Consider the following 72,089-nt stretch of genomic DNA (forward strand, 5'->3'; position numbering starts at 1 on the left):
CTCATTTTATTCCAGTCAGGAATAACTTCTCAATGAATCAGTATGCGGAGCTGTACATTCGAGAAATTGTCAGATTGCATGGAGTACCAGCGAGGATAGTATATGACAGAGATCCTAAGTTCACTTCAAACTTTTGGGGAAGTTTACATCGAGGATTGGGAACGAAGCTAGCTTTCAGTACAGCTTTTCACCCTCATATAGATGGTCAGTCAGAACGAGTGATCCAAATACTCGAAGACATGTTGAGAGCTTTTATGATCGACTTTGGGGGTAGTTGGGAATCTAAATTGCCGTTAGTGGAGTTTACTTACAACAATAGTTATCAAGCAACTATTGGCATGACTCCTTATGAGGCATTGTATGGGAGAAGGTGTAGAACTCCCTTACACTGGGAGGAAGTTGGAGAGAGAGCTGTTTTGGGACCGGATATAGTGACTCAAACGGTGGATGTTATAGCTAGGATCAGAGACAGAATGTTGACAACTCAAAGTCGACAGAAAAGTTACGCCGACCAGCGACATAGAGATTTGGAGTTTGAAGTAGGTGACCATGTATTTTTAAAGGTGTCACCATGGAAAGGTGTTATGAGATTTGGAAAGAAAGGTAAATTGAGTCCAAGATATATAGGAACTTTCGAGATCCTAGAAAAAGTTGGGACTCGAGCATACCGGGTAGCACTACCGCCAAACTTGGAGGGTGTTCACAATGTCTTCCATATCTCTATGCTAAGGAAGTATGTGACAAATCCTTCTCATGTTATCCGCTATGAGCCAGTGAAATGGACGCCAGACTTATCCTACGAGGAGATTCCTGTTCAAATCTTGGACAGACAAGTTCGTAGGTTGAGAAACAGAGAGATTCCAATGGTGAAAGTCTTATGGCGCAACCAGTTGGTCGAGGAAGCTACTTGGGAAACCGAACAGGATATGCGTGCACGCTATCCTGAACTGTTTGGTGAGTCGAATTTCGAGGACGAAATTCTTTTAAGGAGGGTAGAGTTGTAAGGTCCAAAAAGTCCACTAGCCTAATCACGATTAATTGATTTAATTATATGATTTAATGCATGTTAATTAGATAGATTAATTGTTATGTGAATTATGTGATATGTGTTATTTTTTTAAAGTTTCAGGTTGGTTTTAATTTTGGGTCGTAGGGACGAGCCTAGCCTTGGCAGGAGTAAAGAAAATTTGTTTTTTTTATATAAATTAAATTTAATGGGATGTAGTGTATTTTTATTAAATGGGAGAGTAAAATTTTAAAGGATTTTAAGTGTAACTAATGGGCCATGTTGGAGCCCATTAATCACAAAAGAAAAGCGTTCAGAATTTATTCCTGAACTCTCATTTGAACGCTCACTTTTCTTTTCTCAAAATCTCTCTCAAACACTGCGATCTTCAAGCTAGGGTTCTTCGACTTCTCAAGGCTAGATCGTTCCGCAGTCCAGGTTAATCCCAATCAGAAGATTCAGGCAATCTTTTGCTGTTTTTTTTTTAAAACCCATTCAAGAATATAGATATTTTCAAGATAAACCCTAGGTGTTTGATTGATGATGTATGAATGTTTTCTTGAAAATTTTATGAGTATGTTGCTTGATTGTGATACGTTAAACATTCATGATGTGTTCGGTTCATGTTTATTGAGTTTTGAAAGAATTGAATGCAATAGATCAGATTTTTGGGTAAAAGTAGTTATGAAGGTTTTTGATTCAAAATCTTTGAAATGTTTGATGTATTGGTACAGGTTATTTTGAAATTTCGATGTTGTTGAATGATATTTTTGATGGAAAACGTCCCAAAGCATTGTGGGTTTTGAAATAGTGCAGAAAAAATCAGTTTTCGGAAAAAGAAGTCGCGACGGCGCGCCCGTGCTGCCAAGCAGCGCGCCCGTGCCTGAGTCGCGCACAGGAGGCTCTCCCGCGCCGCTGAAGCAGTGCGCCCGCACTTTTGCGAGCAGGCGGCGCGACCGCGTTGGTTGTGCGCGCGGCCGCGCCGGTGGCAGCGCCAAGAGGGAGCGCCTTAGGCTCGATTTTCCCACCCCATTTTATGAGTTTTTGAGTCCTATAAATCATGATTTTGATATTTTAAGGTATTTTAATTATTTTTAAGAATGTTCATGAAGAATTTTAAAGTTTTCAAGGTCCGAAACGGACGGACTGCCTCACGTGGATCGGTCAAGTTATGTATTGCATGATTATTTGATTTTCTCATGAAAGCTATTCCCTCATGAATTGTTTTGAAGAATCTTAAGCATGTAGCGTCACGAGAAACTTTATGAGTATGTTACGAGGTTTATGAAAAGACATGATAAGATGAATGATGTGATACATGGAAAATATTTTGATGATTTATGCGTCTTGTGGTGATTATATGGGGTATGCACTTCGGGATGAGCACCGGAGCGGCTATCCAAACATGGCTCACGGGATGGTTATACGGGGTATGAACTTCGGGATGAGCTCCGAAGCGGCTATCCAAAAGAATGAAAGTTACGGGCATAATGCCATATGCTTGTTGATCAACAGGAAACTATGAATGACTCACAATGATGGTTGCCACACTACTCATACTTCATCACCCCAAATATTTTTATGATATGGCTATATCAAAGTTATGTTTATTGCATGAAAGTTTAAGTTAATGTTTTCTCTTTTAAAGTTAGAAAATCCTTTTTCTGCATATTCTTGCTGAGTCTTTCGACTCACTATACTTGAATGGTGCAGGTAACGATGATGTGGATGCTTTTATTGATGATTATGTGGGCGGACATGAAGAAGAGGCAGGGGTCGGTCCAACGGGAAATGCATGAGTGTGAATGCTTTAGAATTGAAGATGTTTTAAACATTGTTATTTGATGAGAGGCAAATAAGGTTTAATTTTTAAGTTGATGGCCATGTTTGGCAAATATTTTTAGATGCTATTCTATTTTGTGCACTTATTATACGCTCTTTTAATAAAGAAGATGATGCTTCCGCAAAGCTTTTATTTTTTCAAAAATTTTAAGTATGTATGTTTGAGTAGCGTTTCGATTGAGAGATTGGGACGTTACAGTGCTTGTAGAAAATTATTGAATTGTTGTGGAAAGAAGAAGAAAAATAAGAATTGAGAAGAGAAAAGAGTAAAAATGGAGAAAAGAAGAAGCTATGAAGAAAAGAAAATAAGAAAAATAATAGAAAAGGAAAAAGAAAAGAAATAGGAAAGGGAAAGAAAGCGCTAAAGTTTGAGAAGAGAAGCGCTAAAGTGTTATAGCTCTTTGTTTCAGCGCTAACGAGAAGATTCAAGCGCTATCGCGCTTCGTCAAGTGCAATCGCACTATTTCTGTGATTTGAAGAATTAAAGTGCGAGACTGATGCGTGCCCGCACAGTTATATTGAGCGCCCGCCCCGTCGCTTCTCAGTGTTTTAAAATTATCAGGAAGAAAATTTTGTTGGGCTTTTATTGAGTTTTTGTGCACGGTATAAAAAGAAATTGGAGTCAGCATATCAGAAAAAAAGCCGCCACAACCTAAAGAAAAGATCGGAGAATTTGATCGTGAAATTTTGGGCAAGGAATTTGAAGAACATCAATCAGCAGAGTTTGAAGATCGAGAGTCCGGACACGGAAGATCGAATATTCAGCTTTGTTTTCTTTCCTTTGAATTATTAATTTCTGAATTGATGTCTATTTTCTGAATATGTTTTGGTGTTATTTGAATATTATTATGAACTAAATTTTTAGAGTCTAGAGGTCGGATGAAACCTGGTGTAGACACTTTCATGAATTTTTGATTTTATTGAATTGAGTTCCTTTAGATTAATTGTGTTTCTAGTTTTGATTGTTTTTTCAATTACTTGATCAACAATTGAATTGTAATATTTATTTGAAATCCGGCACTCGGGAGAGGCGATTTTGAATAGGACCAATAGAAATAACACTGTTAATTATTTTTATAACTCGAGAGAGTATATAATTTTAATAGAGCCTTAAAAAGAACATTGTTTTACATAGATCAGTGCAATTAGATTCTTAATAAGGATATTGGAATTGAACTGTAGTTGATACACTCTATTTGGCACTCGGGAGAGAGTAATAAAATAATCTAAGTGTTCTTGGCTATTAATTAAATGGTTTCATGAAAATAAATTAATTAGGGGTGATTGTTATTGAAACCAGGTGAAATCTAAACCTCTAGACCATTTTTCCTCTGATTGATATTTCTGAAAATTGTGTGCGTGCTATCAAAAATCCATTGTTTATTTTTATTTTTCTGCAAACCTTCTGATCATTGATTTTCTAAATAAAATTAGGACTATTTTAATTACAAGTACTAAATATTTTCACTTTACTCCTCGTGGGATCGACGCTCTATTTATCATTATATTAAAATTTGACATCGTGCACTTGCGGACACAAATTTCGCAACAAGTTTTTAGCGCCGTTGCCGGAGACTGTTTAGTTAATATTAGGATAGATTATTTGCTTGATACTAGACTTATTATTATTATTATTATTATTATTATTATTATTATTATTATTATTATTATTATTATTATTATTATTATTATTATTATTATTATTATTATTATTATTATTATTATTTTCCTTTTGTTTATTTAATTATTTATTTTACCTTGTGAGGTACTTGGAGATGGTTAATCGACGAGTATTCACAAGGTTTCCCCAACAGCTCGCATGCGAAGATGAGCCAAAAGTGAATTTTGATGATGAAGATGAATATCAGTTCATCTCGAGTATTTTTGGAGTGACGAGCTTTCAATGTCAATATCACGTCAAGCTTGAGGGTGTAAGAAATCAAGACCCATATGTAGAGTCGTGATTTTCTTACTATGGGTAGCAATCTCTCTTTGATGGTTGCTACTGGAAAGTCGGGCGATAGACTATAAATTTAGCGCTTACTGGAAGAAAACCCAGTGTTATCTTTTATTTAATTATTTTTTGTTATTTTTCTTTTTATTTCCTTTCGTTATCCACTGCCTTACCCGTCGCCTTTATATGTGCAGTATGTGGCCCCGCTAAGAAAAGTTGTTGTTGGAGTTTTACAGATGGAGGAAGAGGACGAAGCATAGACCAGGGGAGTGTTATTTTTGTGTTCATTGTGTTTTTGTTCGTCTTGCATTTGTGTGTTTGTTTTTGCATTTTGTTAATTGTTTCTAAAGCATTGAGGGCAATGCTTTGGATAAGTAGGGGGTAGACTAGCGTTTATTTCATCGGTAAAGTATCATTCAGTACCTAAACCCAAACAAATATACATGTTCAGTCCTCCGTCAGAAAAATATTTGTTTAAAATCCCTGGGCCCACATTTTTTTCTCGGATGAAAATCAGTACAAAACATTAAAAATAAGGTACGAATACATGATATTCCAGTACAAAACATTGAAAATCTGTATAAATATATGATTTTTGAGTACTCAAATATATAGATAAATATTGACATTAATGACAAATTGTATGTTTTGATGAAAATGGGTACAAAATATCAGAAATAGAGCACTAATATATGTTTTTTGAGTACGAAATGTGTTAGATCTGGTACAAATATATGATTTTTGAATACTAAAAATATTAATATTAATGACATATTTTTCTTATTAATAAAAATGTTCATGTTAATTTTATACTCAAAATCTTAGTTTTTATACCAGATTTTCAATGTTTTCTACTGGAATATCATATAATCGTACCTTATTTTCAATGTTTTGTACTCATTTTCATCCGAGAAAAAAATGTGGGCCCAGGGAGTTCAAACAAATATTTTTCTGACAGGGGACTGAACATGCATATGTGTTTGGGTTTAGGTACTGAATGCGAATTTACCCTTATTTCATTGTGTTTTATGTTTGTGTTGCATATAGTTCGTTTCATGTCTGTTTGCATCTTTGTCGTTTTTGTAGTTTGCTGCATGTGTTTGAGTAGGATAATGAATGAGAGCCAATGATGATATGAAGTTAAAAAAATGAAATTTTTTGTGAAAATATGTTACTCTTGACTTGACATGAGAAACTTTAGGTTGAACCGTGAATATTTTTAAGCACTCCTGTTAGACCAGTGAATTGTAGCGAAAAATTGATGATGTTTGTGTCTGTTTGACCATTGCATGACACTAGGTGTTTGATGATCTTAATTGTGTCCTATGAATTCTAATGATCCTCTAACAATTGCACTTATGATCTTGGGCGCACCACAATTTTTGAAAAAAATTTGAAATTGATAATTTTTTTTGAAAAATTCAACTCCATCCGGATTGTGGACGAGGAATTGAAATCCTAATTACCTTGTCCTTGGCTAAGTATGCGGAGTAAATGGGGTTGTAAATTTATCAAAATTAAAAATTTAATTTTTGAAAAAATAATAACAATTTCATCCGAGTTTCGGGCATGGGATTGAAATCCTAATCTGCTTAGTATGAAACTAACTTTGCGGGTTAAATGAGATTGTCGCTCCATCCGGGCTATAAACGAGAGGATTGAAATTCAAATCCTATCAGAGTTATAGCTAAGTTTGCGGGTAATTATTGGGGCTTAAAAATGTCGGATGCAAAATCCGGCGGTGCGTAAAAATAATCTCAAGGAAGGTGTGTTTGTTAATTGGGAGTCTAATGTAATAACGTGATGGGTGCACCTCAGATTCTACCTCGACATCAACGACCCCAATTGATTTCGAGTTTGTAGGGTCTGCATTTAAATAAGGGTCAATTTATGCTACTCCATTCATGGCTACTTGTATCGCATTCATACGTGCAAGTTTATGTAATGAATTCATGTATTGAACAATATATTAGTTTAATTTTGATCAAGGTTTGTGTCTAAATGAGCAATTATTCACCCGTATGCATTCGCTAATATCTATTTGCCGTACATATAATGCTAGGGAGTAATTTTCCAACAAAAATGTTTAAGAATTATCGACTTAATTGTGCATTAAAAAATCACAAGAATACATGTAAAGAAGACAAGTATATATCAATGAAACTAAATGGTGTGGAAGACTGGAACACATTCTAAACCAACTCGAAAACCAATATTGTCAAAAACCAAAAAAGTATACACCAATCTTACAAAGAATGTAACTCAACATGGACACGTACAAATTTTGTAGCTCTCATGCTCTCTTCCATCACTCTAAAATTCAAGAAAACACAAACAACAAACAAACCTTCTAAGCACCGGGTACGAAGCGAGCACAAGAACCAATCAGGCCTCTCCGAGTTTCCTAATTCTAACCTCGCTTCGACAAATATACTCGTGTATATTTGCAGTGCTAGAGTCCTGCAGCAAATGCAGTTCCCATGAATCAATGTTGGTGTAAATTTAACCAGTCAAAATCAGTTCAAATTAATACAGCAAGGACTTAATAAATCAATTGAAGTTCCATCTAGGCCTACGCCACCTTTGTTACCCATTATAGAAGCTCATCCCATTTGATGCAAACCGACAGCAAAGATCATATTGGTGATATGGGGTCCAATTGATTATGGAAGCATTCATTGTGTAATATGACCAACAACTCATGTAAAATATCGAGCTTCCCGTGCTTATTGTTTTGTAGAAACTCTAGCTCGTAGTTCGTAATATTACAGCTTAAATATTTTAAATTATACAAATCAAGTATCACATGTATATGCTACTAATCTATACATACATATATGTATATATATTATATAAGATTACTTTAAAGAATAATTTTATTTATTTATTCATTTTTTATTTTTTGAAAGCTTTAAAGAATAATTTTGGTTTTTTTAACGTCACCACAAACTACTAATTAGAACACTTACATTTCTCTTTAAAATGAATTCTATTAGTTGAAAATGTGATGTTATGCCACACTTTATGGTCTTCAGATTATATTTCAATATTTTAGGAACATATGGGTCTTTTATATTTTGTTAGGATTGGGAGAAGTGTCTAAAAGGAGATGAATTAACAATTCAAATAAATTTTTCTATAAATCGAATTCAGTTGAGTTAGCAACTGAAATTCAGTGATTCTCGTGATTCAATGTCAGTTGGCTTACAAAGGTTTGTGACGAATAAAACCTAAATGACAGATAGAACAAATAAGCGGGCTAACTAAACAATGCAAATAGAAGGGTAACTTAAATGTAAAGAACAAAAAATGTATTTTTAGAAGTTCGGAGAATTGAAAAACTCTTATGTCACCCCTTTTTTTTTGGAAAGATTTCAACTAGTAGATTTTGGATAGTGTAAGCAATTTACAAAATCTCAGTTCAGTACACTACTTAACTGAAACTCTTAGTACACTTTTTACAAATGAATAGTATGCAAACTCTTACAAGAATAGTGAATATACGGTGTGAACGCTTAGCACAGATGATCCTCAATGATCAGATAAAAAATTCTATATAAGGTGTGCTTGACTGATTTCAGTTAGCTCAAGAGTGTTTGAATACTTGAACTTTTGCTTCAAATTTAAAGGAATGTCAGAGGGCTACTAAACTGATCTTCCTTCTATTTATAGACTTGGATTCCAACGTTCACAAACTTAAAATAAATCCGTTTTTAATAATGTAGTCGTTGGTTTTGTCTTATCCACGACATCATTATCTAACAATAGTGTGCATGTAGTGCGTTCTAGATTTCTGCATTATAAGTTATGTATGAAAAACCTTATCCAAAATCAGTGGTCTACAGTAAACTGACATTTCTTAAGGAATGTTGGTTTAAATTTGACTGATGACATGTATATTTGTGCTTTAGAGATTTCAATCGAGCTCTTGTCCAGTTTAGTTTACTAGTCCAGTTGGATAAATCAGTTTAGCTTTGTGGACTTGGTCATTCAATTTATTTATCTTAGTTCAGTTTGACTGAATCAATTTTTTTCTTTAAATTTTTAATACACCAAAACATTAATTAATCCAGCATATTTTCAACTGGGAAATGATAAATTTAATTTTTCTTGTCAATAAATAATATTGAGTAGTGTTACGCGAAATTTATTTTATTTTACGTACACTTTCAGTCTATGAATAAATTTTATATATTAAATGAACTGTGATTTACACGCAGATTATATAAATTTTATATATTAAATAAAGTGAGATTAACACAAATTAGTGTCTGCATAACACTTATAAACGATATTCAATTATATAAAATAATCTAATGTTTATTTTTTAGCTTATCGTAAGAATTATAAATAATAATTAATAATAGACACAACGATTATTTTATATTATAAAGCTGGTTTTTTTTAGATAAACATACATGTGATCTGTATTGAAAAGTAATATTTTTTTTTGTAAAAAAATAAAATTATTTAATAATCAGACTGACTCTATCAGATATTTATGTCAAAAAATTTACTTAGAGCATGTACAAAAATGTGAGGAAGTTGGTGTGGTCAAGTTGGTAACTTGATCGCATGATGATATCAGCGTTGATGACTTCATTGCATGTTGTACAGTGGTGTGGTGATGTTGTAGTGGTGATGTTGAAATATTATTTTTTTAATCTATTAAACAATGATTTTAAAACATAATAAAAATACAATTAACAAATTAAAAATATACATAATTAAATTTAATAATTACATAATAAAAATTCACATAAATATAACAAATTAAAAAATATTGTTTAAAAATACCGATAAAAAAAATTTAAAATCACAAAATATTCCAAACTAAAAAGCACACAAGAAAAAAGGTACATCAATTAAAATTAAGCACAAAATATTCCAAACTAAAAAGCACATAAGAAAAAAAGGTACATCAATTAAAATTAACACAAGTAAATAAAAGTGGACAAGTTCCACTATGCATCCCCATGTAAATTCCAAATATGTTCGATCAGGTCTTTTTGAAGATTGTGGTGCAATTCTCGGTTTCGAATACTGACACGTCGTTCTAAAAAGGCGTTGAACTCTACAATAGGATCTCTTGAAGGGACAACGTTTGGTGGCACATGTTCATCATCTCTAGTTGGAAAATCGTGATCTTCGAATATATCCTCTCTTTCGTCCTTCACAATCATGTTATGTAGAATGATACATGTTTTCATTATATAATCTAGATCAATTGGATCTCACAAGCGAGATGAACCTCTCACTATATGCCAGCGTGCTTGGAGTACACCAAAGGCTCGCTCAACATCTTTTCTCACCCCCTCTTGATATTGTGCAAAAATCCTATGTTTTTGCGAGAGGGGTCGAGGGATAGTTTTGACAAAGGCAGCCCAAGATGGATAAATACCGTCGGCGAGATAGTATCACATGTTGTATTCATTCCCATTCACCTCAAATTGAACTGGAGGGGCTTCTCCCTTTGCAAGATTTAAGAACAAGTTGGACCTCTCGAGTACGTTGATGTCGTTGTTGCATCCTGATACGCCGAAATATGCATGTCAAATCCATAAATCTTTTGATGCAACCGCTTGTAGTATGATTGAAGGTTCTTTTTGATGTCCACTTTGATATTGCCCTGCCCAAGCTGCCGGACAATTTTTCCAAGCCCAATGCTTCCAAGCATCCCGGGAAATCTTCTTCTAGCATTTTCAGCATTTAGCCGAGCAACGTCCTCAGATGTTGGTTGCCTCAAATATTGTTCAGAAAATATCTCATGCATCCCCCTGCAAAATGTTTTCAAACACTCCAGCGCTGTCGATGCATCTATCCTCAAATATTCATCAACAGCATCGCCTGCAACATCATATGCAAGCATTCAAACAGCAGCCGTAACCTTTTGTAGTGATGACAACCCGAGTTTACCGGTTGCGTCCCTTCGTTGGAAAAAATAAGGTACATTGGTCTGTAGAGCTTCCATAATTCTCAAAAATAAAGGTCTTCTCATATGGAATCGCCTTCGAAAATCATGCTCGCTGTAGACGGGACTATCGGCGAAGTAATCTTTAAATAATCTTCGATCCCCGGCAACACGTTCTCGATTTTTTTATTTCTGTTTGTAGCCATGTACGCGACTTGACTCCCCCGATTGAAGCGTACAAACGTTCATTATTAATTTCTGGGTTATTGAACGTGGTAGGGAGATAAAGTCGTCCATCATCGGATCATGTGACATAATTTCATCGTCCGATGATGAAGAACTCATGTATGCCATGAAAAATATTGAAGATTTAGTGCGTGAATATGTTTAAAAAAAAGTGGAGAATGTGTAAAATAAAATGAAAATGAGTATATTTATAGAAAATTTCATGGATTTTGAGAATTATGGCGGTTTGTACTTTTTCAGAATATTTTTAAAAAAATTCAAAATTTTTAAAATTTTTTTTTTGAATTATTAATAATTTTTATGAAAAAAATCAGGCTGGAATTGATTTGGCAGTTGATCTTCAACGGCCAAATCATCCCAGCCCTTCTTTTTTTTTTTGTTCCGTTTTTTTTTTCTTTTAAATAAAAGGGCAAGATTTTTCTGGCCCTTTATTTATTAACGGCCAGAAATATCTGCTCGTTGATTTTTTTTTAAAAAAAAAAAATTTTATTAATCAGTGGGCCCCGCGTTAAAAATGTTAAAAAATAAAAGAAAACCAATAATGGTGGGGCCCACATGATAAAAAATTAAAAAAATAAGTATGGATGGGTTTGACCGCGCGTAGCGGCTCTGTGCGGGGCCCACCACTTGATCGCACGCGGATGTTATCCGCGTGCGATTTCCTCGCCCCTTGGAGGGGCGAGTGATGAGGGGGGCGATCAAGTTGGGGCGATGTTGGACATATCCGCGTGCGATTTCCTCGCCCCTTGGAGGGGCGAGTGATGAGGGAGGCGATCAAGTTGGGGCGATGTTGGACATATTCGCGTGCGATTTCCTCGCCCCTTGGAGGGGCGAGTGATGAGGGGGGCGATCAAGTTGGGACGATGTTGGACATGCTCTTATAAGATGAGTTTACGTTTATATTAAAATATTATATAACGAAGGGACTCCAACATATAGGGTGGTTATATAGCTGTACATTGGGGCCAAACGAATCATATTCACAATTTGTACATTGGGGCCTAACGAATCATATTCACAATTTTTCCACCGACACTTCCTTCCAATCACACTCCACACCCAACACAATACAGCCTGTGTTTTCCTCCTGCTTTTTGTTTCCTTCTCCTTTTATAAAGAATAATAATAATTTGTACAATTATATTAATTACAAATATCCGGAGGATATATAAATATTCCAGCTAAACTTTAAAATTACATGCATATTTTTAAAATTTTGGACGTACCTTACAACTATATATCCCCTCATATTCAAAATGATGTATACCTATAACATGAACGTACATCTCTTTGGAAAAAAAACCGTATATGTAATGAGATTGTCTTATCGATCGATTTTTGAAATTTTTGAAACAGTATTTGATCGATTAAATCATAAAAAAAATATTATTTTTATGACAAAATTATTACTTTTGAGTACATCTACGTACCAAATTCAATTGTCTTACATATATATATATATATATATATATATATGAGACCGTCACATAAAACTTAGTCATTGATATAAACTTTAATGAACGTATTCGTGGTTTTTTAATGTTAGTGAATTTTTTGGGGGGGATTTTTTTGGTTAAGGAGGCGTGTGTAATTGATCCTAATTATTAGGACAAAATACATAATTATTTATTGCAATTAGTTTTGAAAATTTTAGTATCCGTTATCATAAATAAAATTAATTATTATGTTTTTATCTAGCTAGTTGGTTGAATTAATTATGACAAGTGGAACTATATATTCTTCGAATCTATTGCTATATCGTACTGCGACCCACCTACTGATTTTAAACTAATTAATATTTGTGCAAAATATTATTACGTTGGCCATTCAATTTCTTGATTTAATAGCTTTCAAACTAATTAAAGCATCATATATCCTAAACCAATATTTTATATTAAATTTTAAGAAAAAATATTTTTTTGGTCATGTATATTTGTCACTTTGCGATTTGTGATCCTTTATATTTTCAAATTTCAGTTTTAGTCTGTTATCTTTATTTTTTTGATAATTTTAGTCTTTTTTTTCCAACGAGGCGCTATTTAGTGCTGATGTGGAGCTGACGTGTACAGTGCCACGTAAGCATTTTCGAATAAAAAAGGACTGAAATTGCCAAAAATCGGAACATACATGACTAAAACTAAAATATGAAAATATAAAGGACCAAAATCGCAAAATCACAAACATACAGAACCAAATTTGCTATTTTTCCTAAATTTTACATTTTACATAAAAATAACCTTAGTCATTCCCTAAATTTTGATTTCATTAACAATACTTCGTTAAATTTAGGAATCATCCATTTTTTAAACATAAAAATATTATTTATACCTCTCGTTCCAATCATTCACATCCTCTAAACCATTTCAAAGATAATAATAATAATAATAATAATAATAAAAGAGTAGGTCTTTGTGAGACAATCTCACGGAACTATTTATTCGTGAGACGGGTCAACACTACGCATATTTACAATAAAAAATAATACTTTTGATATAAAAAATAATATTTTTTCAATAAATGACCCGAATATGAGACACTTTTCACAAAATTAACGCGTGAGACCGTCTTATAAAAGTTTTTGCCAAAAAATATAGAAGAGAGAGAAAATATAATAAAAAATAAAGCTATAATAAATTATATGAAAAGTGATCCAAATTTAACAAAGTAGTTTTTTTATTCTAAATTTTAGAGTTTGAATATGAAATCTAACGTGGATGCTCTTATATTTGTGTTGAGAGTTCAAAAACTTCATAAACGTTGTTTTGATGAAAACCATCCTGTTAAATAATATTTCTTCCGTCTCAATTATATAATTCATGTTTCTTTTTTTGTTTGTTTCAAATATATAGTCATATACCATATTTAGTAAGAGTAACACTCCTGTAAGACGGGTCAACCTTACACATATTTATAATAATAAGTAATATTTTTGACATAAAATGTAATATTTTTTAATGGATAACTCATATAAGAGATTCGTCTAAGAAAAATAACCTTTGAGACCGTCTCATATGAGTTTTTGTCATTTAGTAATATTTTTTACACTCCTTTACATATATACCCCTATTAACTACACCTTGAAAATTGTGCAATTATTTTTTAATATATTATATTAAATAGGGATAAAATAGAAAGTTTGTATAAATTTGCTTTTTCAATAATTTTTTCTTAATCTGTGTAAAAAAAAAAGTAATACTATGTATTTGAGACGGAGGAAGTATGTTTTTTTGAGCTCTTGTTTTTTTAAAAAAATTGTATCATCTCAAATTTGAGTAGATTTCATATGAAACGGTTTCATAAATTTATACTTGTGAGACTAGTCGATCCGACTCATATCTATGATGAAAATTAATATTTTTTGGTATAAAAAATAATATTTTTTCATAGATCGGATCAAATAGAATATATGTCTCACAAAATAGTTTCGTGAAACCATCTTTTAGATTTTTATTTTTGTGCTCAATTTTTACTTTTAAAATATTGTTTTAATATTTTAAGAAACCTAAATAGTGACAAATAATTTATATATGACAAATATAGCCTCCAAAAATTCCCCGACAAATCCCAAATATATGTCCAAAATATTTGTTCACAATATTTTGCATGCTATCATATTCTTTGTATCTATGATAATTAAACAATCTTATTATCAAATATATCAAAATATTTAAACTCTATTATCTTATTTTATCAAACATATTGATAATTAATTTTTAAAATAAGATGTTACGTCAACTTATAAGCTACAAAAATTCTTGCAACATAAATATAGATAATATCCTTTGTGCTTGGAGTACTAAACCGAGTTAAAAACATGCGCGCACGTACATGACACAACATTCGTCCATAAGAGGAAGGAAAATGTCAATTTGAGTGATATATGTAAGTTAATCGTTTTGAGTTTTAGTAATCTATTTATTAAAGTTAGGTTTTCATAAAATATTTTAGTTTTTGTTTTTTGTTGAAACCATTAAATTCACCGAATGTTTTATACTTAACGTCGATGTTCTTTTACGTGACTCATTTGACAAGAATAAACCTAAAATTACATATATTAAAATCTACCTAAACAAAAACAAAAAAAAAAACAACAACAATTTTTTCCCTCTATTTTGAAGTATTGAGGGTCTTATTAGCTTTACATACCATTCTTTTCTTCTTCTTTTTTTTTTTTTTTTTGCTTTTATGATTTTTAATGTGTGTATATATAGGTTAGATTCTCTTCAGGCTTACCACATAGGAAAGAACCGGTGACAAATAAACCATATTCCGTGGGTATAGTTGTTCAGGCAAAACAATAAGACCAAACTCAAAACAATCGAAGTTATTGGAAAAAAACCAAAATTTGAAAAATCACATAATTAATTAAATCTCAAAACACACCAACTTATATAAGACTAAAAGTGTATTTTTTTTTAAAAAAAAACAATGAAAACTACACACCACATTGTTTAGAAGATTTGATTTATTTCTCATATATTTTATGAAATAATGTGGTGGTTGTGCGTAGACTGTGTGTTTTAAGATAGATACTTGCAATTTTATTCTCACTTTAACTGTTCGGATCGATGCAAACAGTTAAATTATAGAGCATATATTTTGTGAGACGGGACATGTCAATTCAACTCATATTTAGAATAAAAAGTAATATTTTTTTATGAGTGACCTAAATAAAAGATTTATCTTAAGAAATTGACATGTGAAACCGTTTCACAAGAATTTGTGTAAATTATAATGGCCAAACTAAGAGAATGTTAGTTCATTTTTCAATCAAAATCACAATCTTCCTAGGTTTAATAAATATAGTATTATTATTTTTTATAATCAACTTTTAAATTTGTAGGTCAATATTAATAAATCATAATCTCAATATTAATAAGTCAAATCAAATTACGTATTACAAAGTGATCGAGTAGATAGAGTAGGTAAACGCTTGATCAATAGTCAAAAGTTCGATTATTTTTACCAACATCTTATCAGACGAACCTATTACACCTGACTCACTGAAAGTGAAAGCGGTTTACTAAATTCATCTTACATTCAGTGTATATTAATATTAATTATTTGTTAAGTTTTAGTCTAATTTACCTTTCCTTTATTCATCTATTATGAATTATCATTTCGACATAATTTAATGCAAATCAAGAGAATTTTTAATATTTCTCGCTATGATTATATTACATAAATTATAAATTTATATCAATTAATCATCACTCATATTATGTGTTCATATATTCTATTATCACATAAATTATAAGGGAAAAGATGAACTCATATTTCACAATACAATAGAAAAAATTAAAAGATTGTAAAAATTAAAATAGATAATTGCTATCGTCAATAACTTGAACAGCGTATCACAAAGTTTTTGCACAAATTCTCACACACAAATTTCATTTTTTTTTTAAGGAAGAAAATAAAAAACTAAAAAAAAAAAAAAAAAAAAAGAAGTACAATCAGAAAACAGCAGTCAAAATTCCCACCAGCAAAGCAAAACAGACACTCATGATAAAGCCGCCGCCACTGATGATCCTACCTCCGTCGTTGCTGGAATCTTCATCGGCCGCCGCCGTATCATCTTCGGAGGGTCCCGGAGCATCGGCATGGGACGCTTTCTTGGATTTAGAGGGCTTGGGTGCTGGAGAAGCCGGCGCCGCCTTGAACAGCTCCGCCGGCAGCAGAACCTTGTCGACCTTGAAAACGGCCAGCGGATCTCTGTCGATCAATGTTCCGGTGATGGTCGCCGTGACGATTTTAGTCTCGATCTTGACATCGTCTCCGTCGTTTTGTACGGTGAAATCGAACTTTTTGGCACCTTCGGTGGCCAGAGTGTTCATCAATCCATTGCCGGCTCTGAGCATTCCCAGAGAATTGAAGGAAGCAATGGCGTGGTAGAGGATCAGCGATGTTTGATCGTCTTGGGTCAGGTTCTTGAACCTGGGCATGAACGAATTCAGGGCTTGGTCTTCAGGGCATAAGATGGTTAGCCCTGTTTCCAGATTTTGAGTGAAAGTGTCTTCATCGCCATGCGCCACTATCAAATCGGAGAACGCCTTGCATCCTTGATTCGCCATCAGAGATGTCACGTTCACATCCGTCGGAGATCCCACCGGAGCTTCGGCTTCCGGCGACGACAGCAGGTTGCTGATTTGAATCACAGAGATCACGTAAGGTTCTTCTATAATGCTCTTGACGAAGGTCGCCATCGGCTGATTATCACTTCCGCTGTCCACCGGGGTGAATCCCACCTTCCCTCCTTTCATGTCGGTGATGTTGACGTACCCGGAGGTCCCGGCAGCCTCTCCGGTGGCCTGGAACAGGGAGGAAGTCGTGGTGGAGCCCTTAGCCACCTGGTGGAGCTTCTTCGCCCCGAAGTAGTCCGCGAAAACGTGGAGGGAGAGGATGTTCTTGATGGTGTCGAGGGAGAAATGCTTGCCGAGGAGGTCGTTCATGGCGGCATTGTCGACAGCACAGACGGTGATGGTGCGGCGGCGGTTGATCTCTTCGGCTAAGTGTGTTACGGTGAGGTAGTGGCTGAAGGTGGAGAAGTCCGGGTGGCCGGAGAGTATGTGGGTTATGTTGTGCCCGTCGGCGGCGGAGGAGAGGAGGAGGAGGAGCGGGAGGAGGCCGGAGATGAAGATTCTTTGATTCATGGCTTTGGAAGCAAAAAAGCTGCAGTGAAGTGGGAGTGGAGTGGATTGGAGGAAAGAGATTATTTGTGGAATGCTTTCTGAGGTAATTATTTATATTGCAATCTTCAATTTATTTAAAGTGTGTGGTAATTGGAATTTTCACATTCATTTTCTTTATATTTGTGTCGGTTGTTTGTCTTCTCCCTTACAACACCTCACGCGAACACTGTAAATTAGATCTTGTCTATATAGGCATTGTCAAAGTAGGTTGAAATGAACCCGCGAATACAGGAAAGTACTTTTTTTTTTGTTTATTAAAATTTTAAATTTATAGATATTTTTTTCTAAATTTTTAAGTTACATAATTCATCGGATGTGTCAAAATGGGTTAGATCCATCAGGTTGGCCCGTCAGACCACATAAAAAATAGGTGAATTGCCAACCAGCCTAAAGGTGGGCCGTCCCGCCCCGCCTAATAGTGGGTTACGGGTTGGCAACCCGCCAAATTACACGTAGGCTCGTCAGGTTGGCCCGTCCCGCCACCTAAAATAGGTGGTTGGGTTGGTGTTTTCTCTATCCGCCTAAAAGGTGAGTCAGCCCGCCCCGCCTAGGGGTGTTATCGAGCCGAGCCGAGCCGAGCTCGAGTAGCACACTATTCGAGCTCGAGCTCGATCGAGTAGTAAAATATGAGCTCGAGCTCGGTTGTAGTTCGAGTACTCGAGCTCGAGCTCGAGCTTTTATATTATATATATATATAAATTAAAAATATATAAATAAATAAATAAATAAAATATTATATTATATATATTATAAAATAAATATATATATAAATATAATAAATAAAATTAATTAAATATTATAAATAAATATATAAATATTATAAATAAATTAATATATAAATATAATATTATATTATATATATTATATTTATATTTATATATATTTATATTATTTTTTAATATATATATATATATATATGGCTTATCGAGTAGCTCGCGAGCTACTCGATCACATAGTTTCAAAGCTCGACTCGAGCTCGATTGTATGCTCGAGCTCGAGCTCGATCAAATCGAGCTCGAGTCGAGCTTTGACCGAGCTACTCGCGAGTTGCTCACGAGTAGCTCGACTCGTTTATACCCCTAGCCCCGCCCTGCTCTGCCCAGCCTAATGATGGGTTACGACGGGTTGTGAGTTGACCCGCTCGCCAATCCATTTTGAAACTTCTATAATTCATTCTCGTAATTGATAAGAAATTATTTTTGAAGTTAAGATATAATTATTATAACGACAAATACTTTTTTAGGCATAAATGACCATAATTAAATATATAATAATGTCGAATAACTTAATTCATTTATATATGATTAATTTGATGCTGCTAAGAAACATGCCTTTGGTCGAGCTAAGAGATATAGTTTGACCTGACAAGAGCTTGCAACCAATAGCAAGAGTGTTAGGAGGGGCCAAAAGATGTTACTGGCGTATTTATTTCGACGCACAAGTCAGATGCTAGAACAATAAAATTAAAGAGTGATGTGTGTGCATCAATGATGTTGAACCCTTTACAATAGAATTAAACCTGGTATTTATAGGATAGGCCTTTGGATTTGTTTCTGCCCTTATTTAATTAGAACTCGTGAATATATGGACTGCAATCCCGTGAATCTCGGCTGAGATCTTGTCCAAATCCTCCCTAAATATGGAAGATCGAATCTTTGAAGTGATTTGATATTGTTTGGCTGATCTGAGAGACTAGTCGACCTTCATAGTTGGCCGACCTACGATCTACTGTCCTGGGATCGTTGGTGAGTAAGTTGTGCCGACCTACCACCCTGACCGACCTACCATCTGCCGACCTGCCATTTGGCCGATATGGGATCAGTGGTGAGGGAGTTGTACCGACCTGCCATCTGGCCGACCTGGGATCCATGGTGAGGGGGCTATGCCGACCTGCCAACTTGGCCGACCTGAGAGATTAATCTAAGGGTCATTATTGGGATGAGTTGATCTCATCCAAGGGTATCACAAGTATCCCCTCTCGAATTTAAACTGAAGTCGAAGACCAGAAGTTCGTGAAGTCTAAAATGACCCTAAAATTTCCTCCGACCTGAGGTGACCACAGAATTTTAATCTCCACGGTTGACATGACATGCCATCATTACCTTCTAACCGCCACCTTTTAAACTTCCAAGAAATCTGGGCCGTCCACCTGGTTAAGATCAATGATCAAATTTTGCTTGAACGACCTATAACCCCTCCTCCCTCCGGTAAATATTTATTCACTTCCGTTCTCGCTTGTTTGCTCGGCTTCTTCTATATATTCTCAAATTCTCCCGACCCTCCTAGATTTTTCCTTAGTAAGTGCGTACTTCCTATGTCATCTTCTTCCTAACCTCATGAGGAGAACTCGAATGAGTTGTTTTGCGAGGTGGATCAGTATGATCCCCTCGTGATCACATCTGTAGGTGTGCCATTAGGCGAGGACCGCAACCAGGAGGCAGCATTAGTTCGAGGGGATAATTCACAGGGCTATCCCCATGGTGCCTCGGGTGCTCCATGGTACGAGCTATATCCCTCCGAGCTTACGGCTTCGGATGAGGATTAATTAAGGTCCCTATCGCATGCGTTCTATGATTATGATTATAATTCCCGATCTCGAGGACCGCACTGACCAACCTCCCAAAGGATTTTAAACCTTTTACCTAGACCAAATAGAAAGAGATGTTAGATTTCTCCCCCTCTCATCTTCCAGCAACTCAGTCGATACTATCAACTTCACCTCAGCCAATTCTAATATATCGACCCTACCCGGATCACTTTCTTCTTGACTTAATAAGCATGCAATTACGAAAACTTAAGAAAAGAGATTAAGAGAAATAAAATGGCAAAAACGAAAGCTGAGTTTACAAACCAAACCAATGGAATACAATCGGTGACTAAAACCGAAAGAGATAAACTGCTTATACAACCAAATCGAAAATCAGTATCAACACCACTGAAATAACGAAATTTCACTACAATCACAACTACGACTCTCAACCCTGTCCCTACCCACCGACGTCGTCCAACCTGAGACCTGTCTGTCGAATAGGGTGTCCAAGAAAAAAAACACTGGACGTGAGCGACTACACTCAATATATAAGCACGAGTATACAAACCTAGTATGATGCATGCAAATGACTGGGGTATTGGTTATCACAAGTCTGCTTAGTCTAGGTGCCAATGAATATGTAGTACCATCTGGGATCAAATCTGTTGGGTACATCCACAAACTCGTCAAGATCACCATAGCATCAATTCTCGTCATCACGGCGTCTCCTGGTGTCAGACAATATAACAACAAATATAGGGCTGAGCGGCCCTACTACAAAGACTATATCGAATGATACTCGGCTCAACATGAATATGTACATGCATCATAATATATCAAAGCAGTAAAACATGTATCGACACATAAAATGCAATATATAAGCATGCATATTCGCTGTCTATCTCAGTCAGTACTTACGTACCTCACTAAGGTAGTCCTAGTTGCACCAATCTAGGGTCCAAGCGTACAAGTCAATATTTACCATATCACCATTGCTGATCTAAAAGTCTTAACTAAGCTAGTAGATACTCTCTGATACTATTAAGGATCTAGGGTTATACCTGCGTCTGTCGTCATCTCTTTGCTGTCAAAAGCCCTAAATCCTGGGCACAGATTCGCTGCAACCTTGGAAGCGCCTCGCTACCGCCCGAGCCTCGCTTAGATGGCTGGAAACGCCCAAGAAACACCAATCTTGGAGAGGAAGATAGTGAATTGGCAAGGAAATTGTGAGCCTGCCCTATTTATAGGCGACGATCGGAAGCTCCGATTCCTACTTCGAAAGCTCCGATCTTTGCATGCCAGCAACGTTGCTAGACTGTACTGATCGAAAACTCTGATCACATCTTCGGACGTTCCGATCTCATGCATGCGATTGCGTGTCCAAATACTGATGTCACCTCACTAAGTGCACATGCCCTAACCTTCAAAAGCTCTGATCTCACGTTCAGAAGGTCTAAACTCACCCTTTGCTTTCGATCATCAGCTGCTAGAGTTCGGTGCTTCTGAACCAAATTTGGAAGTTTCGATCTGTTCGGTGGTTCCGAAGCCCTGATTTTACATTTCTGATCTGATTAATCACTTAGTTAATTTATATTGGAATCTCTTAATCATGTTTAGCCATTAAGCTCGTAAATGGGGTACAGGTTACTAAATCACCCCAACTCCATTCGCACATTGTGTAGTTTTGTTATTTTGTTTAGGATCCTAGGCTTTCAGGTTAATTGCTTCATTTTTTGTACATTTATGCTTCCCAAAAGAATTGAGGAGGGCCCTTTTTACTTCTCAGGTCGGCCCAATTGTAAATTTTTTGAGGACTCTTCCAATTGCAACAAATTTTGTAAATTTTTTGTTCTTTTTTGTTCGTCCTTCCGACCCCTGGTATATCTGCTCCACTTGGATGGATACCCTTACTGCCTTACCAGCCCATGCCCCTGGCTTCCGTAAGGGGGAATTATTTATGGGAGGTTAGAGGGCAATAAGGGGAAATTGCTTTGGTACTTCTGTCCTGCTGGCAGAAGACCTACTGTGTTACCATGGGCTTAGCTCGGTCGACGATTCAGTTCTGGGTAACGTAGGGACTTCCCTTCCCGTTCCTCTTACCATCCCATTTTCCTACCCTTTCTTGTCTTTGCTAACCTTTTTGTGTTTGCGCAAAGAAAAGAGTGATGGACGCCGCTATAAGCTGAGATGTGGAGAGGAAAAGGGCAGCTGCCCAAACTGATGGAAAGGTCGAGGACAGCTCGTCGAAAGAGAGGACACCCTCTCCTAAAGCTCATCCATATCACGAGCAGACAGGATCCCAATCTCGAGTCTAAAAGAGGCGTCTCCCACCATCCCCCGACTTGAGATGATCGAGCTGGATATGGGGAAGTCCATAGTTTGAGAAGCCGTTCCGATCCATTAGGTCATGGGAGATAGACCCCAAACACTTGTGGGTAGGTGCAGATCCAACTTTTTGGATATGTATCATGACGACTTGCAGATTATGGGGGTCGGCCCCACTCCCTTAGCTGGTTCTGTCCTCCGAGACTTGCCTTCCTTGGCTGATGCAGATATTTCAAGAGCCTCAGATGGCTCGAGCTCACGCACCGATCTAACACTGCCATGGCTAGGGGTTTTCATCGATCGGTTCGATTTTAATTTGTCCAATTTCGGTTCGATTTTTCGGTTTTCGGTTTATAAAAAATGTAATCCGAAGTCAAACCGTTCTACTTTGGTTCGTTTCGGTTTTTGTACTATAATGAACCGGTTTATACGCTTTGGTTTGGTCGGTTTGATCATTAATAATACATAACACAATAAAAGAAACATAAATTTCATCCAACATGTAATTTAAATACCCCAACACACAACTTAAAGTTATAGTCATATAGTGAAAAAACAAACAATACAAGGCCAAGCATCCAACCACAGTCTTATAATATTTTTTTAAAAAAACAAAACAAATTTTGATATGGTTATTCCGATTTTAATAAAATTATTAAAATTAATAATATAAATATATTGTAAAATATAATATATTTTTTTACATGATTTCTTAGTAAAAACTTTAAAAATAAAGTTTAAATGACTTACATTAACAACAATCAACTAAAAATTACATAAACAACATTCAATTAATCAACTATAAATTACATAAACGACAACAATGAATAAATAAACAACAATCAACTAAAAATTATTCAAAATGATTATTCTTTCACTAAATATCATCTCATAATATATATAATATAAATATAAAATATAAATAAAATTATTAATTTAATTCAATTTCGGTTTTTTCAGTCGATTCGGTTTTGACATATATCCAAAATCGAACCAAATAAAATTCGATTTTAATATTTATATCCGAATTACAAAATACGGTTTTCGGTTCGGTTCGGTTCGGTCTTTGATTTTTTCGGTTCGAATTTTCGATTTTTTTGGTTTTATCTGAAATATGAACACCCCTAGCCATGGCCGAGGTAATTAGTTTGGTCGGTGTACCTTTTTATCACATTGGTTTATTGGTTTATATTCACCTCTATTTTTGTTTCTAACAGGCCGTCATCCTCAATGTCGAGGTGACCTTCCGTTCTAACAACGTGCAGAAGCAGTCCTTCCGTGAATCCAAGACCTATGAGACCACTACTGCCAACCTGGAGCTCTGTATCACTGAGCGTACTGAGTTCGATCGACTCGCCTGGTGAGCTCGGCTCTCAACTAGTATCCTCAGGATGATCCTCTGTACCTCATCAATCAACCTTTGGCATTCGTTAGTAATATGCCCATACACTTTATGGAACTCACAAAACTTGTCTGAGTGATTAAAAAACTGAATGAATTCTCTCAAAGGCTCAATCTCAGACTACTTAAAAGTAAACAGACTAAGAGAACTTTTCAAATATCTCTTGCTACTCACAAACTGGTGAACAAAAGCTGCGCTGAAGTCATTAAAACTGTAGCGACCCAAACCGGATCCACTACCTAATCAGAGTTAAGATCATAATTAAGCATGCATTAAATAAATTGTTGCGGAAGACTTAAATAAAAGCAGATCGGCAGAATACAACCGGTTAAAAAAATTCGATTATACAATCCAATCGAATAAATAAGCCTAAAGGACAAAAACCTATAGCTAAACCTGTTGTCTTTACTGGTCACTGGCGACTCCAAGCTCCTGGTGCTCAATCCTGCACCTACACCTGCCCCGTCGAATGGGGTTTCCAGATACACAGAAAAGACTGGACGTGAGGTCTAAGCTCAATACGAAAGCACGGGTAAAACATACAAATATGATGCATGCAAATGACCGGGTATCCATATCTGGGATATCTGTATACAACTGCTCAGTAATGGGCCCTAGGACATGAGTGGTACAACCCGGGAATCAAATCCTGCGTACACTGCTCATTCCTAACGGACGTAGACCGTGTCTTCCAGATGCCAGTGCCGACTAACCCGTCGGTCGCGGGACGCTAGACATCAACCTTCCGAATAGGGCTGAGCGGCCCTACGTGGCTCATCTCAAAAGATGAACAGACACAATATGATATGCACATGCTGCATAATAATATGACACACAAATGCAACATATAAGCATGCAAAACCCTCTGGCTATCTCAGTCAGTACTTACGTACCTTATTACAGGCAGTCCCAGCAGTCTCACTCTAGGTTCCAAGCCTATCATCAGCTCTACAATGCAATTATCCATGCATCATTAATTAAGCTCTAAAAGTCTTAACTAAGCTATTGCATACTCCTAAATAATTTAAGGAGACCATAGCTATACCTGCATCCGTCGTCAGCCCGCTGATGACAATTGTCTCAAAACTAGGCCACAGTTCCGCTACGACGCCTGGATCGCTATGCCACTTTCGGAATCCCAAAAGAACGTCTAGAATTCCCTAGATCTAAGCTAGAATGCTAAGGAATCGAGAGAGAAAAAGGAGAGATGCGAGTTGAAAATGAAATCTCGGCTCCCTATTTATAGGCGAATTTCGAAGCCTCCGAACCCGACTTCGGAGCCTCCGTTTCGGTTCGGATCCTCCGTTCCTGACTTCGGAGCCTCCGATCCACTTCGGATTCCCCGAAGTCCCATCAGTGACGCCACCAATGACGTATTATTCTCGGACAGCTGGCCATGCAGTTCGGATCCTCCGATCTCAGGTTCGGATCCTCTGAACCAGTTCGGAGCCTCCTAACCTGGTTCGGATCCTCCGAACCTTCCCAGCCATTTTTGAGTTTCCTGGATCCATTTCTGGACTCCGTTAATCCATTTGAAATTTCCTTAATCATGTTTTACTTAATCTAAACATGATTACATGATTAATTATGCATTAATCGTTAATTCTGGATACGGGTCACTACATTCTCCCCCCCTTAAAAGATTTTGTCCTCAAAATCTTGGGTAAACCTCGAAAACGTACTAGGGACCCTTGCTCGAGTGTCTGGTCGAAATAGCTTCCGACACACTCAGACTCTTGTCGAATTCCCTTCAAGCTCCATTAATGTTTAACCGCATTAACATTCTCCCAACTGAAGATTTTTGTGCTAGTTGTCGACAGTCGAACTCCTCTGGCACTATTGTATCATAACACTGATACATCTTCCGTCCTAACCACGATCTCACTGATCACGAAGGATACCAACACCCGCTCGATCGAGATCATCTACCAAAGGAAAAAATCTTAGATTGACGAAGACCAAATTATAACTTGACTGGCTTACGACATTCGTCGAATCACTAATCGATTTTAACCATCTAATGGTTCCAAAAGTTCTCGGTGCTCAACATCTCTAGTTAGGAAACACCATTCCCAACACTGTGCTGTCACAGCAAATTTCGAATTTCTCCCCGAGAGAATCTAGTTGACACAAAGCTATACACCAACGTAACTGCTTAACACGATTTCCAGACTAGTCATCCTTCCCATGTTCGACCGAAGCAAACGAGCTTCCCAAGAATTACTGGGAATTCAGCCCACCATATCTAGTGCGAATCACAGTTCACGTTTCATAGTATAACTCAACACTGTGTCATAAAGGAACTCTCATCTCATGGCAATCATGTCACAAAATTCTTTCTTGACCATTGGTCTGCGAAGCCACGCATACACTTCAATGGAGGTCATCACACCTCTGATGATCTACATCATCTCGACCATAGTTTATTTACCCATGAATTCCAATCGATGGACATCCTCCTGATAGTTATACATACTCTCAATCACTGTGCACACATCAAGACTAAGGCAAGCTCCCACCAATATGCTCGACTGGGACATTCCACAGTGCAGAGACATATGTAAACGCTTCCTATTTTGTCTCAAAACTCGACAGTCATTGCACTTGGTATTACTCATCACGGAGTCTCTGATGATACCATCATCGTTCGTCCCAACCTCCCAAGGTTGAACATAATGGTCCTAGAAACTAAATCACAATGAATTCCCAACAGTCAAAATGCTCCTTTGCTGAACGCATCAGCCTTAGCACTGATAGTCCCAATTCATCGATTCCCTAATCACTCCGGGGAAACATTTATGCTAGAAGTAACTTGTCACACAAAACACCTCTGAATGTCGTCCATTGCTGAAATGCAATATCTTTGACATACAGTTCTCATGGATGTGACTTGCTGACTGGAAAGAACGAATTCAATTCGTCACGATCTAGTGAAATCTTCAATAGTCAAACCTCATTGGCTACTAAGTCGAAAATATACTATCTCTGTCATTTCAGAGACATCGTGCATCACACACTAGAAGACTAGCGACACATCCTGCTAGATCTAGAGAACTAGATCCTAGCTAATGTCACATCTCACGATCAGACAACTGATGTTCCTGATTAGCAGCAATCCCAAAATATCCATCTCTGGCAATCCTAGAGACTCTAAATCATCTAAAATTGATGAATGCTCTGAGATTGTATCAAGTACTCATCTCCTAAGCACTATTCGAAAAATACTACCCCAAGTATTTCTTAATTGCTACACCTTGATCACTACTGATTGGCTCAACCAATCGAACTCATCAATCTACTTAGGCTCGCACTCATCAGATCAGACCACCACTGATCATCTATCCTACGTGGCTAGATCAATCTTGGTTCCGTTGCCACAACGAACTATTCAAAACACTTGGAATACCCAAATCTCTCTGGTTTCAACACACCCATATTTGATAACCATACAATAGCTATTAGTAGCCTATCGACACAATCTCGTGCCTTACTACTGACAGCTGCCTCGTACAATGAACTTAATAAACCTAACTCGGACAGAGTTATCCAATAGCCACTAGTAGTCATTAGCACAAATCCTGTGTCACCTTAGCACTACCAATCGCTGTCTTGTTCACCCATGGCGAACATCAAGACGAACTAAACCCAAGATTTGCTCGCGATCTATCAACCTAGACCATTTCCATCCCATGGAAAATCCTACGCTCAACCTCTGAAAAGATCAGACAGTACTTAGCGCAAACACTAGACTCACTATCCTTGCCTCGTTCATTCAGGATGAACGCCACGGTTCGTCAAGTTCAAAATCATAACTAACGAATCCCAAAGATTCCCAAAAATCTCCGGACACGCTCTTGATTATATCCCTCGCTAAAATTGTGTAACAATTTAAGACTGAGGCAGCTTACCATGATAACCCACCTGGACAACCACCAAGGCTTCACGGTTATAAGCCATGCTTCTTGTAAGGCCTGGGATTATTTAATTTTAATCCAAAAATATTTAATTTAGGAATATTTAGAGTTTAGAATTAAATTCTAATATTCTTAAATAAATAAGGATTGAAATTGAATTAAATCGCTTTTCCGGGGACTCAATTGCAAATAGCCAAAAGTTCAGGGACTAAACTACAAATATGCTTATATTTATCTAAATGTCCACCTAATTATCATCATTCTCACGTGAAACATCAGAAAAGAATGCAGAAACTCGACTGAAACCTTTCCCACGCCATTTTTGCTCCGTAAAAGCTTCGATAACGCGTGATCCGGCCGTCAAAAATTCGAAAGATATATATATCTGCAATCACCGCTCCGAGAGCTACGTTTTGGTACATGTTTCATTCACTTTTCTCAGATTTTATTTTTATGTTGAAGATGGGTTGTTCTTATTTTTTATTATATATGTGATTGAGCTAGTACCGGTTACGTATTTGTAGACGGTTCGGAAAAATACTGTCGTTCGAATTTTATATGATTTTAAAAAGCAAAATTCGAACCCTATCATTTCTGCCTATGCTGGATTTTTAGTTATGTGAGCTGATATGAGAAAGATTATGAGTTATATTGATTGCTGGATTGATTTGATTATGATTTGGATCGCCGATTTTTAGCCGTTACGCCGTCGGTTTCAGAATCATTACACTTTTGAGTCTATGAATTAATGAAGCCTAGATTGAATGTATAGCTGAGTTTTTGGCTCATTCATATTCCATTTTCAGCTTTGTATCAAAGTGTGTTGAAGCCGAGACGATAGTCTTCGAACCGAGAAAGATTGAAGAAGGTTTGAAGTAGTTTGATTGATTGACTTGCAGCGAATTCGAGCAGATTTTTATATATATTCGTCATGTTATGTTTTTAGATTTGACGTGCTATCAGACTCGACATTGAAAGGTATAAATGACAGCTAATCCAGATGGGATAGAACACTCGAGAAAGATATGATTTTCGAGTATTCTCATGTCAATCACATACCTGTTTGCTTATAAGTCTTTATGTGATTTTGATGTTTTTGTTGCATTGCGTGCTTATGTGTTTAGATGTTCAAGATGTTTTACAATCTTTAATGCATACCGATTATATTGCATTCATCTTGAACTCTAGTCCGAAAAGCACATAGGGTTGAAAGGCCTAGAATGCATATGACGTTTGGAGGGCTATAGTTGAGTGGCACGGAATGTAGATTTACTTCCAGAGCTAGATGACTCACTATAGTTGCACCAAAGTTAGGGAAAATGAGATACTTGATGTCACCTCGATTGGTGAGTTGGTGATTGTTTAAGATTTTATTCCCCGGGATCCCAAGAACTAAAATTCTATTGATATTAGACTTGATATCCTCCGTTTGAAACATGCATTGCATTCACGTTTATTATCTCGCAATTTATGTTATTTATACTGGGATTTATTCTCACCGGAGTCTTCCGGCTATTGCTTTGTTTTGTATGTGTGCATGGCAATAGGTGGGGCAGGAGCTGGTCCGAAACGACAAGAATAGCTCGAGATAGAGTCTTAGCATGTGAGGACTCGGGTTTTTTTTTTAGCAGAATGACTTGTACTTTGAGTTGGTTAAACATGTTAGAAATGATACAAGAACTTTGTATGTTGTTGTCGAGTACTTGTTAGCTTTCACATTATGTTGTAAGATGATAATATGATGTGAGATAACATGTATATATTATTTTGTATCTTGGCAAAGAGTATATGTATACATGTTTCAAGTTTGACAACAAAAATATGTTCTGCAGATTTTCTGGAATTGAAGTCCGCTCGATCGGACGAGTTCATCAGATCGAGCGAGGCCTTTAAATGTTGAAACAGAGAATGGAGTTTTTGGGCTCGCTCGATCGGAAGAGTTCATCCGATCGAGCGAGGACAAATTTGTTTTGGACCCGAGAGATGAAGATTTTAGCTTGCTCGATCGGGTGAGTTTACCCGATCGAGCGAGGTGCTGGATTTTTTTTTTTTTTTTAAAAAAAATTTAGCTCTTGGTTTTCAGCTTCCTTCATTATTTGGTTAATTGTTTTATTAATCATTAATTTTCATAAGATGAGATTATCAACCCGAGGTCCCCACAACAGGTGGTATCAAAGCAATAGGTTCTGGATTAAGAGAGAAGTTGATGAGCAGGGTAGATTGAGTTTGTCTGATTGTTTGATATTGCATGAGATTCTATGTTGTATCTGATTATGTGCAGTATATGCGAGCATGCTTTATATTACAAGATTTATGTAAGTGCATGATTATGTGCTTTCATTGCTACTGCATGCTAGATATATGCAATTGTATTCCAGATTATCCTCAGTCAGAACCTGAATTCTCATGAGAATGCATGAGAATGCTTATCAGAGAAGGATGGAATAAATTGCTGAATATGATATTGTTTATGCACTAATCTGTTTGACAATCAGATATGCCTCCCCGTAAAGCACCGGTCACTAGACAGACATTGGCTGTTCCCCAGGCCGAACCAGCACCAGTACCACCGCTAGTTGCTGAACCACAGAACGCATAGGGTAGTACATCTGTTGATTCTATGGATGCTACTGCTACTCCAATGGATACATTGCTGAAACAATTTCAGTCGTTCAAACCGCCAAAACTGAAAGGAACAGAAAATTCAGTTGATTGTTAGAATTGGTTAGAAGACATTGAACAATTATTTGATTCGCTTGATTATTCTGATGATCGTCGTATTAGACTTGTAATAAATCAACTTCATGAAGTTGCCAAAAGTTGGTGGATTACGACAAAACGGGCGTTGGAACTTCGAGGTACGACTATCACTTGGAATGTCTTTAAAACTGAATTCTATCAACGTTTCTTTCCAGTTTCCTACAAGAAAAATAAGGGTGCTGTATTTGCCAATCTAAGGCAAGGCAATTTGAATATTGAAGAATATGTGGCCAAATTTTCAAGTCTTTTGAAGTTTTCCCCACATATAGCAGCAACTGATGAAGCTATGGCAGATCAATTTATCAATGGCCTCAATCCATATGTGTTTACCCTAGTGAACAGTGGACGACCTAATACCTTTGCTGAAGCATTGAATAAAGCTAAGGGAGCAGAAGCCGATTGTAACGCCCCGTTTTTATCTTAAATGAGTTTATTTGAGTTAATCAAAGATTACAGAGTTCAAGAGCCGACTTGATTTTGATCAGGGTTTATTTTGCAAAATTTGGATTTTTCAGGGACTAAAATGCAAATATTGAATTTTATATATTATCTACTCCTTTATTGACTTGTCTAAGTCTCCATCTTCTTCTTCCTTGCATGCCATCTCCATTGTATTCGCCCCTTTGAGCTTTTGAGCTTTCAGATTTCTGTCCGAGCTCGATCTGGCCGTTGGAATTTATTTCTGAAGGCAGTTTAGCGATCACTGCAGGGAGAGCTCCGTTTTATCGTAAGTTTTTCTACGATCGGATACTTTTTATTTTTTGGATGTTGTTAGTATCGTTTGAGATTCGATTATGTTGTTCTTGACAGAGTTCTGATCGTTTATTATCTGTCGGTTTTGAAATAGAACGACGTTCGGATTTGTTATGATTTTTGGAAGCCATTTTCGAAAATGAGGTTTTTGAGATTTGTTGGAATTGCCTTGTTATGGTTGTATTAGCATTGATATGAGTTGATATCGATATTGAACTGCTGTCTACGTTCTCGGTTTGTTCAGTTATAGTCGTTATGCCGCCGGTTTGAGTTTTTGGAGATTTGAACCGTTTTTGAGTTGTTGATCTTTGGCTTGTGAATTGATCGTCGTTGGTGATCATCTATTTGTATCTGAACAGATTCGTTTGGAGTTTTTCAAGCCCGGTGTAAACAACATTTGATCGTCAAGAGATTGGACGAAGAACGGTAAAGAGATTTACCTTGAACCATAGTTGTTGTTTAGATTGTATAGTCTTTGATACAATCTTTTGTTGTAGCTTATCCAGAGTTGGAACTGCTGCATTGAAAGGTAAAAACAGTCATCGTTAGCGGGATACCACACGGACTCGCATATATGATCTCCACAGTCCTGAATTATTTGTATTATCATAGCTCTAGTACTTACCGATGAAATTCCCAAGTTGTTGGCCAATAGGTTCAGAAAAGTATCCCACTGGTAGATCGTAGATCTGGACCCCAAAATGGAATAAAGTTTAGTGGAATCTCTGTTGGAACTTCACCTTTTTGCATTCTATTTTTTTTTTAAAAAAAGGGTTGACCCTGAAGGGGACCCCATTCCACATGAGTCAGAGGCCCATTGGCTCATGCGGAGGATAAATCGAGGGATGTGCACGAGCGGCAGAGACCTGAAGGAGGGAGCACATGACCCAATCCCCAGAGCATACCCCCACAATATTTCAGCAGGAAATATGCTCCACACGAGAATCGAACCCGCAACGCTGAAGAATTTCTTCCCACGTCACCTCAGGCCTTACCAACTCGCCTATGCCCTTGTGGGCACCTTTTTGCATTCTATGTAGAATGAGGAGGTGGTTATCAAAAGACCAAGGTCCCCCCTCCAAGATTCGTTCAATGTCAAATTCATGAAAAAATTGAAATAGTTTTGTTCAATGAGTATTTTATTTGTATATATCTATGTATTTATTGTAGATACAATTAATTGCTAATATTTAATTCATGTTCGAAACGAAAGTTTTATCAATTGAAAGCTATATTTTTATTTTTCTATAAATCTAAAAAATTTATTAATTTTTTTTACCTTACTTTCAAGTTTTATCTCCATCGCTATGTTTTTAGTCTTTTAAATTTTTAACATAATTTAGTATTAAACTTTTAGAAAACAAAAAATTTCAATCGAGTTATTAACTTTTATCGACTTGTTCAAAATAAATAAAATCATATCATAAATCGAGATTTTATTTCACTTGTATTAGAAATGTATTACTCTCTTTTATTCAATCAATTAGTTTATTTTTTGCATTTGGTAAGCTAACAAAAATCTTTGGAATTCCATTTTTTAAGAAGGGGGACTACAAAAATATTGGTGATAACTAACTATGTAATCCTTTAAAAAAATTTTGGGATGAAAAATATTTTAGTGTTGAACTAAAAGTGTAATCAACACTGATATTTTTTTGTCCAAATTAAAAAATATATAATTATAACCAACTTTCATGTTGATGTTTGAACTACATTATAATATAATATTTATCTATATAAAAGTGGTTATTTAGTTATGAATTTACAGTTTTGTATTTATTTTATTTCATTTAATGACTAACTTTTTGTCATTTTCAAGGTTATTTTATGTCATTTTGTAGCTTTTTCAATGAGTATTTAATTTATGTCTATTTATTTATTTATGTGAATTAATTAGTAATATTTAATTCATGTTCTAAAGTTAAAATTTTATTAATTGAAAGCTATTTTAATCTAAAAAATATATATTAATTTTACAACTTACTTTCAACTTTTATCACCATCGCTATATTTTAGTCTTCTAAACTTTTTAACATAATATTTTGGTCATTATAGTTTTGCGAAAAAAATAAATTGAATCATTAATTTATTCATCTGGTTCAAGACAAGTAAATCAGATCATAAATAATTGAGACTATATTTCACATATAAATGAAAGATATTCTCATATTTTATCCAATCAATTTGTTTTAATTCGTTTATTATTTTTTTTTTTTGAATTTAGTAATCTAACTAAAATTTTTGGTATTCTAGATTGTAGGAATAGTATTATAAAACTAATGGTGATGACTATGTAATCTAACTATGATAGTTTACTGAAAAAAAAATATTACAAGATTTGAAGAAATAAAAAAAGTTTACCTTGATTATTGCATAGTATATGTATATGATTTTTTAGAAAAAAAAAAAAGAGCCATTTACATATTAATATTTTTGATTTTAAAATAAGATTATGACAAAATTATGAAACAATTATGTTTATCATTAATTAAATAAATAATTGTATGACTAAATTAATTTTTTGGCATAAATTTGTTAATACTTTAACATAAGAGTTTATGTTAGAAAAATTTATTTTGTATTGTATTTTTGTTAGGACATTAATTATTTTATATGCTAAATATTATTCAATGTATATTAAATTTGATTTTCAAAGTTAACGAAACAAAGTTATTCAATACGCTAGAAAATATACACAAAATTGTGAATTTATTATGCATGAGCAAAAAACTTGAAAATCAAAGAAAATCATATAGACATCATGTTTTATCAGACGTAAAAAACATATATGATTTAGATACACTTTATTTTTAGAAGATCAAATTTTATCTTCATCTAAAACTTTTAAATTAAAAAATTATTATTATTTTTCACTAACTTTTTAAATTTTAGGTTTTGGTCACTAAGTTTTTAAATTTTGTTTTTTGTATACTAAATTTTATTTTAATTTATTTATACCTAATTGTTGTGGTGACACTGGAAAATGCTTTATTTTGCATCGAAAAATACTGACATGGGCATTATAATAATGATGCAACTTAAAAATTTTTGGACTTATTAAATGTCCCGTCAAAAATTGAATTAAAAATAGTCAAAATTAAAATTTAGTTTATTAAAACTTAAATTTGACAAATTAATTGACTAAAAATCAATGTGATGTGTTAATGGAACTAAAAAAATTATTTTCTTTCAAATAAATTATTGTTTTAACTTTCAAATAAATTACTGTTTTAACTTACAAATCAATAGAAGTAAAATTATTATTTAACAGATATTACTTTTGTTGAAGTGCAATAACTATTCATACTGAGAAGAACAATCGAAACATGATGTTTGAGATACAACATAGTTTAAAATATTGGATTAGTATTGTTACCAATGACTATAATTATTGAAAATGCAATAAGCATTCGACCATACAATATGTATCAAAGTGAAGGTCATGACTTTGATTCACATTGATTGCGAGCATAATTATTGGGAATGAGATTATTGGGTACAATAATTATCTCTTTGCTATGTAAAATAATAAAATGTAGTGTTTGAACTGTTACACATATTAAAATATTTGAATTGCACAATTATTTATCAACTATATATAGCTTTTATTAAAATGCAAACGCTCAGTCTTATGGTTTATAAAAAAATCAATGTATTTTTTTACATTTCTCGACAAATATATAACATATGTTATTGTTTTAAAGTCATTAATTAAAAAAATAAATTAAATCCAAGGTATAAAACATAAAAGCATCGATTAGATACCACAAATCGATCGTAATGAGAAAAAATTAAAGACATAATTTTCTCACTTCAATAACTAATTAGAGATCAAATCATTATAACCAAAGTTTGAAATTGATAGTAAAATATATAACACTTAATTAAAAAAGCTAAGCAATCAACTAATAAAATTATTATAACGTGCCACGTGCGTTGCACATGCAATTTTCTAGTATTTATAAATGGGGTAAGTTTCCTATGCAACAATATCACAATTTATATCACTGAGGCGAGTCAAACTAATCCATAACTTAATATTTTTGACATAATATCGAAAATGCGTATTCTATCCCTATGAATATGAAATAGGCGTCTAACCTCTTGAAATTTTATAAAAATTGCACAATCTAACTTGTTAATGCGATTTTGTCGAATACGTTCAAGTGTTGCGATTGAGAGACCAACGTGAAGCCCAACATTAAGTTGGGATTTTTCATACAAGAGACAGTGAAATCTTGCTCGAAGATTCCATGGTTTCTTGTTCAATCTTGATGTGTGAATCTGGAAAAATATAAGCAATGTTTTACGAGGATAGGGAAAATATTATAAATCGATAAAAGGATATTTTTGTACACTCAAAGTAATATTATTCAAATTTTGGGTTTTTACGCATAAAGTGTGTTCAAAAAATCGCATTATAAAGAGTAAATCATGTCTTCCAACGATCATTTTATTGATTTAACGTGAGTGGTTTCTTTAAGCTTTTGAGTTCCCGCGATCACTTGGTGAAATTGTCTTATTTTCTTTGGTGATCAGTGGAAAATCCGTATTCATATTTTTTCCTAAAGCATCAAGAAGAAAACTACCTCAGGGAAGAAGGGAACCGCTGGCCTTCTCAGGAGAAAACTACTGATGCATCGATCTTCAGAAGATACTTATATTTGCCCAAGAACTTTTTTGCAGTTAATTTGTTGGTGAACGTGCTGCGAAGGAAAACTATGCTTATCAAAGCTCGACAATTTATATCAAAGATGAAATGGTAGAAACTCCTGAGATCTCAATCAATGAAACTATCGACTTGGCCATTTCCACATACATAAACGGGACATGAAAAATCCAAAAAGTCCCTTTTATAAACCTTAAATCATAGACTTTAGATTTAAATTTTTAAACAACCAGATGTTCCTAGGAACTCATCTAAAATAGCCCGTTCTCAAACTATTGCCCAACCTTACTTAAACTTCTATAGTAGGCTTGGTTCAAAGCTAAAAACAATGGAATCAGATCACTCCAAACATGGCGAAAACTATATCCGTCACCATCTCAGAAAGTCGCTGATACTTACCGCGACGCATTTCACCTGAGACAAATTCAATGATACAATCAAGACGAAGCATACCAATATCCTACATAACTAGAACCATTAAAATGGGTATTATTTGTGGCAAATTTTTCTATCATTTCAGCAAACCAGCATGCATCATCATGATAAGTCATTCAATTCAGTTTTGTCTGAAAAGATTTCTCCTGAAATCATTTCCGAATTCCACTCCATGCATCTCAACACCTCCACTTCTTTTCCTTGTCATTACTGTATTCCCAGCTTGCTTTGGTCTCTGCTCCATATTCCCACAAATATTCAACAGACTTGTCTTTTTATATTAGCCTTATATATATTTAACCAACCCCAGATTTGGTGCGTAAAAAAAATTATTCATTACCACCACTTGTCTTTTGTCTTGAAGCAGAAATAATTGAAAAGTGATCAGCAGTTCTTATAGCATATGAATCTTGCTTTAGTTTTAAATATATGTTAAAAACTAAGTTTATTAATAGCACGTGGGAAGATTGAGGCCCTAACTATCACACCCAGACACCCATCTGCAATATCTCCCTCTCCTTTGAAAAGTGTGTAGTATACTTGGATCTGTGGCTAGGATAGCAATATATGCACTAAATATCCGTGTATTCAAACTGCCGACAGTAAAATTCTTCACATTCCTCCGTTCAATCGTATTAGAACCTGAAAAACTGGAACAAATTAACCCATAAATTTTGATTCTGCAAAAGAGTTGACTTGGAAATGCATCATCACAATCTGTCTCCTCTTCTTGTTCTTCTCTTGATTTCAATTTCCTGGAAGATTTGCTGTGCAAAACAAGAAGATTTTGCTCACTGCATGTCCATACATTCTTCTTCAAGATATCTTGAAGCCTTCAAGCACCTCCACACTCCAAGCTCCCCATCATACTCCATTCTCTTGCAGTCCTTTCAGCAGAATCCCAGATGGTTGAACTCAAGTTCTTCCAAACCTGCGTTCGTCGTCACCCCATATACGGAATCCGACATTCAAGCTGCTGTAGTCTGCAGCAAGAAGCATGATCTGCAAATCAGAGTCAAGAGTGGGGGCCATGATTACGAAGGCCTTTCGTTCCTCTGCCCATTCCCGTTCATCATCATCGATCTCACCAATCTTCGTTCCATCAGCATAGATTTGGAAGACGAAACAGCATGGGTTCAGTCCGGTGCAACATTGGGGGAACTTTATTATACCATAGCCAAGAATAATAAGCTTCTTGGATTCCCCGCCGGAATATGCCCGACTGTGGGCGTCGGCGGCCACTTCAGCGGAGGAGGCTTTGGTACGATGGTCCGAAAACACGGCCTCGCGGCCGATAACATCATGGATGCTTACTTGATAGATGTAAATGGGAGGATTCTTGATCGAGAAACGATGGGTGAAGATTTGTTCTGGGCTATTAGAGGTGGTGGTGGAGCTAGCTTCGGCATCGTAATTGCCTGGAAAATCAAGCTGGTTCGAGTTCCTCCGGTTGTGACTGTGTTCACAGTCCACAAGAATCTGAATCAAGAAGGCATACAACTTGTCAACATATGGCAAAATGTATCAAGCAAGCTGCCCCAAGATTTGTTCATCAGGCTCGTTTTCCAGAATTCAAACCGACCCGATAATGGCGATCAAGAAACAGTAGAAGTCCTCTTTAATGCACTCTTCTTGGGCTCGGTAAAGGAGCTGATGCCGATAATGGACAAGAGTTTTCCGGAACTCGGGGTGGATTCAAAAGACTGCAATGAGATGAGCTGGATTGAATCCACTCTGTATATTCACGGATTCAAGTCTGGAGATCCATTGGAAGTGTTGCTGGATAGAAGTTACCAGGATAAGAGCTACTTCAAGGCAAAATCAGATTTTGTGCAAGAACCAATCTTTCTGGACACCGTGTGGCAAGTGGTCCGAGAACGGATTTCGGAAGAAGCAATAGGTATCCTAGTCCTGGATCCTTTCGGAGGAAGAATGGATGAAATCTCGGAATCGGAGCTCCCGTTCCCTCACCGAAAAGGAAATTTATACAACATACAGTACCTTGTGAAATGGAGTGTGGATGGTGAAGTGGAATCGGAGAGGCACTTGAGCTGGATCAGATGGCTTCACGATTACATGGAGCCGTATGTTTCGAGATCTCCCAGATCTGCTTACTTGAATTACAGGGATCTTGATATCGGGACCAACGATCCAGAGAGTGTCAACTACTCGCAAGGGGAGATTTGGGGGAGGAAATACTTCAAAGGGAATTTGGAGATGCTGGCGCAAGTGAAATCAAGAATTGATCCGGGAAACTTCTTCAGAAGTGAACAAAGTATTATTCCCCCGGCTCAAATGCGTTTCCAAATATAGATGCAATTCGTTTCCTTTCACAACTGGAATTTGTAACCACTGATTCTTCCATGGAATCAATCTTCCCAATATCATTCAATCATCGCGGTTTTGTCACTGTTACTTAGCTTACAAAAAAGATATTCATTCAAACGTCTTAATTGAAAACATAACAATTATGATGAACAGCAGTGCGGTGGAGTTGCGTTAGTTGAAGGTTTAAAAAAACCTTCAGTAAAATACGTACACAACTACACAAGTACATGTTATATTATACTAGCAATCCATAGACATGATAATTTGCGTGCATAGATTTTTGACATAATCAATTATTGTTCTTTATATTTTTCATTTAATTTATTAATTATTAAATTATAAATAATGAGCAGGTCTTTTGTGAGACGGTCTCACGGATATAAACCCGTAAGATGGATCGATCCGATACATATATACAATGAAAATAATATTTTTTACCATAAAAACTAATAATTTTTCATGGGTGTGGTCAAATAGGGATCCATCTAACAAAATTGACAGGCTGTCTCATGGGAATTTTTTTGATAAATAATTTATGTTATATTCAAGGGTAAAATAATTAATTGTTAATTTCAGGATTTTGAAAAATTAAAGAATGAGATATAGTAGTTATAGTCAATTTAATTGAACGAAAGAAGAGATATTTTTTTCTTTGCTAAAATGACAAGTAAAAAAGCATATTTTTATCGGTAACTAAAATGACCAATTATGATTAATATAAGGGATTTATTATTATTATTGTTATTATTATTATTATTATTATGAAAAATTGTTTTTTAGGTCCTGTATATGTGTCACTTTGCGATTTCAGCCATTTATATTTTCAGATTTCAGTTTTAGTCCGCTATCTTTGTTTTTTTTAAAAAAAAAATTTAGTCCTATTTTCGATGTGGTGCTGATGTGGCACAAATGCAGTGCTGATGTGGAGCTGACGTGTATTGTGTCACGTAAGCATTTTCGAAGAAAAAAAACTAAAATTGCCAAAAATCAAAGCATACCAGACTAAAACTGAAATATGAAAATATAGAAGACTGAAATTTCAAAGTGACAAATATACAGGACCAAAATTAAAGTTTTTCTTTATTATTATTATTATTATTTTGTCAGGTGAGAACCCGCAAAACATATCTTTCGGTGCGCTTTGGGTAAACCTTGCATCAATCAAAACAACTTGTGTTGTAGTGGGGAACAAATGAAATCAGGGGGATTAAAGTCCCACACTTTCACGCAGACTTAAAATCGGAAGCTCAAACAAGCTCGTGGGCTACATAATTCCATGACCTCCTAACAAAAAAACAAGATACATTCGACAATTCTTTAAGATTAGAAATACATCAATGATCTCATCTTTTACATAGGTATTTTCCACTAAGCGACCTCTGATTCTTAAATTACCACCAAAGCATCCGACTCAAGGATAACGCGAACATCTTTGAAATATTCTTTGATCTAGCTGAGTGCCTCTTTAAAACTATGTTCCTCAGCCATAACCGATTGGGAATGAACTCCTGGTGGACCACAAATACCCTTCACGAAGTTTCTACCAGAGTTACGAAACACACATCTGAAGCCCGCATTCTCCAAGGTTTTCAACTAGAGTTATGAAATCTCAGTTTTCACTTAAAACCATACACTGAAATCAAATATATTAACGATTTTTAGTGACCTGAGTTTCGTTTTACATGTTCAAAATGACACTAAAATTTAAAAGTGGTAAAACATAATTACGGAGTCATTATTTGGGAAAAAGAGGTGAAAAATCAGATGTCACGTCCCGAAACTGGACCTAGTTGACATCGGCGTTATTTAACGTTTTCACATTAAACAACAAGCCCGGAGTTCAGAAATTTCAGAAATACCAGTCTTTTCATTCATAAACTGAAATTACATCGCTTTTGATAAGTGCAATTTATACACTTAATTTATATATGGTTTACTTGGCTTTTGTGATATATCAAGTGAATTTTATGGTATTAGTTGTTGTCTTTTTTAGTTGCAAGGATTTGAAGAGAAGTACCAAGAAGAAGAGAAAAGATGAAATACGAAGCATCAATTTCATAAAATTACTGGAAATGTTTTAGACATTAAATCCCATCTCCACCGTTCGAAATATATTTTAGGATGTTTTAAAGCTACTGTCAAAATTTTAGCTCAATCCGACGGTTAGATTGTGAGATATGTTTTTTTGAAAATTGCCACGCAACAAAAATCCGAGAGCCATGCGCGGGCGCCCCTATCCTCAAGCGCTCCCGCGCCGTCGCGAAGTCAGATTTTGTAATTGTTTTTTGAAGGAAACTTTGGGTTTTCTTTGGGCTTTTCTTGGACAATTTTAGGGTCATATAAAAAGAGATATTTAGGCACAATTAGAGAGGGGGGGCCGCACAAGAGAAGCCGCACAACAACACGCACACTTTGGAGAGAATTGAGAGGAGAAGAAGCGGCATCCAAACAACACAATCACACACAACTACACATTCAAGTAGGCTTGGGACACGGATTTGAGACGTGGAAGCAAATGAGAAGGGATAATCGAATCACAAGATAGAGAAAATTCATCTGGGGACGGAGAATCAACTTTACTCTGTGATTTTTATTATTTGTCTTGATTTATTATAGATTTTTGAATATGTCTATGTGTTTAATTATTTCATTATAAAATTATTGGTTGTTTCTAGAGATTGATGGATCTTGATTTGATTTTCTTGTTTTGAATATTATTTTGCCTACTATTATTTGTTCTTAACAATTTATTTATGTATTCTTGATTTGATTGCCTTTCAATTTACTGGTCATAGATTACATGTTAAATTTACTTGAAATCTGGCACTCGGGAGAGGAGATTTTGAATAAGATCATAGAAAAACACAACCTAGGATTTTTGTAGAGTTTGGGAGGCTTACAAATTCCTTTGAGATCATTGAAAGAGAACCATAGAACTTGATTAAATTATTTTGTTGTTTGATTTTTGATAGGGATATCGAAATTAGCATTAGAATAATAACATTTACTCGACGCTCGGGAGAGACAGTAAATAACAATTAAGGGTTCTTGGCCTATAAATTGGAATAGATGATATAATCAATTGATATGATTTGCATGAATATAAATCGAGTGATATCGTGTATCTAGAACTCATCTCAGATCGTGTACCAAAATCCATCCTTGAAATTCTGAATTCTTTATTTCTTTTATTTTAGATTATTGAATTTTAAAATTTGATTTTCTAAACAACGTTGAGATTATTTTAATTATAGTATTTAGTGTGAATATAAATTTTCAATCCTCGTGGGAACGATACTCTACTCATTATATATTAAAACTTAACACCGTGCACTTGCGGGCACAAAATTACGCGACAAATTTCTTAAAACTGAATCTTTAAATACGCAGCAGACAAAATAATATTGGGTCCGAAAATGCAAGAAATCTTGATTTTGATGATAACAAAACTTGTTATTGCATGTGTTTCTAACATATTTACTCGAGTATGTAGTTGGTTGAACACAAATTGGAAGTGATAAGGTGTTGAAATATAATGTTAGCACAACTTAGTTTCTAGCGCAGCTTATTGTTTCGAGCATATCTCATAGCTCGGTGATCCAAATGACCAGTCCAAAAACCATTGAACAACCAACTAAAAAAGTTTTAAGTCAATAGGTATCCTAGTCCTGGATCCTTTCGGCGGAAGAATGGATGAAATCTCGGAATCGAAGCTCCCGTTCCCTCACCGAAAAAGAAAATGTATGCAACATATAGTACCTTGTGAAATGGACTGTGGATGATGAAGTCGAATCCGAGAGACACTTGAGCTGGATCAGATCGCTTCACGATTACATGGAATCGTATGTTTCGAGCTCTCCTAGATCTGCTTACTTAAATTATATGGATCTTGATATCAGGACCAACGATACCGAGAGAGTCAACTACTCCCAAGGGAAGATTTGGGGAAGGAAATACTTCAAAGGGAACTTCGAGATGCTAGCGGAAGTGAAATCACGAATTGATCCAGGACTTCTTCAGAAGTGAACAAAGTCTTCTTCCCGCTTTACATATCCAACTACGTTCCGAAATATAGATGCAATTCGTTTTCTTTCACAAAACTGGAATTTGTAACAAGTGGATTCTTCCATCGAATCTTCCAAATGTAGCTAGCATGAGCTGAAGCATCATTCAAATCATTGCGGTTTTGAATGATGCATGCTTCAACTCATGCTAGCTATATTCAAATCATGGGCAGCGTATATGAAGAAAATCAGCTGAAATGAGAGTAAGCCCAATGTGTAAGGGTATATTTGAGTGATAAAGACACTGTAAAGGGATTAAATCCTCACACACAATCACTCACACATATACAAGAGAGACGAGCTTCAAAGATTAGTTGTGTGAGTCTTCACACAAAGACATTAACGATTGTATTTGTAACGCCCCAAAATTTGGCCTAATCAAGATTATAGAAGATTAATATTGATTTTCAGAGATTATGAAATTCGAGGGTTGAATTGATATTTGATCAGGGACTGAATTGCAATTTTTTAGGAATTCAGGGACCAAAGTGCAAAAAGGAGATTTTATATATATTATAATTGGCCTTTATTGATTTGACTAAGTCTTCCCCTTCTTCTCTCCTTCTCCTCCACGCCTCATCCTCCATTTTTTCTCCAAACGTGAACTCCAAGCTTTTGGATTCTCGGTTTTCCTCGATCCGTCCAATTGAAATTCAATCCGAAGGTGTAGTTGCGATCATAGCTACGAGAGCTCCGTTCTACCGTAAGTTTTATTACGATCCAGCATGTTTCGATTTTGAGGTGTTGTCAGATTTTGATTTCGTTTGGATATGTTTTTCTTGAGCTAGCATAGATCGTATATTCGAAGTCGGATCGGAAAAAGAACGAAGTTCGTAATTGTTATGATTTTTGGAAGCATTATTCGAAATAGGGGTTTTAAGATTTGTTGATATTTTAATAGTTTTGTTGGATTGAAGATTTTATAAGTGGAATTGGATCAATTAGTTGATGTTGTGAATTTCGGTTAGTTGAATTATAGCTTTTATGCCGCCGGTTTGAGATTTTCAGAATTTGGGGAGTTTGATTAAATTTCGGATTTGTTTTGGTTGGATTGATTGATATTGAATTCGTATATATCTCCATACAGATTTGGTTGAAGGATGTTGAACTCCGAGTTCGTAGGATTTGAATCGTAGAAGAATTGATCGAGAATCGGTAACAAGTTTACCTTAATCATTGAATTACGATTGAATGGAATTTTGATTAGAACTCTCGTTCATGTAGCTTGTTCAAACTGAAGCTACATCGAATCGAAGAAAAGGTAAAATTCGACATCGAATCAAAAAGGGACGAATACTCGATTTTAGATTGATTCTCGAGTCCCTAAATCACATACATGCAAGATTACTTGTTTTGATTGATTACGTGCTTTTAGTTGAATTACTTGAATGTATTACGAATTTCATATGCATTCATCTTGAGCCAAATTACTTGATTACATAGCGAATTAGACGATTTTTAAATTATAGTCAAGTGTCATTGGTCGTCGATTTTTACTCCAATGGCCCGATCAACTCTTTATATTTGCTTCAAAGTCTAGAGGATCGAGATATGCTACTTTCACCTCGATCGGAAAATTTGGTGAGTTGTGGTGATATCTTGTCCCCGGGATCCCAATCAAAGGAACGAAAGTCTATTTGATTATCCGATTTTTAGATAATCTCGAACCCTAAAGACATGCATTGCATCTTATTGCATTTTGAATTGCATTGCCATTATATCATGTTTCGATATACTACTTGGAATTACTTGTCTATGCCTCTTTTACTGGGAATATTATTCTCACCGGAGTTATTCGGTTGTTGTCTTATTTTTGTATGTGTGCTTGGCAACAGGTGGGACATGATCGAGTCATAGGCGACATGATTAGCTCGGGGTTGAGGAATAAAAGTGAGGCTTCGGTTTAGGAGTTAAATAGCATGCCGAACTTATGTTATATTGAAAACATGTTTAGAACTCGTACTTTCTTTGAATTATGTTGTATCGAATATTCGAGTATTGAGGTTTTTATGTTGGTGTTGTATGTATTTTATACCTCGTTATGTCTTGAATGGATTTTGAGTTGGAGAAATGAATTTAGAGCAAATTCTGGTTTTGAGTTCAGAGTTGGTCTCGCTCGAGCGGCCTTTTATTACCGCTCGAGCGAGGGGTCTTATTTTTTTTTGAGACAGAGTTGTCTTGCTCGAGAGGAAGTTTATTATCGCTCGAGCGAGAGCCTTTGTAGTTTTTTTTTCAATCAGAGTTTTTCCCGCTCGAGCGGTAGTATTTTACCGCTCGAGCAAGGCACTGTTCTTGAGAATTTTTTTTATTTGTGTTTCAATCTTGGCTCTTGATTGTTTTATTGATTGATGTATTTGAGATTAGATGATTAAAACCGAGGTCTCACATTAAGTGGTATCAAAGCGATAAGTTCTTGGACTGGATTAGAAGAAATCGGGGTAGATCGAGTCCGTTTGATTTGATTTCTCACATGTGATTGAATTCTTTATTTGATTATTTGAATTTCATGCGAGGATGCTTTATTAATTCATGAATTATTTGAATTACATGATGTTATGATTTAAATTACGAAGCATTATTATTTGTTTTAAATAGTAAAGCATGACTTATATTAGAAATGCGAATTGGAATAATCTGAGACTGAGTGAACTCTTGAATAGAGATTAGGGACACGACATTATTGAATTGAAATATTTGTGTCCTAATCCTCTTGAATATGAGATATATTTTCCTTGACAAATATTGAACAAGAAACAATCAGCAGAAATCCCGATTGAATAGAATAGTACTGCGACTAATCTGATGTATGTCACTCCGAAACCGATGGAAGCGTTACTGATGAGATTTCAGTCTTGTAACCCACCGACCTTGAAGAGTACTGAAAATGCCGCTGAGTGTGAAGGCTGGTTAGAGGAAATCGATCAGTTATTTGATTCTCTGGGCTACACCGATGACCGTCGAATTCGGTTAATGATGTACCAACTTCAAGGTATTGCTAAGAGTTGGTGTATTTCGAAGAAGAAAACATTAGAGAATAAAACATACGATCATTTCTTGGATTCTATTTAAAACAAAATTTCTTCAGCAGATTTCGTTCCAACATTCGACCTGATATAGAGGGAGTAACTTTAGGGATCATCTTCAACCAAGGGGAAAACAATTCAAGAAGTCTATGAGTAGTTCTTCTAGTTCCAGAGATTAGAAACAGGATGGCTCATGACAAAGTTCGGGAACTTCAGGTATAACTTGCAGCAGTTGTGGAGGTCGACACCTCAGTGAGCATTGTCATGGAATCCGTGGAAGCTGTCATATCTGCCGTCAGACTGGACACTTTTCTAGGACGTGTCCTCAGCGAGGTTCGGAGCAATCGCAGAATGTTCACTCTTTTCAGCCACAACAGCAGAACCAATTGGGAGTTAATCAGAATTTGAATCAATCTCCGAGGCAACAGACCTTAGTTTTTGCTCCTAACGAGGATCCTCAGATTCAGGCTGCACCTGAGGAGTACATAGCAGGTAACCGTTCGATTTTTTGTTTTTTCTGCTCTTATACTGATAAGTATTGGTGCATCTCTTACTTTCTTATTGAGGAATTGTTTAATTATTACCCTGCCATATGAGATTTTGAATACTGTAGTTGCTATTCTTCGTTTTTGAGAGGAGGAATGGTTTGCTGTGAGGTTAGTCCGCAATTTTTAATTTTGATTTAATGGGAATGTGATTGAACTGGGCAGTATGGTACTGCGGTATCAGATTTTGATTATGTTGTCTGTATAACTGTTTTATCTAAGTACAAGACAACCGTGGATTGGTTTCGAAAAGTTTTCAGATTCAGAGTCGAAATGGTAAACGAATGAAAAATTTTCGGTAAGGATTCTCGGTCAAATATTCCTTGATATCTATTTTGTCGATGACCCGTTTGTTACAGAAATGTGCGGAGGAATTCTCGATATTTGCAGTTGATGTCCTGAAATTCAGCCCGAATTGGTTGATATGCCGAAGGTTTTGGAGTTGGCTGACGTGGTTCCGGATGAGATTTTTTAAATACCTTAGATTCGTGAGACCGAATTCAGAACTGAATTGAGAGCGGGACATCCCAGGTGAGAGTTTGTGAAGAAAATATTCCTAAAATCGCATTCAAAAACGAGGTATGACCGCTTTGAGTTTTATAGTCATACCATTTGAATTGTCAAACGCTTCTGCAGTGTGTATGTAAGGCCCGAGATTATTTGATTTAATCCAAACTTATTTAATTTTAATTCGAGTATATTTAATTTGGGAATATTTATAGTTTTGATTTAAATTCTAATATTCTTAAATTATTTAGGATTGAAATTGAATTAAAATAAGGGCTGAGGACTGAATTGCAATTTATAAAGTTTCAGGGGCTAAATTGCAATTATAATGGAAGTTATCCGATTATTAGGTGAATTATCAGCATGTCAACGTGTAAAGGGTATATTCATTTCAGAATTTCAGACCAAGGAGTCGAGACCTTCTTCATTTTCTTTGAATTTTCGATTTTCAAAATCTCGTAACTTTTGATCCGATCGTCCGATTTCGATTCCGAAAATAGTTCTGGAATCCTTGAGACAAAGGCTTCATTTTCTTCAGCATGTTTTGAAGATCAAAATCTGGTAGATATTAGAAATTGATTTTATGTATGCGTTCTTGAAGTTTTATACATTCCGATATCGAAACCGGATCGAAGAGTTTATCTTAATCGTACTTAATCATGAATTCCAGCTTATATTCGATGATTATAGCTGCTGATATGAGGATTATGATGATGTTTTGCAAATTTGAATATGCGTATGAATTGTATTGAGGTTGGAAATGATTTCGATATTTTTTTGGTTACCGATTTTCAATCGCTACGCCGTCGATTCATGTTTTGAGACCGTTTTGATAGACTACGTTTGAGCTAAGATGTTCTTTGAGATGTTGTTGATGTTGTAGAAATTTTATTCTTCAATTTTTAGACTACTTTTGAAGGCTAACGACTCAAGAACTTGAATTCGAACCGAAGATGAAGAAGTTGAGGTTGAAGTGATTTTGATTGAAGATCTATTGATGATTTTGAATTGATTTGAAATGATAGATTTGAACGAATTTTGATATGAATGTTTTGATGTTATGTTTCAGATTAGAAGAGTTCAAAACCGAGATATACAAAGGTATAAGACGACATCGCGAGTCAGGGATCTGAAACTCAAGAATGAAGCTTCTTGAGTTGTCCCACCAAAATCACATACTTGTTTATCGCTTTGATTTTATTTGATGTTGTCGATCCATCTCAAGTAGTGGATCTTTGAATTCGATATGATTATGATATGATATGTATGGAATTGATTCTATTGCCAAGGTCGGAGGCGACCTTATTTTCTAGTCAAGAATGACTACGATAGATGGATATCTATGTCAAGATCGTTTACGAATCTTGATGACAACGACGTTATATGAATCAATTCTTGATCGATATATGTGTTATTTACTCTATGGTTGAGACTATTATGATTAGAGTTGATATGATTTATTTAATGCTTTATATGTCGATTATACTGAGATTGTATTCTCACCAAAGTTTATCCGGCTGTTGCTTTGTTTTGTATGTGTGCATGGCAACAGAGGGGGCATGAGCTTGTCAAAGACGTCATTGACAGCTTGGGAGAGAGATGTAGCAAGTGTGGACTCGGGTTATAGCTGAACTTTTATGTCTAGAAGCATCAAACATCATAGAAATATTTTGGGTTGAAGTTGATGTATAAGTATTGATGTTGTTGTGACTTTATCGCTTTTTGAACGACTAGTTTGATGTAATAAGAGCATGGTTTGATGCTAGAGACTTAATACTTGCATGTATGCATGTTTCCAGATTTTATAGCATGTTTAGAATCCATGTTTGATGATGAATCATGCCTTGTTCCATGTTTTGACAGCAAAAATTGTTCTGCAGATTTTTCGGGACAGGGAGCCCGCTTGATCGGGTGAACTCCTCCGATCGAGTGCGGCCTGTGAATTTGAAAACCCAAGAGACATGTTTTTTGGGCTCGCTCGATCGGATGAATTCACCCAATCGAGCGAGGTAAAAAATGATGCAGACCAGAGAGCTTGGATTCCTAGCTCGCTCGATCGGATGAGTTTGCCCGATCGAGCGAGGTGCTGTGTTTTAAAAAAAAATTAGCTCTTAGTTTTAAGCAAGGTCAAAAATGATGCAGACCAGAGAGCTTGGATTCCTAGCTCGCTCGATCGGATGAGTTTGCCCGATCGAGCGAGGTGCTGTGTTTTAAAAAAAAATTAGCTCTTGGTTTTAATATTTCTTTATTGTTTGATTAATTGTTAATTAATCATTAATTTTCCTAAGATGATATTAGCAACCCGAGGTCCCCACAACAGGTGGTATCAGAGCTTAAGTTTCTCGGACTGAGAATAGATGAGCGGGGTGGATCGAGTCCTTATGATTGCTTTAGTTACTGATTGCATGCTCGCATGGAATATGTTTTACTGTTGTTCAATTTTATTATCGCATGATTATGTGATTAAATGGTAAGAGTATGTTGATCGACTTACATGCTATCCGAATATCTGAATTGAGTAGCCGCATGTATTGAATGAGTATGAATCAGAACTCGATCTCTTGACGACGCATGAAAGTGCTAATAAGAGGAGGGACTGAGACAGAATTGTGTATGTGATATATTGACGAATTGTGCACTAATCTGTTTGATTATCTGATATGCCTCCCCGTCAAGTTCCGACCACTAGACAGACATTGGCAATGAATCAGCCAGAGCAGACTAATGATGCACAGACAGTGCCACAGGTACCAGTGACAACACCTGAACTTGGACAGGGTAGTACGTCTGTTGATACGATGAGTGGTGATGCAAATCCTATGGAAAAACTGCTAAAACGATTTCAGTCCTTCAATCCGCCAAAACTACAAGGCACTGAGAACTCCGTTGATTGTGAGAATTGACTGGAGGATATCGAGCAGTTATTTGAATCTCTCGACTATACAGATGATCGTCGTGTGAGACTGGTGATTCATCAACTACATGGCCTTGCCAAAATTTGGTGGATAGCGATGAAGAGAGCGTTTGAAAATCAAGGTACTGTTATTACCTGGCTTGTATTTCGAACTGCTTTCTATCAACGGTTCTTTCCTGTTTCATATCGAAAGGACAAAGGTGCAGAGTTTGCAAGTTTGCAACAGGGACAGTTAAATATCGAAGAATATGTTGCAAAGTTCACTAGCCTATTGAAGTTTGCTCCACATATCGCTGGGAGTGATGAAGCGCAAGCCGATCAATTCATAAATGGCTTGAATCCAGATGTGTTCACTCTTGTAAATGCGGGAAGACCGAATAACTTTGCCGATGCTCTGAATCGTGCAAAGGGAGCTGAAGAAGGAATATTGAGGCAACGAGGAGCTCAGTTTGTGCCACAGGTGATGAGACAACCGCAAGAGCAGCCACAGATTCCACCACCACCTCGATTTGATGCTGGAGGTAGCACTAGTGTTAAAAAAAAATTCTTTAAAGGAAAAATCAAACAGTTTAAACGTCCAGGTGGTAGTTCTTCTAGTTCGAGTGGATCTAGACAGTCTAGAGCTGGACAGTAATCTGATGTGTATTGTACCAAGTGCGGCGGTCGCCATACCAGTGAACAGTGCATAGGAGTGTTTGGAAGCTGCCATATTTGCAACCAAACCGGTCATTTTGCGAGAGTGTGCCCACAGCGTGGTTCTGGAAGTGCACAGAGTACTGGATCGCCTAGACGAGTAGCACAGGCTGAGAGACAAGGATCTTCTATGCATTCGTTTCAACCACAACAAGCAGCACAGGGTAGAGCAGGAGGAGGAGGTCAGTAAGTGAATCAACCTCCAAGGCAACAAGCTCGAGTGTTTGCATTGACTGAGGAGCAAGCACAAGCCGCACCTGATGATGTGATTGCAGGTAACTGCTCTATTTATGGTTATCCTGCGTATGTGTTAGTCGATATAGGTGCCTTACACACATTTATATCTGAGCAATTTGTTGCATTACATGAATTGCCTGTTGAACCTTTAGTTACTGTAGTATCTATATCTTCACCATTAGGAAAAGGTATAGTATCTGTAAAGTCTGTCAGAAATTGTGTGCTACAATACGAATGTAGTGAGATTGAGCTAGATTGTATTGTTCTTGGTTTATCTGATTTTTATTGTATTATCGGTATCGATATGTTAACCAAGTACAAAGCTATAGTTGACTATTTTCAGAAGATTGTAAGATTCAGACCTGACATGGCTGACGAGTGGAAGTTCTATGGTAAGGGTTCACGAGCCAGAATTCCTTTGATATCTGTTCTTTTTATGACTGATTTATTGCAGAAAGGGGCAGAAGGATTTCTGATTTACGCAGTTGATATTTTGAAAACTAGCCCGAAATTGGATGATTTGCCAGTGGCTAGTGAATTCGCTGATGTCTTTCCTGACGAGATTTCGGGATTGCCTCCATTCCGAGAGTAGACTTCAGTATTGAATTGATGTCAGGTACGCAACCAATTTCGAAAGCACCTTACCGTATGACACCGATTGAATTGAAAGAACTGAAATAGCAGCTTGAAGATTTGTTAGCCAAAGGATATATCAGACCGAGTGTTTCTCCTTGGGGCGCTCCGGTTTTGTTTGTCAGAAAGAAAGACGGATCGATGAGATTATGTATTGATTACCGGAAATTGAATAAAGTAACGGTAAAGAATCGCTATCCTTTACCTCAAATCGATGACTTGTTTGATCAATTGCACGGTTCATCTTCGAAGATTGATTTGCGATCCGGCTATCATTAACTGAGGGTAAGAGATGAATATATCCCTAAGACTGCATTTAGAACCAGGTATGACCATTACGAATTTATAGTCATGCTTTTTGGTCTAACGAATGCACCAGCAGTATTTATGGGATTGATGAATAGAGTATTTCAAAAATATCTAGATGAGTTCGTGATTATATTTATCAATAATATTTTGATTTACTCTAAGAACCTGTGTGATCATGCTGAACACCTCAAAACTGTGTTGAGAACTTTACGAGAAGAGAAATTGTATGCCAAGTTATCCAAATGTGAGTTTTGGTGCAGAAAGTCGTGTTTCTTGGTCATATTATTTCAGGAGATGGTATTTCAGTTGATCCAATAAAAGTGGAAGCAGTGATCAGTTGGCAGAGACCGACATCTGTGCCAGAAATTCAAAGTTTTATGGGCTTAGCAGGCTATTACTGTCGATTTATCAAAGACTTCTCATCTATTGCGAAGCCTATTACTCATCTCACACAGAAGAATGCACCGTTTGTTTGGTATAAAGCTTGTGAAGTCAGTTTTCTTGAGCTGAAGAAAAGATTGACTACAACACCAGTCTTGACAATCCCTTCAGGTACTGATGATTTTGTTGTTTATTGTGATGCTTCTCACCGAGGTTTGGTATGTGTTTTTATGCAGAGAGGACATGTTGTTGTGTATGCCTCACGACAACTTAAACCACATGAAGTTAGATATCCAATTCATGATCTTGAATTGGCAGCTATCGTCTTTGCATTGAAAAACTGGCGACATTATTTGTATGGTGAAAAGTTTGAAATCTTTTCTGATCACAAGAGTTTGAAGTATCTATTTTCGCAATCTGAATTGAACATGCGACAAAGAATATGGCTTGATTTATTGAAGGATTTCGATTGTGAAATCAAGTATTATCCAAGGAAGTCAAATGCAGCAGCTGATGCCCTAAGTAGAAAGGTATGTGCTTTGTCCTTGTCTACTATAGGTGTATCTAATTTGATTGAAGATTGTTGTGTTTCTGGATTAACATTTGAGACAGATAGAAGGCCGATGAGAGTTTGTGCTATCAGTGCTGAGCCAGAATTGTTGATTCGAATTACAGAAGCACAGAAATCTGATTTGAATGTTCAGAAGTCGATTGACATGATCAGACCAGGACATCAGTCTGAGTACAAGGTTAGTGATGATGATATCTTGTATGTTAATAACCGAATTGTCGTTCCCGATATTTCAGATTTGAGACAAAATATTTTGAAAGAAGCCCATTGCAGTCGATTCAGTGTTCACCCTGGAGACAAAAAAATGTACAACGATCTGAAAAATCAGTACTGGAGGAAGCAAATGAAGTCTGATGTGACTGAATTTGTTTCCAACTGTTTGAATTGCCAACAGGTGAAAGCTAAGAGGAAGAAACCAGGTGGCTTATTACAGAGTCTATCTGTTCCCGAATGGAAATGGGATCACATTTCCATGGATTTTGTGACGAAATTGCCACGATCATCCCGAGGATACAATGCTATTTGGGTGATCATTGACAGGTTGACGAAATCTGCATGTTTTATTCCATATCGAATGACTTATCGTCATGATTAAATGTCAGATCTTTATATTCAAGAAGTGGTAAGACTACACGGTGTGCCAAAGTCAATTGTATCTGACCGAGATCCGAGATTCACTTCGCACTTTTGGCATAGCCTGCAGCAAGCTCTAGGCACGCGTTTACATTTGAGTACCGCTTATCATCCTCAAACTGACGATCAATCTGAACGAACCATTCAGACTCTCGAGGATATGCTTAGAGCTGTGATACTTGATTTTGGTATTACATGGAAAGATTCTATACCACTTGTGGAACTCTCTTATAACAACAGTTATCAGACGAGTATAGAGATGGCTCCATTCGAAGTGTTATATGGAAAGAAACGTCGATCGCCATTATATTGGGATGATGTGTCAGAGGTACCTGAATTGGGACCGGATATGATTAGACAGATGACTGAGAAGGTGAAATTGATACAACAAAGAATGAGAACAGTGCAGCACAGACAGACCAGATATGCGAATATCAGACGACGACCGTTATGTTTTGAACAGGGGGATAGAGTGTTCTTGAAAATTTACCCGTTCAGGGGCACAGTCAGATTTGGCAAACGAGGAAAGTTATCTCCACGATTTATTGGGCCGTATGAGATACTCGAGAAGATAGTCAATCTTGCTTATCGAATTGCTCTTCCTACATATTTATCTGGTATACACGATGTATTTCATATCTTGATGCTTCGAAAGTATCAACCTGATGAATCTTATATCTTGCAACCTGATGAAGCTGAGTTGGATGAAACTCTTAGATACTTTGAACAGCCGATTTAGATACTCGATAGGAAGGAAAAACAACTCCGAAACAAGACCATTCCATTGGTGAAGATTCAGTGGAATCGGGATGGAGTTGAAGAGGCGACGTGGGAAGTTGAAGAAGATATGAAGCAGAGATTTTCCTATCTATTCCACTGATGTGAGTTCTTATTCAGTTTTATGTTATTCTCTGCATATCTAGATTGCTTATGAATTCGAGGACGAACTCATGCCTTAGTGGGGGAGAAATGTAAGGCCCGGGATTATTTGATTTAATCCGAACTTATTTAGTTTTAATCTGATTATATTTAATTTGGGAATATTTAGAGTTTTGATTTAAATTCTAATATTTTTAAATTATTTAGGATTGAAATTAAATTAAAATAAGGGCTGAGGATTGAATTGCAATTTATGAAGTTTCAGGGGCTAAATTGCAATTATAATGGAAGTTATCCGATTATTAGTTGAATTATCAGCATGTCAACGTGTAAAGGGTATATTCATTTCAGAATTTTAGACCAAGGAGTCGTGACCTTCTTCATTTTCTTTGAATTTCCGATTTTCAAAATCCCGTAACTTTTGATCCGATCGTCCGATTTTGATTTCGAAAATAGTTTTGAAATCCTTGAGACAAAGGCTTTGATCTAGTGTAAGTGTCTATTTATTTCGGCATGTTTTGAAGATCGAAATCTGGTAGATATCATAAATTGATGTTATGTATGCGTTCTTGAAGTTTTATACATTCCGATATCGAAACCGAATCAAAGAGTTTATCTTAATCGTACTTAATCATGAATTCCAGCTTATATTCGATGATTATAGCTGCTGATATGAGGATTATGATGATGTTTTGCTGATTTGAATATGCGTATGAATTGTATTGAAGTTGGAAATGGTTTCGATATTTTGTCGGTTACCGATTTTCAATCGCTACGCCGTCGATTCATGTTTTGAGACCGTTTTGATAGACTACGTTTGAGCTAAGATGTTCTTTGAGATGTTGTTGATGTTTTAGAAATTTTATTCTTCAATTTCAGACTACTATTGAAGCCTAACGACTCAAGAACTTGAATTCGAACCGAAGAAGAAGAAGTTGAGGTTGAAGTGATTTTGATTGAAGATCTATTGATGATTTTGAATTGATTTGAAATGATAGATTTGAACGAAGTTTGATATGAATGTTTTGATGTTATGTTTCAGATTAGAAGCGTTCAAAACCGAGATATACAAAGGTATAAGACGACATCGCGAGTCAGGGATCTGAAACTCAAGAATGAAGCTTCTTGAGTTGTCCCGCCAAAATCACATACTTGTTTATCGCTTTGATTTTATTTGATGTTGTCGATCCATCTCAGGTAGTGGATCTTTGAATTTGATATGATTATGATATGATATGTATGGAATTGATTCTATTGCCAAGGTCGGAGGCGACCTTATTTTCTAGTCAAGAATGGCTACGATAGATGGATATCCATGTCAAGATCGTTTACGAGTCTTGATGACAACGACATTATATGAATAAATTCTTGATCGATATATGCGTTATTTACTCTATGGTTGAGTTGATTATGATTAGAGTTGATATGATTTATTTAACGTTTTATATGTCAATTATACTGAGATTGTATTCTCACCAAAGTTTATCCGGCTGTTGCTTTGTTTTGTATGTGTGCATGGCAACAGAGGGGGCAGGAGCTTGTCAAAGACGTCATTGACATCTTGTGAGAGAGATGTAGCAAGTGTGGACTCGGGTTATAGCTGAACTTTTATGTCTAGAAGCATCAAACATCATAGAACTATTTTGGGTTGAAGTTGATGTATAAGTATTGATGTCGTTGTGACTTTTATCACTTTTTGAACGACTAGTTTGATGTAATAAGCACATGGTTTGATGCTAGGGACTTAATACTTGTATGTATGCATGTTTCCAGATTTTATAGCATGTTTAGAATCCATGTTTGATGATGAATCATGCCTTGTTCCATGTTTTGACAGCAAAAATTGTTCTGCAGATTTTTCGGGACAGGGAGCCTGCTCGATCGGGTGAACTCCTCCGATCGAGCGCGGCCTGTTTATTTGAAAACCCGAGAGACTCATTTTTTGGGCTCGCTCGATTGGACGAATTCACCTGATCGAGCGAGGCCAAAAATGATGCAGACCCGAGAGCTTTGATTCCTAGCTCGCTCGATCGGCTGAGTTTGCCCGATCGAGCGAGATGCTGTGTTTTTTAAAAAAAATTTAGCTCTTGGTTTTAATATTCCTTTATTGTTTGATTAATTGTTAATTAATCATTAATTGCCCTAAGATGAGATTAGCAACCTGATGTCCCCCACAGTTTATGAGTCTTATGAACCGAATCTTTCAGAAGTATTTAATCGAATATGTGATCATTCTTATCGATGGTTTTCTTATACATTCGAAGAGTCGTACTGATATTTCAGAGTATTTGAGAGTTGTTTGCAGACTTTGCATGTCGAGCAGTGGTAGGCTACTCTATCGAAGTGCGAATTTTGATGGGATCGAGTTGTCTTTCTCGATCATATTATTGTGTTTTTCTGGAGATAGAATTTATGTTGATCACCGCAAGATCAAAGCTGTTATAGATTGGTCTAGATCGACACTTGTAATTGAGATTTGAGGATTTATGGGTTTCTATCGCAAATTCATCGAGGGATTCTCTTCTTTTGCGAAGTCGATTACTCAGCTAACTTCGAAGAATGCGCTTTTGTCTGGAACGAATCTTATAAGATTAGTTCTTATTGACCTGAAGAAGAGATTGACCAGCGCTCCAGTATTCTTTATTTCTTTAGATAGTGATGATCTTACATTTTATTACGATTCTTCTTATCGAAGTTTGGGAAGTGTTCTTATTCAGAGGAAGCACGAGATAGCATATACACCGAGCAATTGGAGAGATTTAATTGTCATAAATTACTGTGTTAGAAGAGCTCAATAAAAATTTTGTCGTCGTTGCCAAGGATTGAAATATAAAATTTTACTTTTCGTTATTTCTTTATTTAAATTTCTATCTATTTATTCTAATTTATTACCTATGTGATATACCATTTTCTATTTTATTTTTACAGAAACTCTTCTTGTGCAATACTTTGAGATGTTTCATCATCAAGTATCCACAACTTTTACCCAACAACACAAAGAGTTATTCTACGCAGCGTGAGAGAGATTCAATAATTTAGAAAAACTTTTCGGTTTTATGATTTTTCTAATTATTCTATTTTTGAATTATTTCTTGATGTTTTGGATGCAGTGACACGAAGATGGGTAAGTAATAAAGCATTGACAGTCGGTGATCAACTATTTAGTTGAGATGATGACAATGTGATACACATATTAGATGATATGATAGACTTTGACTACCATCGATATTGTGATCTTTCACCACAGAATTGGATCCACCAGTATCCACAAGAAATTTGTTACCCAAATTTTACATACCAACATTTCGAGCTTCAAAAATAATAAGGATATGGCACCGAATTGATCATGAATCAACTAGAAAATACGGTGAAGAAGTACGTGGCATTGACTAAGAAAGTAATTTGGAGGTTGAAGGAGACAAAATAAGGAGAAGTAAGAAGGAAAAGTAGGAGAAAAATACCAAACTTTGTCTAAAATTTCTCAAATTTCTACCCAACACTCATCTTCCACCCAGAAATAAATTGGTATTGGAGGTGTACCAAGATCTTCAACCTATTTTTCCAAAATCAAGCAAAACCGTGAAGAAAATTTCTGGAAAAAAATTTCAAAAACTTGTTTGCAAGGTAGTTAGTTCTTGCTTTTTTTTTTCTTCTTCTTATTGAACGAATATTTCTTTGGTTCAACATAAAGGTTGTTAAAATACTAGTTTAAAAATATGTCGGCTGATCATCCTAAATATTTCCGAAAGTACTTTTTTATTTCAAGCTTGATCATCATCTCGGTTTTTCAAAATCTGGACAAAATTGGTTAGTAATTTCAAAAAAGTGTTCAACATAAAAGTTGTAGATCGTCGAAAGTTACATTTGCCTGCCCAAGCCTAGACACGCGTGGCCACCAAAGCAGCCACCCGTGCCACCACAAGGGCGCGTGAGTTTCACGCTTTGCCCCGTTCTGGCAGTTCTCGATGGTCGAAGTTTTCTGCACTATTTTTAAGTATCCCTGAAAGTTTGATGATTTTTGGACTTTTATTTTAATTGTTATGAATTTTTAAAGTTTTAATCAAAACTTTCCGGTATAAATTTTATCCAGAAATGATTTTAAAAGATTCTATCACCCTCAAGTCCTAACCGATGTAAAAACCAATCAAATTATGTTTATAAGAATTTAAATTAGCTTGGGCTCAACGATTGGTCTGGAATAGTAAGTTATTGAGGTGAGGTTCACTACCTATTTTTTTTCAATATTAGTCTTTGGAATTTGGCTTGGAATTTATGATAAAATTTCATAAACTATGATTTTATTAATATATTCCATCGTATTGTGCATTTCTCGTTTTATTGATCATATTGTCCTGCATATTTGATTTCTGGACTGTTATTGATTTTCGACTTGTTATCGATTTGATTGGCTACTGACTAGATGAATGATTGAATGATTGATAAAATGCAGGAATGAATGACTTGAGCCTGTACAACGGTTGACTTTGGTTCGAAAATGTGAGTTTACATTGGCTCGTAAATGATCGATTATACGGATCTTACTTGAGTACGTGAGGAAAAGTGTTACACCGAATGTTGGTGGGAGTCATCTCTTTAGCCTACAATATTCACTTCAAAATCCTGAATAATCATTGCATTTCACTTATCAGGATACTTCGTACTGATACGTTATTATTGATACATGACATATCATATTAAAATATTGCAGTGATATCGTTTGTCTTGTTACAAATGCATAAAGTCAGTTTATTCCCTCACTGAGTCTTTAAAGACTTAGCCACTATTTTCTTTTTATTTATTATAAATTCCAGATACAAGGTACAAGACCTCAAGTAAGAACGAAATTATGAAAAATGAAATGTTGGTTTAGCAAGACCGTGATTTTTCGAGTTCCTACCATTATACTATTATTTTTGGTACATTTGTGTAATGTTAAAGATTGTACACGCTTCCGCTTGTGAGTTAAATGTATCGATTTCATTGCAATTCGGGGCCCACATATATTGTTTGTAAAAGTAAAATGAAAAGATATGTGGATTGACACACATATACCTTCTTTTATTTTTTTTAAACATGACAAACAAATAATTAAATAGAATAAATTTCAAATGAGATGGTCTCACGAATCTATATTCATGAGATATGTCGATCCGGTTCATATGTTGACTGAGAAACAATAAATTGACATAAAAGAAATACTTTTTCATAACTATTTCATAAAATTAACTCGTCACAAGAGTTTTGTGATATAAATAAATAAAATGAATATTTTTTTTTTCAAATGTTTCCGACAGCCTACAACACCTAAGATTTTTGCAAACCTCCACTGTCCACATTAAAAATCAGTTTGGATATAAAAGTTATAACTTAAAAAAATACTTAAATAACTTCAGTTATTTTTAGGTGTTTTTATTAAAAAAAAAAACAAAAAACAATTTAACGTTTGGATGAATATTGGAAAATATTTTTTTATTTTTAAATATAATTACAAGTAAACTGTAAAAGACAGAAAGATATAAATTCTATTTTTTTAAAAAAAGTATTTTAAAAAAAAATTTAAATTGGATTTTGTAACAATATGCAATAATTTTTCAGAATTTTTTTTTAATTTAAAAAATATGTTTTTATCCTCTTGTTCTCTCAAAGAGACTCTAAATTCGGAGGGTTTTTTTTTAAAAAAAATAATTAATATTTGTTCCTGTCTTTGCTTGTTTGTAGTATTATTATATCATGTACTGCAATCCTTGCATAGAAAATATAAATAAACATGAACAGCGTAGGTGACATCAAATTGTTTTTTTTTTCTTTCTCTCTCTCTCAAACCAAAGATTGCGATTTGGAGAAAAATTTCTTCTTTGTTCATCAAGATTCATTACAGAGCACAATAGTTAGCTTTTTTCTTCATGAAATGTGTTTTTAAATAATAATCACTCTATACATACGTGATGATCCGACGTTTCCTTCATTTGAATGTCAGAAATGCTAGCCAGGTGATTATTAATTTCTTGATTTTGTTTCTTTACACAGGCCCATGCCAAATTATTTGATTTTGGGTTAATAAACATCGTAATACTTACCCATCTAATTTAAACTTGTTTTATTGGATTAGTTTAAAATCGAAAACTACAGGTTTGGTTTGGTTTTGTTTCTTTCTTCGTTTATGCAGTGGACTAATTCTTGACTCAAGCTCTCTGAGTAAAATTGAAGACGGGAAAGGAATATCAAGAGTTTTTGTGTTTAATATTTATTAAAAAAAATGCAAACTTTGTCGTTTAAAATATGAATCCATATGAGATTCTGGAACCCAATTGCAGATTGAGCATTATTTGGTTGGTGAAAACTGAGGACTGGTTTCAAATTAAACAAGCATTTAAAAAATTTGATAGCTGATCCAAGCTTGAACTAATAAAATATCAACTATTGATGCTAGCTCTAAGGGCTAAATGGTATGTCTGGTTTTCTCAGAGGATGAAAATGATCACCTTTCGAGTTTGAACTAATAAATTATGCATCCTACAAAATTTCTTCGTGGATACAGCCAGCCATGATTTATTATTGTTAACCTTTCTTAATTAAGTCCATTTCGAAATTAAAACATTTTGTTTTTTCATTTGAACAAACGAGAGAACCGAATTCATATGAACTCGAGATTGATATTTTGCTTTTTTATTGTTGTTTAAACCTTGTATACTGGATTGTAAAATATAACATGCTGGTTATTGTCAATAGGATCTTGCAGCCGGTAGAAGAGTGCGAAAACATTTAATTCAGGCTCCTATGCTGGCAAAATGGTATAGCAACGAAGCATCTCTACAGAAGGATGTTTCTTCTATAGATGAGAAAGGGTATGTAGTACTTTTTATCCAATATTCTTCTTGCTTCTACTTCACAGTTCTTTTTTTTTTTGGTTGCCATGGTATATTTGAAAATGAATTTCAATTCAAACTCCCTGCAATGTGAGTATTTGTAAACATACAAATCTCGGGTTTTCATGCCGGAATTCTTCTGTGCCTGAAACTTGACTTCTGTGGATAAACTCTCGGCAGATTACTATCGAGTCATTACACAACCCTGATGTTCATTAAATGCATCTACATCTTGTTTATGCTTACAAGTTTCCATGAAACTTTATTTTCTCAAATATCATTGGCCCTCGAAACTTGTAGCTTCAAGGGGCATGATATGTTGGCACCTTTTACCGCTGGCTGGCAAACGACTGATTTGAATCCTCTTGTGGTTGAGAAGTCTGAGGTAAGGAAGTAGTTTTTGTTAATTTGAATTTCTTACCTTCAGAAACAGTTTTCATATAATTATGAGTTTTCATTTGTTTATTTATTGCAGGGGTCCTATGTTTATGACACCAACGGGAAAAAGTATCTTGATGCCCTTGCCGGTTTGTGGTGCAATGCTCTAGGTAATCACATTCATAATGATTTTCTTGTCAAGTATATATATTTTTCTTATAATTTTTTCTTTTTTTAGGCTATTACAGTTTTCTAGATTATAGATGAATACTAAGGGCTAGCTTGGGTACAAAAACACTTGTTTTCAGAAAGTGTGTTAACAAGTATGACTTTAACTGTTTTTCTAGAGCAGCAGCAAAGAGAGTTTTCTTATATTTATTTAAAGAGAAGTTGAAGTGGTGGCGACGAATTGCAAATGCATTTATGATATTAAGATAACAATTTTAATTTTTAGTCAAGTCAGGTAGTGAATGAAACTGGGAACGTGAACTATGGTAGCATTTGAATCGATGATCTGAAGCTAGGGATTTCAAATTCAAAATAACAAATCCATTCGTTTGTTCGGCAATGAATATCAAATCCCTAAAAATTTATTTTTTGTTTCATTGTGGTGGATTTCAAATCCATACCAACATGGAGTCATATCAAATTCTCCCTCAATTACTTCCGCAATTACAATCCTTCAATCCAAATGCAACTTAAAATATTCAAAATGACTGAATGAATTCAATCTTAATCAGAGACCTGCAAGATATTTATTCTTGGCTATTATCTTGGAAGTATACTATTTCACTGGAAATTTTTCAAAATCGAGATCAATAAGCATGTAAAAATTGAATTCTACACAAATACATACATCAGAAACTTACATCCAAGATTAAGCAGCAGTGCAGCACAGAAGAGTAAAAGCTCAACTGAACATCGAACTGTCAAACAAATAAGTTCAACCCCCACATCCCGCATGAAATTTTTCAAGTTGAATGTCTTATTTAGTTAAATTAGGTAATGCATTTAAGCAGATACCTTGGGATCTTGAAGCAATGCTTTTAGTCATAGCTTTGATTATTTATAATTCTTTCAGGTGGAAATGAACAGCGTCTTGTTGCTGCTGCATTGAAACAGCTAACCACATTACCATTTTACCACTCATTTTGGAACCGCACTACAAAACCTTCTCTGGTACGATAAAATCAAGTTTAGTTAAAACTACTAGTCTGAAACTTTCAAAGGGTCCGTTTCTGATCCATTTTGTATTTAGGATCTTGCAAAGGAACTTTTGGAGATGTTTACTGCAAGCAAAATGTCTAAGGTGTTCTTCACAAATAGTGGATCAGAAGCTAATGATTCACAGGTTTTATCTTTAAGCTATATTGAGTTTGATATCATATCTTCATCACTTAAAAAACTTGGCTTTTCTATGTTTGACGGGTTGTAAAGAAGAGTACTTATAATTCTTTTTAGCCCTGTCTATATTGAATGACATTTTCTATTAGATATTTTACCCGTATAATTTCATTACATAAATTAATCAAAATGCATTTTTGTTACTTCACTATGCCTTTATTTGTTCATCAAATTTTGTTATTATATAAAAGAACTTTTCATTAGAAAAACTTGTAAAACCCACCAAAGTTTATGCTGATAGAATGCTCTGACTTGTTTCTCTGAGCTAGATTTGTTCCTTGGCTGCTTGTTCCCTCCTTCCAGGTGAAGTTGGTCTGGTATTACAATAATGCACTTGGAAGGCCAGACAAAAAGAAGTTCATTGCTCGAGCAAAATCGTAATGATTTCTGTGACAGTATTACATTACTATTGGAATGATCCTGTTTTAATTTTCTTCCCGTCTTTTGCCAGATACCATGGTTCAACACTTATAGCAGCTAGTCTTTCAGGGTATGTTTGTCACAAATCAAATTTCAGAATGGCAAATTTCATGTGTTCTTAATGAATCTTATATTGACTTTTAACAGTCTGCCTGCACTCCACCAGAAATTCGATTTGCCTGCTCCTTTTGTACTTCACACAGACAGCCCACATTACTGGCGACATCATCTTCCAGGTGTGATACAGTTTTCTACAACGGTAGAGGCAGAGAGAGGGGCTAGCATGGGTAGTCACTCTCCTTGATTTAAAAAATTTCCTATACATTGGTCTAATTTTTACATTTTATTCATGCAAAAGAATATGGTTTCATTTCCTTAACTTTTTGTTTACCTCCATCACTGGTTCCTGCATTTTTTCTTCTGTCCTTTTCAAGGAGAAATAAGAGATTTATAGATGCAAAGGGGGGATGGGCCATGGGTGTGGTGTGTTGTTTCAAGGTTGTATCAAAATCTTAAAAACATAAGTTTGTAGGAGAAACTGAGGAGGAGTTCTCTACCAGGTTGGCCAATAACTTGGAGAACCTTATTCTCAAAGAAGGTCCTGAGACGGTAACTGATACTTGATATCAGATTCAAGCCATTTCTTTATATTTTAGACTTTAAGTTGCTTAACTAGTCAAAGCCATTATTTCAGATTGCTGCTTTTATTGCTGAACCGGTAATGGGAGCAGGTGGTGTGATACTTCCACCTGAAACTTATTTTGAGAAGGCAAGTTTTCCGTCCATTCAAATTTAGAAAGAATGTTCTTAGGAAACTATGAAGATAAATTTGCTGAATGCATTTTCATACATCTCAAGTTGGAATTTGCATAAAATAATTCAACCTATTCTAAGGTCAACTAATACAACCAATCAGATTAAATCACATAATCAATCATATTCATAATCAATTAAACAACTAATATCATGATTTTAATCCATTAAATCCTACCCAAAAGGAAAATATAATAATAAAACATATCATGTAAGTAGTACACACAAACACTATTTAATTCGTCTGGCATTCCTTAATTTTTCCTCGTCATTTTGATTTAGAGTGGTTTGAATCTTTAATGTATGCGCAGATTCAGTCTGTATTAAAAAAGTATGATATTCTTTTCATCGCCGATGAGGTAATTTGTGGCTTTGGAAGGCTTGGAACAATGTTTGGTTGCGACAAATACAACATCAAACCTGATCTTGTGTCCATAGCTAAGGTAATTTTTTTTTACAATAATCTGGTGAAAAAAATTGCCTTTTTTGCATCGTACTTGATATCCTTTAGTCTCAATAATCTGTAGGCACTTTCTTCTGCCTACATGCCTATTGGGGCTGTGCTTGTGTGCCCCAAAGTGTACGATGTCATACATTCTCAAAGCAATAAACTTGGTTGGTGGTGAAGTTTTGGCTTGACTTTCAGGAGTTTCCTCATGATATCTAGATTAAAATGTTTCTATTGCTTTTAAGGTTCTTTCTCGCATGGATTCACATATTCTGGACACCCAGTAGCATGTGCTGTTGCATTGGAAACACTCAAGATCTACAAGTATGCTCTTCTTATGTAATTTGTTCCAGTTAATCAATTGTTCTGATTATATTGCAAAGTACGTGTATCATGTCTCATGTGGGTCGTGACTCGTGGTGAATAGGACTTGGCTATTCATTTTTGCATAGATATTATTAATTCCAGTTTGATGGCTAATGAAGCCATCACTAAGATTCTGGCTCGTGGGCTCCATAGCAGTGAGCTCAGGGTATGACAAAGTTAGATCTTGATATGAAGCGAAGCCAATTAACTCGTCTTTACAGTCTCCTTTGAATGGCAAAGAAAGGTTGAGAGAATGTGTGTAGTACTTTTGGTATTTTATCTGATTATACCCATGCTCTATATGAGATCGTGGGGGAGTTGTAAGAAAAGATTTTGTGTGATGACACGATTGTTTTTTCTAGCAACTCAAGCTAATCATTTCTGTAAAGCGAAAGAAACGAAGCATCATACTTAGTAATTGCTAATAAAATCCATCATAACATTACCTCGCTTGCACTGAAGCCAGCATAACATGGAAATTATGGAAAAGTTTACTGGACAAATTAGTTGGTATATGGCATGTTTGTGGTGGGATATTTTCTTTGGGAACTTTTGTTGAGGCTCGATATTTGTGTTTGAATTTGGGCTAAAGCTTGGTGATCAGGTACTTATTTTAGTTCCTAAATATGTAAGGAGAGTTTTGATAGGTTTGATTGTTCGCAGGGAGAGGAACATTCTGGAACAAGTAAATAATATAGCCACAAAATTTCAAGAAGGTGTGAAAGCATATTCCAGCAGTCCCATCGTCGGAGAGGTAGGTTTAGCATCACTTTTGATATCTTTACGCTGAAAACGGACTTGGTTCATAATTTGACAAACGCTCGTTATGTTGAAGATACGAGGAACTGGACTGATCCTTGGGACAGAATTTACTGATAACAAGTCACCAAATGATGCATTTCCTCCTGAATGGGGTAACATCATTAGTTTTCCTGGCTATTTTGTCTTCTATAGAGACATAGTTTTTCTTTTTATGTGTAATACTCCCTTCCCCTATAATCCCTTCAACTTGGTACATACATTAGGAATTGGTGCATACTTTGGAGCACAATGTGAGAAGCATGGAATGCTTATACGTGTTGCCGGAGACAGTATAATGATGTCTCCTCCATTTATAATGACTCCTGAAGAAGTTGACGAGGTAACAAGTTCACAAGACATCATCTGCTTCAATTAAAATGACAGGATTCTATTATTTTTACACAGTGAAACATAGCTTTTATCCCCTTGAATAAAAAAAATCCTGGTTCTTGTTGAGCCCCTTAAATGTTGTTTTGATGATACTATATTCAAAGTTGTTACTTGATTTTCTTAAGCAAAAACTGAAACTGTGCTCCGTTTCTCAGCTAATCGAAAAATTCGGGAAAGCTCTCATAGATACAGAAGAAAAGGTTCAGGTTCTCAAGTCTCGGAAGAAGTAATGGTGAATGAGAACTAAAAACTTTGATGTCCATGCAAAGTACACTCAATTTGCTGCCTGAATTTGATATGCTAGGAATTAGATTCTTATGATATTTTGACCCGTGCTTTTTTCCTCTATAAAGGCTACTTGTTCCTTCGAATTCTGGTCCTTCAATTTGCGATGTGCCAAAAATTTCCTCACTTGTGAACTTTGGACGCCTTTGTTTCACACATTAATACAACATTAAAAACTAATGGAAAAAGTGAGAGATGTACCTATTATTTGTGGGGAGATTTGGCATGTGTGGTGAGCAGAGGCGGATATATACGGGGTACAAACGAAACAAATCAAATCGAGCTTAATAATAATAAAAAATATATATATATACTAGGGCACCATTTGGTAAGCTGGATTGGCCACGGATAAAGTATTAATCAAACGTTTGGTAGGATTTTAACGCAATTATGTTATACCTAGGGCTCGTTATAAAGTTGCTGTATCAACTGGAAAAAGTCAGACTATTGTCCACTTCTCCAGCTAGGTATTAGTAAGCCTTATGTCTACAGTAGCTTTGATTATTTATTTCTTGACGTTTCTACCCCTTGCCCTAATATTTTTTTACCCGTCCACCACTAAAATTTCATTGCCGCTTCTTCCTCCCTCCAATTTTCCCCCTTCTAAGGTATGTAGAATCTTTGGGAAACTCAGTTTTTTCTTCGATCAACTCTCTTTTATTCAAATACATACATCGTAGTTCATGTTTAGTCACTACAGGAGAAAGGTAGATGATGAATGGGTTAGTAATCTGTGGCTCGATTTTTTTTTTTTTTTTTTTTTTTTTTTGTTGATGGAGCTGTGTTTCAACAAATTATGTGCATTTTGAAAAGGGACACTGTTTGTTGTGGGATCGACGGTAGTTTATCAGGAGAAGAACAATTTGATGCATCAATGAAGAGCTCTGATTTTCAGCGGTAGTTTATCAATCCACAGGACCGTATGCTAGCTGCAAAATTTCAGAGAAAATCTCAAATTAATGAGAGTAGTAAAAAAAATTAATTTCGGAATTGGGTATGAGATCCAGATCTGGATATGGGCGAAGAGGAAGAAATCGCTCGTTTATTGGGGGACAAAGTCCACGGTCAACAGGGGTAAATTGGTCTATAAAAATATTATCCCTCATTTTATCCATATATAAAAAATACAACCAAACAAGTAATAAAAACAACTTTTATTATCCTATACTTTATCCAGCTTTTATCCATACATTAATAATCTTATCACAAAAACCAAACGGTGTTTAGGGGTACAAACGGAACAAATTGAATCGAGCTTAATAATAATATAAAAAATAAGGCTCGAGTTCGGCTTGAATTATGTATATTTGAGTTCGAACTCGATTTGAAGTTTGAATATTTCAAATATTTTGGCTTGAGTTCGACTCGAGATGAAGTTCGAGTTCGTGTTTGCTCGAAATATTCAAACTTATTTATGAATTATTCGAACTATTGTTCGAAAAACTCGAATATTAATAAAATGTTTATCGATCTGGCTCGAAAAGCTTGCGAACTGGTTGGATTCATTTATACCTTTAATTTATACTGAGATCCAAGATTTTTTAGAAGTAATTTTTGTTTAGTGTGCGTGTGTGTGTGTTTATATATATATATATATATATATATATATATATATATATATATATATATATTTTGATACCACGCACCCTAGCAATTAAGAATTTAGTTGTAGTGACCCGACGAGATCACCTACTAGTAAAAAACATAAGCATGCAATCTATTTCTATTATAAAAGTATGAATGTAGGGGTAAAGTTTTTGCATTGTGTATATATTATTCTATACTTTTTATTCTATACATTGTGTCAAATATTGGTCATACATAAAATTTATGTGTTCTTCCACTTTACTTCCTTCCTACTATTAATTATGTCAAATTTTCATTCATAAATTTTATATGTTATTATATGATTTTTTTTTTCATTTCGTCCATTATTTGCAATATTTCAATATAAATTTTGAAATAATATATTAATACTATTCAATCAAGGAATATATTATTGTCACCGATAAATAATATATTAAAACGTGTTGAAAAATAAACAAATGCATATACTTAATTTATATAGGATTTTGATAAATTTTCAAAAAATATTTAAAGTAAATAGATAGAAATCAATGTACTTTATTTAATTCTATATTTTTCACTTTAGTTCTATCCTACATTAATTGTATCAAATATTACTCATACATAAAATTTAGGAAAAATTGTTTTTTTGGTTCTGTATGTTTGTCACTTTGCGATTTTAGTCCTTTATTTTTTCAGATTTCAATTTTAGTCTGCTATCTTTATTTTTTTGGCAATTTTAGTCCTTTTTTCGACGTGACGCTGACGTGGCACCAATTCAGTGTTGATGTGGAGCTAACGTGTACAATGTCACGTAAGCATTTTCGAATAAAAAGTACCTAAATTGTCCAGAACATACATGGCTAAAACTGAAATATGAAAACATAGAGAACCAAAATCGCAAATTGAAAAACATACAGGACTAAATTTGCAGTTTTTCCTAAAATTTATATGTTCTTCCACTTTACTTCCTTCCTACTATTAATTGTGTAAAATTACAAAAATTTTATAGGGGTAAATTTTTTTTATTGTGTATATACATATTTATTCTTTTATTCTATATAAATGAGATAATAATGAGGGTTATATAAGTAAAATTACAAAAAAAAGGACAAAGATGGAAAATGCACGGGACAATTGGATGTAATAATTCACATATAACTTCCATTTTAATGGACTCTATTTAATTCTATTTCTTTCACTTTATTTTCTACTATTAATTGTGTCAAATTTTCATACATAAATTTTATATATGGTATGATTTTTTCATTTCGTCCATTATTTGCAATATTCCAATATAAATTTTGTAATAATATATTAATACTATCCAATCAAGGAATAGATTATTGTCACCGATAAATAGTATATTAGAACGTCTTGAAAAATAAACAAATGCATATACTAAATTTATACAACATTTTGAAAATTCTCAAAAAATATTTGAAGTAAATAGACAGAAATTAATAGACTCTATTTAATTCTATAACTTTCACTTTAGTTCTATCCTATTCTTAATTGTGTCAAATATTTGTTATACATAAAATTTATATGTTCTTCCACTTTCCTTCCTTCTTACTATTAATTATGTCAAATTTTCATACATAAATTTATATTTTATTATATGATTTGTATTTGCAATATTCCAATATAAATTTTGTAATAATATATTAATATTATTCAATCAAAGAATATATTATCATCACTAATAAATAGTATATTAAAAGTCTTGCAAAATAAACAAATGCATATAGTAAAATTATTTAGTATTTTGACAAATTCTCAAAAAATATTTAAAGTAAATAGATAAAAATTCAAAATTCCAAATAATAAATGCTTATACAAAAAAATTTAGCATTTTGACAGATTCTCATAAAAATTTTTAAATTAAATAGACAGAAATTCAAAAATCCAAGATTTGTTTCAATTATTTATTATGATGATTTATTTCAAAGATCTATTATGAGGACAATTCAAATAGCACATTAATAAAAAATCTTTGAAAATAAATAAATGATTATAGTAAAATTATATAGTGTTTTAAAAAATTTCAAAATATTTAAAGTAAATAGACAGAAATTCAAATATCCAAGATTTATTTCAATTATTTATTATGCTGATTTATTTCAAATATCTATGTTTTTAGTAATTCTATACTTATACTATTTTGTTCTAAGTATGGTATTAGTTTGGTTGGTTTTAAAAAAAAAGGTTACATCATTTCAAAGAAAAACATAGGTTATATAAATTTATTATTGTGTAGCTTATAAACCAATAATTATTAATAACTCTTTACGAAAGATACACTCTATTATAAATAAAATATCATGTATTTGGGTGATCACTTTGACAAAAGAACATGTTGAAAACTACAAATTCTGGTATTTGCAAACTAACACTAAGCGGATATATTCATAGCTCAAATCGCAGCGCTAAACTGATTGAAAAGAAGAAACACTAAACAAATCGCATAAAGAGAAGAGCTAAACTGATAAAGAAGAATCGCTAAACTAATCGCGATATCATTTTAGTTCACTACAACAGTTGTACTAATCAATTTTTTGGGAAGTAAACTGATTGGCCAAACAGTCTACCTATTGTATCAAGTGTTCCAAGAAATACAAGAGCAGTTAAGCAGAAATGACTATCAGTTCATCTAATTGGATAAAGTTTTCCGTGCACTGACATACTTGCAACATAACGCCGTGATTTCATATTATACTTTTTGCAGAGAATGTTGGCAAATACAAAAGCAAACAAAGCAATGAGAATAATTAAAATGATCTTTGATGCAATTCAAAATTATTACCATTGGAATTCGAGCCTATAAATAGACATATTGATCAGTTGAAGAAGCTCTCTTGCTCGCTTATCTTCGCATTCAAGAACATCAATATAGTCTCAAATTTTTACAAGCTAAACTTATCAAGAAACTCGAAGCACACTTCTACAGTTGTTATTCTGATCATTCAAGGATCACATTGTGAAATTGAAATCGAGTTGTAAAACACTTTTATTTTATCAATCGAGGACTGTTATTGTGTTGTAAATAGGAGTTCTAAGATAGGTAATTGTGTATAAGTCCTAGTCTTAGAATGGGGTTGTGCGAGTTGATTGTAAAATTCAAAGTCTTCTAGTGTCATCCTTTCGAGGAAGAAGAAGGGGTGACGTAGGAGTAATTGAAATCTCCGAAAATCCAAAAACATCTCTCCGTGTCCTTTCATCATTTTACTTTGCTTTATCATTTTTGCATTCATATTCAAATCAGTGTTCATAATCTGCACTTTGGCATATTTACGCACATCCTTTTTGTTTGCCAATCTGCATAGACACCAAGATAAGACAGGAATTCAATCATTAATCCGATTGAATTCGAATCAAGCTTGATCAAAATTTGTTGAAGTGTATTCACCCCCCTCTACACTCAAACCGATCCAATCAAGTGGTATCAGAGAAATGTTCTTATCTTGTTTCTGAACACTATCTCAAGATGTCTTCATTCAACAAAATTCTCATGTTCTCTCAAGAAGACTTTGATGACTGGAAAATACACATGCAAGCTCATCTTTCGGCATTAGATGATAATATGTGGTATGTTATTATTGATGGACCCATTACCATCACCAAAGTCAATACTGCTATGACAATATCAAGTGGAGGACCACAATACATTGAAAAATCAAGGATTGAATGGACTGCAAAAGATAAGAAGAAAACCAGTCTTGACAATGTGGCTAAATATATATTATACAAAACTCTTGACAAAAACACATTTGATCAGCAAGATCAAAATATGTAAAACAGGGAAAGAAATATGGGAGAAGCTTATTCAACTCTGCGAAGAAAATGAGCAGACAAAGGAAAACAAACTATATGTAGCAACACAGAAGTTTGATAACATCAAAATGAAGCAAGGAGAATCCATGTCAGAATTTGACGAAAGAGTCAGCAATATTGTGATTGAACTAAATGCTCTAGGAAAAACTTATCCAAATCGAGAAATAATACTGAAAGTGATTCAAGGCCTTCCAAAAAAATGGGATGTGAAGACTATGACTATGAGAGATTCGAAAGACTTGAATAAACTAGAACTTTATGATTTTTTTGCTGATCTAAAGGGATATGAGTTTGAGCTAAAAACCAGGGAAGAAGACCAGTCTACATATCAGTTGACCAAGGTGTTAGCAGCAGTCAAAGTA

The 72,089-nt window shown here is 35.1% G+C and overlaps 3 protein-coding genes across 4 annotated transcripts; 2 read left to right on the forward strand and 1 right to left on the reverse strand.

Moving 5' to 3' along the window:
• Positions 1-16,299: 16,299 nt before the first annotated feature.
• Positions 16,300-17,705, reverse strand: LOC140864976 (fasciclin-like arabinogalactan protein 2). Its single transcript, XM_073269438.1, has one exon. It carries the CDS (start codon positions 17,610-17,612, stop codon positions 16,416-16,418), a length of 1,197 nt encoding a protein of 398 aa, XP_073125539.1. The 5' UTR covers positions 17,613-17,705; the 3' UTR covers positions 16,300-16,415.
• An 18,889-nt stretch (positions 17,706-36,594) lies between these two features.
• On the forward strand, positions 36,595-38,904 carry LOC140866031 (berberine bridge enzyme-like 22). Its single transcript, XM_073270890.1, has one exon. It carries the CDS (start codon positions 37,142-37,144, stop codon positions 38,750-38,752), a length of 1,611 nt encoding a protein of 536 aa, XP_073126991.1. The 5' UTR covers positions 36,595-37,141; the 3' UTR covers positions 38,753-38,904.
• A 21,027-nt stretch (positions 38,905-59,931) lies between these two features.
• LOC140863752 (gamma aminobutyrate transaminase 3, chloroplastic-like) lies at positions 59,932-66,495 on the forward strand. 2 transcript variants are annotated; one of them, XM_073267387.1, is made up of 18 exons: positions 59,932-60,146; positions 60,886-61,001; positions 61,323-61,407; positions 61,498-61,570; positions 62,482-62,579; positions 62,659-62,751; positions 63,108-63,181; positions 63,256-63,294; positions 63,372-63,511; positions 63,757-63,833; positions 63,919-63,993; positions 64,349-64,480; positions 64,565-64,652; positions 64,731-64,809; positions 65,515-65,605; positions 65,687-65,765; positions 65,877-65,992; positions 66,198-66,495. In XM_073267387.1, exons 1-18 carry the CDS (start codon positions 60,102-60,104, stop codon positions 66,270-66,272), a joined length of 1,575 nt encoding a protein of 524 aa, XP_073123488.1. In that variant the 5' UTR covers positions 59,932-60,101; the 3' UTR covers positions 66,273-66,495. The 2 variants fall into 2 exon arrangements, with proteins under 2 accessions (XP_073123488.1, XP_073123489.1); XM_073267388.1 differs by having other exon boundaries at positions 63,372-63,460; positions 66,198-66,494.
• Positions 66,496-72,089: the final 5,594 nt, after the last annotated feature.

Source organism: Henckelia pumila, chromosome 4, assembly GCF_033568475.1.
Source record: "Henckelia pumila isolate YLH828 chromosome 4, ASM3356847v2, whole genome shotgun sequence".
Lineage (NCBI taxonomy): Eukaryota > Viridiplantae > Streptophyta > Magnoliopsida > Lamiales > Gesneriaceae > Henckelia > Henckelia pumila.

What these genes read in the sequence shown, in the direction of transcription:
- LOC140864976 (XM_073269438.1), bottom strand. Translation starts at nt 17,612, where the DNA reads ATGAATCAAAGAATCTTCATCTCCGGCCTCCTCCCGCTCCTCCTCCTC.
- LOC140866031 (XM_073270890.1), top strand. Translation starts at nt 37,142, where the DNA reads ATGCATCATCACAATCTGTCTCCTCTTCTTGTTCTTCTCTTGATTTCA.
- LOC140863752 (XM_073267387.1), top strand. Translation starts at nt 60,102, where the DNA reads ATGATCCGACGTTTCCTTCATTTGAATGTCAGAAATGCTAGCCAG. An exon ending in AGAGAGAGGGGCTAGCATGG is followed by an intron (nt 63,512 to 63,756) that starts GTAGTCACTCTC and finishes ATAAGTTTGTAG; the next exon opens with GAGAAACTGAGGAGGAGTTC. An exon ending in TGCATTTCCTCCTGAATGGG is followed by an intron (nt 65,766 to 65,876) that starts GTAACATCATTA and finishes TACATACATTAG; the next exon opens with GAATTGGTGCATACTTTGGA.